The sequence below is a fragment of the Lethenteron reissneri genome, unplaced genomic scaffold (assembly GCF_015708825.2).
Source record: "Lethenteron reissneri isolate LAM-NWPU_2019-01 unplaced genomic scaffold, ASM1570882v1 scaffold_591, whole genome shotgun sequence".
NCBI classification, from domain to species: domain Eukaryota; kingdom Metazoa; phylum Chordata; class Hyperoartia; order Petromyzontiformes; family Petromyzontidae; genus Lethenteron; species Lethenteron reissneri.
Window position 1 is genome coordinate 1 of NW_026892113.1, and position 55,037 is coordinate 55,037.

Here is a 55,037-nt window from a genome sequence, read left to right on the forward strand (position 1 = left end):
CGTGGAAGGCTACGGGAGCGAAGGCAGATGTGGGGCTGCCAGGGAGAGAGTCTCAGGAGGAGTGCCGTGTGGGAAGGAGAACGCGAACCCCAAATAAAGGACACGGAGTCAGCAACAAGTGTCTGAGTCCTTTTATTACACACCCAAGGTACACTTGATTTCGCTATGTAACACAAACTAGATTGGAAGCTTTCGTGACTGCAGGAATTACTCTTTGGTTCTTTCGGTAAAGTCACGTAGAGAATCAAATCAATAATAATATAATACTACGTTTCGGTTGCAACACAAGCAACCATCATCTGTAAGAATGAATGATAAAACAGACACGGAAACAACATAGGCAGACACACGTGCAGAGAGAGACACACACAAAGACACTGAGCGAGACACACAAAAGAACACAATTTTTGTTCCTGGGTACTAAGTGTTATTATTGAATTGATTATGCCTCAAAAGTACAGAAAATGGCTATTTTTCGATTTAAAGCTTTCGTGACTGCAGGGATTCATCTTCTTGGTTCTTTCGGTAAAGTCACGTAGAAGGGAAATAATAAAATAATAACAAAATAGAGGACGGCTGCTTGCGTTGTGGCCGAAACGTCGTGAGAATTGTATTTATTATGTTTATTTTTATGATTTTATTATTTCCCTTCTACGTGACTTTACCGAAAAGAACCAGAAGAAAAATGGCTATTATTCCCCACAAACTTTGCTTTTGTGAACATGACTGTATGTGAACGAAAGACACAAATGCACACGTTTCTCATGGAAAATAAATACATTTCAAAATATCACTGTCCTGGTCACAAAAGCAAAGTTTGTGGGGAATAATAGCCATTTTCTGTACCTTTGAGGCATAATCAATTAGGAAATAACACTACTACCCAGGGACAAACACAAATCTTTTGTTACACAGTGAATTTTCTATCGCACGCAACAGCGAATCCCCACGGAGGAAGTGGCTGAGCATCTTAGTGCAAACCAAGCCTCTTTGTGTCATTTGATTTGACACGCGCATGCAGGCAAATCGTTTATTTAGGAAAGCAGTTTGCGCACACATATAACACAGAACCCAAAGTTCATCCAACAGAGACAATGCTCCTCCGCTTGACCTTACAGATTGAGCGAGCAAAAGGGGCACATGTTAGCGAGCACCTATTGAAGGCCGGTACGGCACGCGGTCGCCTTTGTCCCCCCAATGCCGATGTGTACACACCGCGCCAGGAATACTCATTTGAGGCCGAGTCTACCTAGATGAGGCCCAGGACCGCGCACGGATATTCGTCAAGGATATTATTGGGGCTCGTATCGCAGTGATATATACCCGCGACACTTTCTCTCCCCCAATGAATGTACACACACTAAAGACAAAGATCCCCCGTATAGCCTGCACAGACTGTTGGGGCAAGTGCTGTTCGCGAGCACCTATGAAAGCCGGCACGGCACACGAGGAGGTGGGTGGCCAGCACCCCGCCCGACCGCCTTTGTCTCCCTGGCGGCGATGCTTACACACCGCACTAGGTACGCATTTGAGGCCGAGTCGACCTAGGGGCGTCAGGACGGTTTCAGATCATTCCCCTGGTTGTTGGTTGCCGTGAGCGGTAATGGAACTCTCGCCTCGTCGGTTCGTAGCGCAGCGTGGCGCTAACGCTACGTAACCGCTCCCCCTCCACACGCAAAACACACGAGAGAGAGAGAGACACACACACAAAGACACCCCCCACAACGCACACAGGGCGAGGTAGGAGTGACGTGGGGTGCCGGTTGTGTGTCAAACCACTCACGCGGAACAGGCGAGTGTGTTGCGAGGGTTTTAGCGTAAACGGATTGTTTACACAAAGCCTCGCTGGTGTCCACAGCCCCCACCCCCGAACATTCATGCTATCGCGTTCATTCGATTATATGACCCGCGCGCCGCCGTCTACGCCTTCCCCCGTTAAATTGGCTTTCAATGAATCAATTTCTTCGTTGTCGATTAGCATGGGACATCGTCAAGCGTGCTGTGTGTATATGTGTGTGTGTATATATACACATATGTGTATGTAAAACGTAGGGAGTGGTAGCGTAGTGGTTAGCGCTACGCTGCGCTACGAACCCGGAGCCCCGAATTCTCGATGACCGCTCACGGCTAACACCCAGTGACGATTATCTGAACCGGTTCTGGGCCTCCCCTAGGTCGACTCAACCTCAAATGAGTACCTGGCATAGCGGTGTGTAAACATCGCCACTGGGGAGACAAAGGACGGTCCGGGCGTGGTGCTGGCCACCCACCCACCCCCCTCGTGCGCCGTGCCGGCCTTCCTGAGTGCTCTCCGACAGCACTTCTTACCCCAACGATCTAAGGCTATACCGGGTTTTTTTTTGGTCTTTGTTGATATTTTTTCTACACACCTGCCATCACGTGCGGTGAAAGCAGCCGGATGTTTTATGAGTGGTCGTGTCTACTAAGAGTTTCGCATGTGCGAATTTTGATGTGCGTTAATATGCACACGTGATGAGCATCGTACGGCTTGCTCGGGATGGTGGTTGGGAGGGGACGAAACAGTCCACATTAAACTTTTTTTTTTAGATCGCGTAAATATAAATGGTCGCGAAAGACTACGTGTTGAACGAACGCAACCGTACTCTATATTACGCGTACTCTACATTCATTTAGAAGCATGCGTTCATAGTATTGGGCTGCTATACATTTCCACGTGATAAACCATTTCATTGAGCTATCATTTGTGGCCAGGTCGCTAGCTCGGTGGGCCTTACCTGGTAAAAATAAAATAGTTTAGCTTTACAATTGAACGCGTGGTATTGAAAAGATATCAATAAATAAGAGACGGAGATAGCTCAGCAATGTAATCCCCTGAGCACCACGAGCCCACAACTTTAAATCAATTGACACACACTCGTAGGAGGCCTATCCAAGTACAAACTAGGCAGGTTTCTGATACACTTCCAAGATCCAACGAGATAGGCCGCGTTTCTATATATATAAAATCGTGCATGTCTGTCTGTCCCGTCTGTGTGTGTGTGTGTGGATTTCGGACCATACGCACTTTCATTGGACGGCGGTTGCCCCTGGCAACGGATAGCGACGCCTTCGCCGCTTTCATTGGACCTGGCAACGGCTAGCCACGCCTTCGCCAAGGGCTGCAGTTTCATTGGACGGCGGTTTGCCCCTGCCAACGGCTAGCCACGCCTTCGCCACTTTCATAGGCTCCGTAAATAATTAAATAATAGCCATTACACAGTGTTGTTGGAGCGCTGAGGGGGGGGGGGAAGGCACGCCACCCGTACCCTGCCTCTGCCGGGTGGACAATTTAGGCGAGGCCGCAGGCTCTGCACGCTACTAGGCCTCGACACCCACCACGCCACTCTGAGGTAAATTCATCAAAGTTTATCCTACTCTTCACTCCACCCCCACCACAATGTGTGCAATTAATATTACTTTTAAACCCAACGCGCCAACAATCGATTACTTAAATGTTCACTGTACAAATAGTCATTAAGCTGGGTCAGCGTACTGCCAGTCTATCATGTAGACTGTAGCCTGATTATTAAGCTCGGTGAGCGTACTGCCACTCTATCATGTACACTCTAGCCTGCTTATGAAGCTGACTGCGTGTACTGGCAGTCTATAATGTGGACTGTAGCCTGGTTATTATAATCGATTCTTTATATGTTCTTTGTACAAATAGTCATTAAGCTGGTTGAGCGACCCCAGTTCGATTCCAACTCACGCCCACCACCGCTGACGATTATTTGAAACGGACCTGGCCCTCCCCTAGGTCCACTCAGCCTCAAACGCGTAACTGCTGTCGTGTGTGAACATCGTCACTGGGGAGACAAAGGCGGCCGGGCATCGTGGATCCAAGTCCCGGGCGAAGCCGGGTCTTTTGTGTATGTGTGTATATGTTTATGTGTATCTCTGTGTGTCTGTATGTATGTGTGTATGTATGTGTATGTGTTTGTGTGTGTATGTATGTGGGTTTTTTTCTATGTCTTTATGTGTATGTCTGCGTGTCTATATGTATGTGTGTATGTACGTGTATGCATGTGCTTGGGTGTATGTATGTGTGTGTCTATGTATGTGTGTGTATGTATTTCTGTGTATGTATGTGTGTGTATGTATGTATGTGTGTTATGTGTCTGTCTGTGTGTCTGCATGTATGTGTGTGTGTATTGTGTATGTGTTTGTATGAGTTTGTGTCTTTACGCTCGCATTACACAAATGTGTTGCAGGTCTAAGGCGTTCCTTGCTCAGCTTTGCCGCTTTATTATTTCAGTCGTTTACTGCCGTACGCACCATGAAAGTCGTGTGTGTCTGCGGCAAGCGCGTGTATGTGTACCTATGGACGCGCGCGCGTGTGTTGTGTAGGGGGAACGGTAGTGTAGTGCTTAGCGTGCTGCCTGTGTCTGTGTGTGTGTGTCTGTGTGTGTGTGTCTGTGTGTGTGTCTGTGTGTGTGCGTGTGTGGTGTGTGGGGAGCGGTAGTGTAGTGGTTAGCGTGCTGTCTGTGTGTGTGTGTCTCTGTCTGTGTGTGTCTGCGTGTGTCTGTGTGTCTGTGTGTGTGTCTGTGCGTGTGTGGTGTGTGAGGAGCGGTGGGTGTAGTGCTTAACGCTACGCTGCGCTACCAACCCGGCGAACCCAGTTCCATTCCCGCTCACGGCCACCACCGGTGACGATTATTTGAACCTCCCCTAGGTCGACTCTGCCTCAAACGAGTAACTGCTGTAGCGTATTAACATCGCCACTGGGGAGACAAAGGCGGCCGGCCGTGGTGGATACAAGTCCCGGGCGAAGCCGGGTAGTACAGCTAGTAGCTTATATAATCATTGACACAATGCTGATGCAGAACTTGAAATACTGCCATCGCTGACTTACTTCGTGCAGCCGGGCAATTGACACTTTATTTGGCTCCTGTTCCCACTTTCGTCATTCTCAGTCCTTTGGAACCTCGGCCGACACGGTGCGTAGCTTTGGCTCTTATTTCAGGAGGCTTTTGCTTCCAGGTTTTCGCAGTTCACTCCATAACAGAGGGTTTTTTTGGGGGGGGGTTAGATCGCGTAAATATATAAATGTGTCGTTAAACCCGCCGCCAATCAACACAGCCAATCAGTAAGATTTGTCACGTTAACAAGACGTCTCAATTCGTTACGAGTGCAGCAAACACCGGTGTGTTATTTACATACAAGTTGCTTGGGGAAAATAGATAGCACGGATAACAAATACATATGCCCTGTATACTTTGTCGAAAAAATGCATTTGGTAAGCAGTTAATGATGTTTAATTGAAATTACCCAAACATTGATTTGTCCTGGAGAAACCCGATGAGCTACAACGCAGTTTTTTTCACAGATGCCCAGTAGGAGCTGGACATGAAGCTAGCTAGATGTGACAGACTCTACTGAAACCACTGGCTACTGTAAAAACCACGCACGGGGAGAAACCGGAGGCAGCTATGAAAGAGAGAGAAAAAAATCCGTTTTGTGACAACGCTAAGGCCGCTCTCAACTCATTTGACTGCAACGTTGCTTTGAATACGCCACACTATCTCTTCGACAGGGTTACTCTTCTTATGCTAACCCAATGCCGATGTAAACCCCTTTAACATTGACCAGGATGGACCATGCAGCTGGTGGAGAGTACATGCTAAATGAACACACCTCGAGAGCCGTGGGCAATGCATGTGGGTGGGAAGTGGCGTCAACAACATTGCATTGTGATTCGTGTAGTTACTCAGTCATGGAGAGGGGGGGGGTCACTGGGTTTCATCGTTAAACCTCTGCTGGTTTTATGCCCGCAGATAGTAACGGCGTTTTCCTTCTTTTAAAATGTAGTTATGTGTGGGGTTATATTGAGACGCCGACCTAAGTTCGATTCACTGGAGGCGTCACCGTTACTGCGTATCGCATTTGCCAAGCAAAATCTCAAATAGCTCACGATGACCTGCCATTTGGAATGTCGTCATGTAGATCTTTTACCGTTCAACAATTTCCGGCTCAAACGTAATCAGCCGAGTAGCTGAGCCCCTGTCATCTGCCGTGATCATGCAAGCCGCTCACAGAGGCCAGCGCGAATCTCGGCACCGTCCGTGCCCGAGGCTGATTGTCAACTCCATTAAGTGCGCCCCTCTGCTCAGCATTGCTGCCAAGGCAATTTAATGTCAGGAGCAGAAGACCATCCATTTGTAGGACAAAGAGAATGTTATATATATGTGTAGGCGATATACTTTTTTGGATAGAAACATAGATAATTTGCTATTCATATATACTACCACTTGATTACTATCATACCAGGAAGAATGAAGACCATGAGTAATGCATTTCCTGTGATGTCCAGCTCTCCATTAATAGTGCCACCTCACTGGTCTTTCATAGATTAACATGATGAAAATGTATCCGATGTATGCTGTACATATACTATATAAACGAGATGCTACCAATGATATTTCTAATTACAGACTTCCCACCATATACTCAACTTGCCCCATACGTGCTCATCATTAGCTCCTAGCAATCCAACATGTTGTCATTATATTATTGGTTCTTTCGGTAAAGTCACGTAGAAGGGAAATAATACATTAATAAAAATAAAACTGAATAAAAATTCTCACGACGTTTCGGCCACAACGCAAGCAGCCGTCCTCTGCTTGCGTTGTGGCCGAAACGACGTGAGAATTTTTTAATGTTTTACTTTTATAATTTTATTATTGCCCTTCTACGTGACTTTACCGAAAAAACAAAAATATGAATCCCTGCAGTCACGAAAGCTTTACATCGAAATGTTGTCATTAACTTTAATTCTTCATTCTCTCCAGCAAGACGTATGATTATTGTTTTTTTTTTACAAAACAAATTAGGCTAGAATGCCATCACAACGCTTCCAAGACTGAATAGGTTAATCATTTTGGAGTGTTGATGTTCACCTACTTGAATGACAGAAGCGAGATGTTACAACTGTAGTGTAATAGCGCCGGCTGGTGGAGAGCAGCAGCAACTGCGGTGGACAGACAGCGCACACGCCGGTGAGGGTGTGCACGGTGTGTGGGCAGAGAGGAGGAACGAGGGCAAGGGTCACGGAGAACCCCATCTGTGGGCCTCTGGAACCTGCTAGCGGGTTCGAGAAGGGAGGCACGGTCAGGGCATGAGCCAGGCCGCGCCGGGAGCATAAAAGGAGCCGAGAGGGGGAGCTCGAGGCTGCCGGTTCTGGGGGTGGACTCGTCTCGTCGTCGCTGTCGTCTCGTCGCCGTCGTCGCTAAACGTCTCCGCTAGATATTGCGCTGCGAAGGAGAGTAGTTGGTTAACTCAGTCAGCGCCGTCAGTGTTAGACGGCCGGTGTTGTGTACAGGCCCTAGGCTGAGCGACTGTGGAGAGCGTGTGGACGAGACCGCGGAAGGTGTTAATAAAGAAGGTGCCTCCTATAAACTCTGTCTCTGAATCGTTGACGCTATGCAACTATGCCAATGATCAGGCAATTGTTATGGAGAGGAGCCAATGTCAGGAGCCTCAGGACAACACCACTGAGCAGGTTGTGTTGTGGTTGTGCTGTGCAGCTATATGATGTGTCTTCGGACTACGACCCGAAAAGCATTGGGCCACCCTGAGAGTGGTTGTGACACGATGTTTCAAATTCACATTCAGTAAATGTCACGCCACCTCAGTGGAACTCAGAGGTTTGTTAAAAAATGTGTCGTTGCAGGATTTGTCTTGGGGAATATTTCAGAGGCCTTTGGCTGCACTGTTTTTCCGTGAACATTATTGTCTATTTAAAGGACGTGTATTTACGAGACAGTGAATGAACGAGAAGGAAGTTCCACGTAATAAATGAAATCCAATCACAGACAAATGTAATCAGGATGCTGATGGATGCAATAACAGATAAAAAATTAAATAAATGAATCCTTCTTGAATGAAACCCCGATCATTGTCGGTGCCAAATTAACACCGAAATTCCACATTCCTATGGCAGGAACGCGTCTCTCCACAGGACAACGGCTGTTGGCTTGAATACAATGTGGTACTCGTTCTATGGACCCGAGAAAGATGTTGGATTGAGTCAACCAACAATCACGATTTGAACTCACAACCTTTACAATTGCGAGCCGCTCACTCCTCCGCGTCCGCGGAGCGTGCGACGCGTGAGAGGGTCAAAAACACCAGAGGTGTGGATGTAATCTCATATGCATGACTCATATAAGGTGGCCCAAACACGTTCCTTCGGAGTGGGCAGGTAGGAACTTGGTTGGACAGCGCATTCGTGCACGACAGACAGACAAATAATCCCTGGTGGGCAGTGTGGAACCTGTTGTTCCTACCTGTATGTATAAAAGATAACTTGACTTTAGGTAGCCAGGCAGACAGCCCCCTTAACTATCGCCCCCCCCCCCCCCTTAGGCCCCCCCCCCCTTAGGCCCCTCCCCTGACCCCCTTTCCCTTAGGCCCCTCCCCTGACCACCCCCCCCCCCATATCCTCAGGCCCCTCCCCTGACCCCCCTTCCCTTAGGCCCCTCCCCTGACCCCCCTTCTGTTAGGCCCCTCCACTGAGCACCCCCCCCCCATATCCTTAGGCCCCTTCCCTGACCCCCCCTCCCTCAGGCCCCTCCGCTGACCCCCCCCCCCCCTCAGGCCCCTCCCCTGAACCCCCCCCCTCAGGCCCCTCTGACTCCCCCCTTCCTTAGGCCCCTCCCCTGACCCTCCTCCCTTAGGCACCTCCCCTCTCTGTACCCGGCAGTAGGTCTCCACCAATCAATAAGCTGTTTGTAAGGTCTCCACCAATCAAAGAGCTGTGTGTATTATATATTTATTTATGCACGACAGACAGACAGACAGTCAGACAGACAGCTAAATAATCCCTGGTGGGCAGTGTGGAACATTGTTCCTCCCTGTAAAATCAAGATCCATTGTTATATTTTAACAAAGCCATTGTTAAAATGTAATTTATTTTAACAATGGCATCTTTCTTTTATTGTTCATTCTTCAAGTTAATATTCCATCCGTTATCATTATGAATATCTACTCTCTTATTCTTCCTGTGGGGTCACCTCAAATCTGTTGTTGACAAAACTCGACCAAGTAACCTGAATGAATTGAGACAACAAAATGCAATTGGTGAGAATTCGTGCATGAAATAACCTTATGTGATTTGTAAAAAAAAAACAATAATGGCCCTATGTGTCCTGAGTTTTGATCCACCCTGTATAATCTTGATTTAAGGTCATTTATTTCACCAATTGTGAGCCTGCTAGCATATTTTTTTTTACTGGAACTTATACAACTTATGTTTACGCAATTGTGCTTACATTTTCCAGTAGATCTCTATTGAAAAGAGCCTGGTCTCATACCCAAATTGGTTGACGTGTTAAACCATTCGGATGACTATAGTGAACCTTGCCCTGGCCATAATCAAATTTTGCTGCAATTTTAGTGCCGTCATTTCCTCAAATAATCTTTTACTGTTGCTGTTGTTATTACATTTCTAGCGGTCCAGTTACACGTGCCTTTGTCTGGAAGCTTCAGTGTGTACATCTGTGTCATTTGTGTTTTTTTTTCCTCATAACCCCATAATCTCTGAGCCTTTCCATCAGTAAACATGCACTGGCCTTCCAGAACGATCACAACTGATAACACTGTAGACCGCATGGCATGAATTCCAGGCAGGCATACGTATACAGTACAACTAGCCGTTTGTAAATGTCAGTGGTGATATATGTTGCTACACAGCACTTGAATGATGCTGGTGCTGATGGTAATGATGTCCCATGGAGGAATATCAAGATATTGCAGTGTGACATGAAGTTTTGATATCCAGTCCCGGAGCTTCAGCAGATGCGGAGTGACATTTAAGGGTGGTTTTCAGGGAATGAGTAACAGTGGACAGTTGTTTACTTGAGGTTCCATTTCGATTTAAAGCTTTTGTGACTGCAGGGATTCATCTTCTTGGTTCTTTCGGTTGTAGCCGAAACGTCGTGAGAATTATTTTATTATGTTTTATTTTTATTATTTTATTACTTCCCTTCTACGTGACTTTACCGAAAGAACAAAGAAGATGACGTTCCATTGTTTGCACATAATCGGAGCAGGCATAAGTTGGCTGCTTGGCTCACGGGATAGGGATCGATCGTCAATATTGGTAATAATGTAATATAGACTCCAAGCTACAGTTAGTAAATGGTTATAATCAATATCATAGAATTACGCACTTTTCTCTATCCACTGCTAAAGGGAAGCACATCATCACAGCAGGAATCGCTCGATGCTGATGGTATCCGTCAGCGGGAATTGAACTTAGGCGTGGGGGGGGCGGTGGCCCAGTGTGTTGACCACTAATTAAATCCAGGATGCTGATGGCAGCGCATTTTTAAGGCGGAGAAAAATAAAAACGTTTGGTTTAGAAACAGGGATGTTACTCAACCTAAAGCAATCTGAATAAATTATTCCCTTCTTCTTGAATTCTTCTTTAGTGATTGTTATTTCCAATTGTAAGTATGTTAACCACTGCGCCCCAGATCACGGCAATGTATAAACACCTACGCGCACGCAAAGACCCTGACGCACTCAAATCACTCGCTCACTCTCACGCATGTGCAATTATCCTAAACAAATCATGTGTGATCATTTGTAAATTCACTCCGGCGCACATTAAAACACACAATCTCTTTAACAGACACCCGCGCATTCACGATCACACTTGAATTCACTCTTGCGCGGATATTCTCTCAAATGCCACAGCGTTGCCCCCACGTGCCCATTCACACTTTCACACTCATGCATGTTCACTGACTCACAACGCTCATACATTAATTAATTATCACACACGCACACTACACATTAATTCCCACAATTGTATTCACAAATACGTTTTAATAGACTGCGGGGGTAACGGCTGTCTGCATTCATATAATTCTAGATTTGAAGCATTCGTGACTGCAAGGATTCATATTCTTAGGTTTTTCCGGTAAAGTCACGTAGATAAAAAATAAAATTAATAAAAGTAAAATATAAAATAAAAATCACGACGTTTCGGAGGCAACATAAGCTTCCACCTGAAGACGGAGGCTTGTGTTGCCTCCGAAACGTCGTGATTTTTATTTTATTTTACTTTTATTAATTTTATTGTATTTTTTTTATCTACGTGACTTTACCGAAAAAAACCTAAGAATATGCATTCATATACACACAAGTTCACACAAAGACAAAGCTCGCCTGTATGGCCTTAACAGATGCTTGGGGCAAGTGTTGTTAGCGAGCACCTATGAAGGGGGGGTGTGGCTAGCACCACGCCCGGCTGCCTTTGTCTCCCCAGTGCTGATGTTTGCACACCGCACCAGGTACTCATTCGAGCACCGAGGGGAGAGCCAGCACGAGTTAAAATAATCGTCATTGGTGCTGGCCGTGAGCCGGAATCGAACTCGGGTGGCCGGGTTCGTATCTCAGCGCACTAACCACCACACACACTAGCGCTCCCCACAATCTCACACGCACAATCTCTCACACACACACACACGCACAATCTCTCACACACACACGCACAATCTCTCTCACACACACACACCCGCCACCAATAGGTGGCCCACGTCACCATGGCGCTTGGCGTCAGGATGGGTGCACTTTGAGTCCACGTGGAGTGACGAAATCTCGCTGGCAGGACACGCACACGCACCCGACACATCGAGTCCCCTCTGACACACATTCATGTGTTCATTTGATGACTTTCACTTGCATACCAAACCCCACTCTGAGAGGGTGCAACGATGCGTGTCAAATGCCGTAGTGAATTCACGTAAATGAAGGCACGGATGTGATTGTGTTACGTGACCTGCCAGCGAGACTCACAAATACTGAACACACTGCAGACGCAATTGCTGTTAGCGAGCGCCTATTAAGGTCGGCACGAGCGAGTGGTGAGGCCAGGCAAACTATAAAGTATAAACTAAACTATTTTTTATATTACCAGGTAAGGTCCACTGAGCTACACTGTAAAGCTCTTTTTCAGAAGCGACCTGCCCACAAATGACAGCTCAACGAAGTGGCTTACCATGTGGAAATGTACAGCAACCAAATACTCTAAAACGCATGTTTCTAAATGTAGAGGGAAAAACCCGGAGCACTCGGAGAAAAATTCACGCGACCACGCGGAAAAAATGCAGGCGTCAGGGTCCGGATCGAACCCACGACCTCCTGCACACCAAGCGAAGTTAGTTCACATCGCTCGGCTGCCCCCCGTCTCCCCAGGACTGATGTTAACGCACCGTGTCAAGTGTTCATTTCAGGCTGAGTCGACGTGGGGCCTGCTCAGCCGTGAGCGGGAATCGAACTCGGGTCGCCAGGTTCGTCGCGCTCTCACAGAAACGCGAGTTGCACTAACCACTACGATACCCCCCCTCCCCGCTCGCACTTTCACACACTCAGAGGCTGTGCGCGTGTGGAGCGGTGGTGGCGAGCCGTAGTTATCGCGTTACAAACCCAGCCAGCTGAGTTCGATTCCCGCTCACGGGGCCAATATCGGTGAGGAATATTGAAAACGGTCCTGAGCCCCCCCCTCGGGTCGACCCAGTCTTGTATGAGCACTGCATCCGCTGTTGCTTGTGACCATACATCGCTGGGGACACGAAGGCAGCAGAGCCTGGCGTTGGCCGACCTTAATATGCGATTATAGGTTTTTCCCCTTTTTTCTGGCAACAAAACAGGTGTTGAGATGTTAAAACACCAAACTGAAACATTTTTACAAGGAAGCATGTCTGCATTAACCACAATGCTTGTGGTCAGAATGCAAACAAAAAGCGTACTCTGATAATATATGCATTGTCCTTGAAACTGATTGGTCCACACCAGAGACAGCTTTCTTTTGAGCCTCGTCTCAAACGATGTTAGACCAGAGGACGCCAAATATGCTGACGACCTTAATATGCGTTCGCTAACAGAACCTGCTCCAACAGTCTGACAACGCGTTTCTTGAGAACTGCTCTTTGTGTTTAGTTTGTTGTCCTTCCCCCACACCTCCGATTAGCGCGGTTGGTTTCGCGCTGTGGTGTGAAAGAAGTTCAGCATTCGTACAATCCCGTCTGTTCACGGAGAGCTGCGTCGTACATCATTCAACGCAAGCGAGCCTTACCACCCCGGGCCACGCGAGTTACATTTCCACTCACGGCCAAAGCGCAACAACGTCCGTGACAGCCTCACAATCTCGCAGCGCAAAATAAAAAAAAAACCCCACAACTCAACTCACCCGCGAGCCTCTCGTGGTAACCCCTGGTGAAGAACTGCATGGCTTTGGCTGCCCTGCCGGGCGTCTTGAGCAGCCCCTCTCTGCCCGGGTCCTCCCCGATGCCCCGCAGGATGCCCGTGTAGGCGGCCTCCAGCTGCCCCAACGCCGCCGCTGGGACCGCTGGGGCTGCGTGCGCGACGCGCGCCGGAGCGGGCACCACCTGCAGCCCGTTCGTGCGCTCCGAGTGACTCGCAGGGAGCACGAGTGGAGGAGGAGCAGGAGGAGTAGGCAGAGTGCCCTCGACGCTTCTCACGCCGTCTTCCTCATCCCCTTCCTCCTGCGCCGCTGCTGAGAAGCCGTTAGCGAGGGCGTACTTGGAGCAGCTCCTGCTGCCGCTGTCCATGGTTGTGTTGGCGTGAGCGTTCATGCGCGCGGTTGAGTGCGGCTGCCGTGTGCGCGTGTGCGTGTGCGACTAGGCAGCTATCGCCCCTGGGTTGTTTGATGCGGCTCCCCCGTGTGAGTGTTTACGTAGGTGGTCGTGTGCGTTAGATTATGCCGGTTAGCTGCGTGCGTTGTGTGTAAGTCCACGTAGGGGGCGTGCCAAGTGTGTGTGTGTGTGTGTGATTATGCAGGCACCTTGTGTGTGTGTGGGATATTATGTAGATACCTGTGTGTGATTATGAATATACCTGTCTGTGATTTGTTTTTTTTATACAGGTGTGCTGGGAGTGTGTGTGTGAGTCGGTATATATGTGTGTGTATGTGAAGAAATATTATGTTGATCTTCTTTAAAATGTTGATCTTCTTTCGCGCCGTATGTGCGTGAAGACTTATGCAATTACGCGCGCGCGTGTGTGTGCGCGTGCGTGTGTGCGCGTGCGCGTGTGCGCGCGCGCGATTGTGGAACTGTAGCCGGCAAGTGCGCAACAAGTGAGGAGAGAGGCCGGCTCCAGCTGGTATTTATAGCGAGAGCCGAGGGAGACCCCCACCTCGCAACCTCCAGCCGCTCAGCGAGCAACGTCACGTCACTCACTCTCCACCAGACAGCCCACGCAATCGGAACAGACGTCGATGATTCATGGGGTGTACCTGGTATCTGTGACGGCGTACGTTCAACGCTTCGTTTCAGTCGGAATTAATTTGGCAATGCCACATCCGTCTCGCCTTATTTGTCTTAGACTCGTTCTTCTCAGTATTATTATACGAATTTCAGAGCATTAATAATAACAATAACAGGTTATATTCTTGGTTATTTCGGTAAAGTCACGTAGAAGGGAAATAATAAAACAATAGAAATATTATTTCCCTTCTACGTGACTTTACCGAAAGAACCAAGAATATGAATCCCTGCAGTCACGAAAGCTTTAAATTAAAAAAATAACAGGTTACTTTATTGTGGATACTAGTGATAGTGCCTTATGCCGATCCAGTCCAGCAAAACTCTGAAAAAATATCCAGTGAGAAATGAAGCCCTGCATACTGTGGTATAAGAGGAGAAGATGGATCAGAGAAAATACTCACGTTAGAGGCATCATATTGACTCTCATTGGGTCTTAGGCAGGATACATGATGATCGTCGTCGCCATCACCGCAACCATCACTGTCGTCATCATTGTCATCGTCGTCATCGTCGTCATAATCGTCATCGTCGTCACCATCATCACCATTCATCATCACAATCATATCTTTAACGTCATCATCATGATCGTGAGCCGTGGACCATCCACTGCTGGATGAAAGCCTCGCTTGTTCATCATCTGGTCTCGCCGCAACCTCCAAATAGCATGGTTGTCTAAAACGTACGATGCGCAAAAAAGTTAAACATACACACATAGCTTGGTTTAGATATGTGAATGACACATTGGTGGTCTGGCCACAGGGCAAATATACACTTAACGAATTTTTTTATAATCTCAACTCGCAAAACCCGTCCATCCAGTTCACCATGGAAGTGGAAGTTGACAACTCTTCCATTTCTGGATATTCTGCTCGGGCGCGGCCGAAACGGTAACAAGTATAACCCGTAAAAACAAAGTTTTTCACTATAAATCCTTTATTTGCGTGGCGGCTAGAGTCCTCTCGTCCTCTGGCTTGAGATGGCTGCCACCTATGGGTCAGATGATTGCATGCCAGCATTAAGCAATTGGTAATTAAATATAATATTTAGTCCTAAAAAGTGTAAAATTTTGGAATTTTTTTTCACGAACATTAATTGTCACGCACAACGAGTCTGTGTGGAAAATGTCAGCTCGATTGGATCACGGGAAGTGGGTTAAAAAACGACCGAAAGATTTGCACGGTCGTAAGCAAGCAAGCGCGCAAGTGAACTTAATATAAAAGATCTGAAAAAATATCGTATATTGCAGGAGTAACTGATAAACTAGCCAGATTTTTTGGAAAAAAAACTAAACATCCGAGTCAGATTTGGCACAGTACATGAAATACAGAAACGAATATCTGGTACTAAAGATGTATTACCGAAGCTATCAACAGTAAAATGGTTAAAAAATTACCTCTTTTCTCGCACCCAAACTGTATTCACATAGGGTTGGAGGTCAAACAGTGTTAAGATAACAAAAGGGGTTCCACAGGGTTCCATTCTCGGCCCCCTCTTGTTCTCTCTTTATGTAAATGACTTGGGCACTGAACTGGATTATTCCAGGGTAAATCTTTTTGCAGATGACACGGTACTAATTACTGCTGGCCGCTCTCCGGATGACGTGATTGCTAAGCTCCAGATTGATTTCAACAAACTACAACATCAGCTAGTTGCTCTTAAACTAGTCCTAAATCCTGCCAAAACCAAGGTGCTATGCTTCTCACCAGGACTAAAGCGGGAAGTTATTTTTCCCCAATTACATACCTTAAATAATGATCAAATAGAGCAAGTCAAGATCTATAAGTATCTTGGGGTCATCCTGGATTCAAAACTGAATTTTGAAGATCACATTGATTATATTGGGAAAAAGACAAAAATTAAAATTGGTTTTCTATATCGACACAAGCACTGCTTCCCCCCTATGTCCCGTTTGGAATTGATTAAAGCTACCATACTGCCTCTACTTGATTACTGTGACATTGTGTATAAATCAGCCCCAAGTACTGTACTGAAGAAGCTTGACTCAATGTATCACTCGGCCTTAAGATTTGCATTGAACTGCCCATATAGGACTCACAACTGTGATCTCTACATTGGGTCAAACTTAACATCTCTGAATGTTCGACGGCTTGTGCACCAGATCTTATTTATTCATGATGTACTTGCAAAAAAATCTGCAGATTACCTGCTGGATCTCGTCTCTGTTTCAAAGAACAAATTTGACCTAAGGTCTACACTCATTTACCAGCTTAATATTCCCTATTGCCGTACATATACTGGAGGAAGGGCCTTTGCTATTGATGCCCCCAGAGTCTGGAATGCTGTTGCAAATAAATTGAAACTTGAGTCACTACCTATGAGATCTTCACTCAAAACTGCTTTAGAGGAGTTGTACACCCCTAGCTGCCAGTGCTATTCAGTGACCTAAAATAAAATGTTTCGCTCTGGATGATCGCTACAAAGTATGACCTGTGTTTTGATTTAGTGTGCTGATCTTAAAGGTGCATTGAAAATTTACAATACTCCGATTGATGCTCCTGCTGTTGTGGAGTGACTCATGCAGCCAGCTATGGCTGCAGGGTTTTGGTAGTACATGTTGTTTATGCCATTTATTGTGAAAATTCCGTCACAGTTCCTATGATTGCTTTATCATTGCTTTCATGGCTTTATTTTGGTGATTTCGAAAAGTGTATTGTTTGTGTTGTTGTAGTACAGAGTTAGACTGATGGCCTTAATCTAAGTTGTCTTGTGGTTGTTGTTGTTGTTTGACTTGCATCCCACTGGGATTTTTGCACACAGCGTTGGTGTACGGTGTTTTTTCTGCAATATTTTTGCTGTCTTTTCTTGGATTTTCTGTTTGCACTTAGTCACATATTCACTTTAAGATGTTTTTTGTTCATGTTTTTTGTTTTTTGTTTGTTGCGGTTGCACCCGATTCAAGAGCTGAATGGCTCACAGGGCTATACCTAATAAATGAACTTGAACTTGAACAGAAGGTGTGTACCGAAATAATTGCTTTTGTGGCAAATGGTATGTTGGTCAGACAGGACGAATGATCACCACGAGACTAAAAGAACATCAGATAAATATTAAATACTCCCAAATACAACTGTCAGCAGTAGCAGAACACGCCTGCTAACAAGGACACTCAATTGATTTTGATAATGTTGAAGTTTTGTGCAAAACTAGTTAATAATGGCCAAGATTAATTCGATAATATATCGAAATTGAGAGAAATAAAAATAATATTAACCGTCGGGATAGCTACAGGCTTAATGCTGCTTGGAAGCGAATCATCAAGTAATGCACTGTTTAACTTAATGCATATACAGGTCACCGTAACGTTGATGGTGATTACCTGTGAGCTCTACAAAAACAATGTGCATGCATAACGCGCGTGCATAATGTACGTTGATCACCATATGAAGAACCCGACCGGTAATGGATACCCATTGTGATGTGTTGGCATTAAACCCCCCCCCCCCTGCTCTCTGGCTTTCGCACGTGAGTGGTTCACAAGTGACGTCATCACATCTATCCCTCTATTTAAGAATGAAACAGGAGGATTTCTTCACAAATCTGTCTGTCACCTGATGATGCTGGCTGTAATTTCTGGCGAAACATCGTACTCAGATTGTAAATGTTCTGGGTTTACTCTCCAACACACCGGTGTGCTGTGCTGGTAACGAATTGGCATGTTCTGTTTACGTGACAAACCTTACTAATTGGCTGTGTCGGGTGGTGGCGGGTTTAACGACACGTTTATATATTTACGCAATCTAACCCAAAAAAAAACCCTCTATTATAGATTATATTGGTCACGAAAGCCTGCGTGTTAAACATATATACAAAATGTTTGTGAAGGTATAATCCCTTATTGAATGACTATAATTGGACATGATTCAGTTCTAGGTGAATACCATTGTGCACAGACACACACTTGGAAGTATGAAGATCATATCACACAGGTGTCATTGCTTTAAACCTCCAACTATTCCACTACGGTGCGAGGGATACATTTTTCGGAGATGACAAAAAAAGCTGTACTATTGATAGCTTTCTAAGGTAATTGCCCCGAAAGTCGAGAACAACATGCCTGAGACACGTGGAGCAATGAGATGAGCTCGTGTTGCAGGCGCGAGATGGATTGCTGCATCACGAACTGTGAAATATGTGGAGGTCGTCATCCAGCAGTGTATAGACCATGGCTGATGATTGATGACGATAAAATCTAAGAGCAGCCATGCTTTCCCGTGGGTAGAATTAGTTTTTGTTGTTGTAACTTATGGGTGTTTTTTGGTCACTTTTTTTGGCAGAAATATTTTTTTAACTGTGTAGAGAAAATGATTCATACTCTTAGTTCTTTCGGTAAAGTCACGTAGGTAAAAAATGAAATAAAAATTAATAAAAATAAAACAATAAAATCACGACGTTTCGGAGGCAACACAAGTCTCCGTCATCAGGTGGGACCGTCACAGCCAGATTTGCTGCATCAAGCTTCAAATCTAGAATTAGAGAAAAGAAGTTAAATATATGAATGAATGAACTAAATTCATGAATGACCACCTCTATTGAAGGAATATGCAGAACATTACATGTGTAGTAAGTAGCAGAGGAGACGATGTCGAAGTTGAGACACACTGTTTATTAACTCCGGGACAGATACAATAGTTGAAGGGGTATCGGCCCCTTCACCCGTACTATGGGAAACCCACCCTAGTACTAAGCCCTCTGTCCTGTCCCCCAGTCCTCCTCTACTGGGCTACGGGAGGCTGACTGATCTGGCCCTGGCAAGCACAGATCTCGGCACCAGCTAACCAGCCTTGCCCTGACAAGGGCAGCGGTCTGGAAGCTCCTGGGCCGCGCCACTGGCTTACCCGGCTCGGCCCTTATAAGGACGGCGAGACCGGGGAGTCCCAGGGCCTAATCTCCGAGTCTTGGATCTTCACTGGTCAGCTTCGTGTCGAACTCCCCTCGAGCTCTTTGGGTTCCACCTTTTATAGGGATCGCCTCCGAGGGCTGGGGCGTGGGCAATAACTGATGCGGACGTCGGTGTGACCACCCGTGTATGTGAGTGCCGACAGCCCTGTGTTTGTTGTCCGCTGTTCCTCCCGTAATAACCCCTACATCACCCCCCCCTGTACAGCTCGCAGCCGTCCCGGCTGCAACAATCCCTCAACCCCCAAGAATAAAGATTAACACCGTCAATACACGTGTGCCTCGTAACAGTAACAATAACAAGAACAAGCGTAACATCAACCGATGGTTCCCTATATAACAAAAAAAAACCCTCACGCAGAACCGCAATACATATACAGAACGGTATACCAGCACATGCAATCAGCATATCGCGATCACACGCGTACATCGAAACACAATAGCAAGCAAATCTGCAGGCGACCAACACACCATCAATCCCGACGCAACTGTGCAACCGCAACACAATTATTCTCTGTCATGCAACGACAGCATCGCACACCGCACCTCGCGGCACAATACAGCCCAAAAAAAAACATTTTTTTTTTCTCTTTTTTTCCAATTAAGCCCATCGCGCACGGTAACCCACGAGATGGTGCAGTACAGGGTACCCGACGCTCCCACGTTAATAATTAACTATACCATCAAGATGACAACACCACGCAGCAGCGCACACACTCCCTTTGAAACTCAGCAACCACAGCAGACTCTCCGTCCATTCCCAACACACGCACACACTTACATGGACGGCAAGCAACAAGCAGATAGCGTGGTCATCGTTATTTCACACACATACAACCAAAAAAACATATATACAATGAGCGGGTTCCGCAGCAACGGAACACGCGCGGTAAGCTAATCATAACAACCGGCGCGTTTTGGCGCGAGTCCGTGCAGCGGGCCCGTCACAAGGGGCCGGCTTGGTAGAGTCGGTGGCAGGTGTCGCATCAGCAGGTGCCTGGTCGTCCGATTTCCCGGACGTGCCAGCGCCGCCCCCCACGGGGGAGGCTGGCAGCCCAGAGGGCTTCAGTCCTGGGGCTCCTGAAGACGGGACAGTCATTAGTGGATCAGAGGCTGGCATCGATCCCGCCCCCCCGGAGTCAGAGGACTCCCCACATGTTCGGCCATTTTCGTGGGAGGAAGCGTGCGGAGCAAAAAATGGCTTTAACCGTGAAGGGTGTACAAACCACCGACGCTTCCCCCACTTAATTCGCACACATTGAGGCCGCACAACCTGCACAATTTCAACGGGGCCCCTCCATGGTCGCAACAACTTAGCCGAGGTGGCCAATGGCACCTGGGGGCAGTGCAACCATGCTCGGTCGCCCGGGTGCCATTCGTGCGTGTGAGTCCGGCGCGACCGCAACCTCTCGTTTTGTTTTTGGCGGGAGTCAGAGTTTTGCATGGCCGCCTGCCGTGCCTCCGCCAAGCGAAGGATGTTGAATTTAACATGGTCGGCGATTTTCGACTTAGCATGAGGCGCGGCAATCGCCAGCTGAGTCGCGACAGGCGGGTCAACCTCGCGACCATACATCAAAAAAAATGGCGAGAAACCGGTCGCCGCGTGAGGAGCCATCCTGTATGCCGCCAGGACTCCCCCGATCCGTAGATCCCAATCGTTCTGGGACTCAGATACCTGGTGGGATAGCATGGACGTAAGAGTCCTATGCAAGCGTTCCACCATCCCATCCGTCTGTGGGTGGTAAGGCGAGGTACGAACTTTCTTCGTACCCAGAAGGCCACATACCTCGTGTAAGAGGGTACTAGTGAAATTTTTTCCCTGATCGGTCAACAACCGTTCCGGAGCGCCCTTGTCGAGGACGTAGCCCTGAACAAAAGCCTCCGCAACGGCCGCTGCGGACTGGTTGGCGAGGGGCCAAGCCATAGGCCATCGCGTGAAATATTCCACGCCAACCAGCAGGTACTTATTACCCCTCGGCGTGGAAGGAAACGGTCCCAAAATATCAAGGGCGACCAGCTCGTTAACCCGGGTGACCGAAATGGACTGGAGCGGTGGACTGGCTCCCTTCGCCGGCGGCTTCCGTTGTGCACACTGGGTACAGGACCGCAGCAGATCGTCCACGTCTCTTGCCATGCCCGGCCAAAAGTAATTAAGCTGGAGCGTGGCAAGTGTTTTGAGGGTACCCAGGTGCAGGAGCCGTTCATGAGCAGCCCATACAGCCCTACCCCTCAACGTGGAAGGCACCACCAGCCTGTGACGGCGGATTGTCGCGTCCCAATGCATGAGTACGCCCTGGCACCACCCCCATGAGTCAACGCCCGACTTCCCTGGACCCGATCCTTCCGCGCGACGTCGTAGTGCCAGGAGGGTCGCATCCTCCATTTGGAGGCGGCCCCACTCAGCACTCGACAAGCCAAGTAGGGAATCACTCCCACCCTCCGAAATAGGACCAGCGTCCGAAGGAGAATCAACTGCGGCCGCAAGAACCCGATCCTGACCGTCACTTGCCGATTTGCAACGGCCCGAACCCAAGAAACAAGTGCAATCCGGGGCGATCGGCAGGCGTGATAGGGCATCGGCATTGGTGTGGCGAATCCCCTTCCGGTAAGTTGTTTCAAAATCGAAATCCTGCATGATCTCGAGCCATCGGGACAACTGCCCCGATGGCTGGTTAATTCGTAGGGCATACTGCAATGCCGCATGATCTGTACGGACGGTGAAATGCCGGCCGTACAGATATGGCCGGTACTGTTGGATAAAGAACACGATAGCCAACAGTTCGCGGCGGGTGACGCAGTACCGCTGCTCGGCCGGGGACAGTACTCTACTACCATAAGCCACAACGCGCTCCACGCCACCCACAATTTGTGACAGCACGCCTCCAATCCCGGTATTGCTTGCGTCCGTGTCGAGCACGAACGGCATGGAAAAATCGGGGTAGCTTAACGGCGGGGCCCCCACCAGGGCATCCCGAAGAGAGACAAAAGCGGCGTTCTCCACCGGCCCCCAATGAAATTTGACCCCTTTTGACGTCAAGGCATGTAGTGGCTTAGCGATGGAAGCAAAGTCCGCAACAAACCGACGGTAATATGAAGCAAAGCCGATGAAGCTTCTAACCTCCCCCACCGAGGTTGGGGTAGGCCAGGAGCTGACACAACGCGTTTTGGCGGGATCGGTTGAGATACCTGACCGGCCGACGATGTGACCCAAATATTTAACAGATTCGCGCAGCAAATGGCACTTTTGTGGCTTGAATTTCAAATTCGCAGCGCGCATCTTGAGAAAAACGGCCCGAAGCCTATCAAGGTGTTCCTCGAACGTCTTACTGAATACGATAACGTCATCCAGGTAAATCAAACACACCTCCCATTGCAAGCCAGCGAGGACCAATTCCATCAGGCGCTGGAACGTCGCGGGAGCAGAGTGTAATCCCATGGGTAAGCGATTGAATTGGAAGAGGCCGTGCGGCGTTCGGAAAGCAGTTTTGGGTCTAGATTCGTCGTCCAAGGGAAGTTGCCAAAATCCTGAGAGCAAATCCAAAGTGGAAAAGAATCGCGATCCCGCGAGGGCATCCAGCGATTCGTCCATTCGAGGAAGCGGATAAGCATCGGCCACCGAGATCTTATTTAATCGCCGGAAATCAACGCAGAACCTTAGGGACCCGTCGTGCTTTTTAACCAACACTATGGGTGCACCCCAAGGGCTGGTTGAGGGAGAAATTATGTCCGATTTCAACATGTCATCTACAGCCGATTTGACATGATCCTTTTCGGCGGGACTTAACCGAAAAGGATTCTGGCGGATAGGAGCGTTGTCACCGGTGTCAATATGGTGGCGTAGCAATTTGGTACATCCGATATCGTATTTGTGTTTACTGAAGACGTCGGAAAATTCTCGCAATAAGGCGCGTAATTTAGCACGTTGTGCGTCGGACAGGTCAGGTGACTCAGCACACAACGCATCCAGCCAACCCTCGTCAGCGTCTGAGGCTAATCGCGTATGAGAATCGGTCGCCACCTGGCCAACGATCGGCGTTTCCGCAGGTACCGGAACCGCATGTGCGAACACGGTACCTTGCGAAACCACTGCCGTCCGTGTCCCGACATTGAGGACCGCGATAAACGGGTCCCCATCCCCTTTAACAATAGTCTGGGCCGTTACCAGATCTGGCCCACTCACCCCGGCTCTAGATGGTCCCAAAATAACGCCTCGGTCAGAGACCCCTTTATCGAACGGACGGCGCAAGCGCAGGGGTACCAACATCTGTGCCCCCGGGGGTACACGCACCGTCCGAGCAACAAGTGCCTGTACCGTAGCACAGGCAACACGCACGGGAGGGGTGGCAGGTAGGAACGTCATGCGTCGGCCTGATGGAAGCTCGATGCATTGCTGGTCAATCAGAATTTTGATGGGCAATTTGGCCAAAAAGTCTGTCCCCAACAGGCACGGAATAGCCAGCGAGGAAGAGACGAACACCGGCCCAGATAGTTTAATGTCCCCTATGGAAATTTGCGCTCGAATTTGACCGATAATACCCAACGAGCCCCCATTTGCAGCGTAAAACGGTATATCGACAGGGAGCAACGGGCGACTCTGAACGGGCAGAATATTATAAATCAAATCCGAAATGATAGTTGCCGAAGCTCCCGTATCGACCAATAACCGTACCTCCACCCCGTCAATATGTCCCGCGACAACGGACGACCCCGCCGATGCAGCCACAACTCGGTGAGCCAACTCGGACCATTGGCCCGGTTGGAGCGCCCTCCCCGACATGCCGCGACCCGACGCACCAGCACCCAACCCCCGAGAATTGTGTGCCAGACCATGTGATAGGAAAGTAGGTGTGTGTGCAGGCCGAACATGTGGGGTGCCATGACTTGCCCGAGGATGTTGCGAAGGCTTGTGAAGAGGGCCGTCCGCAGCTCCAGGTCTCGCACCGCGCTGTCGAGGAGCCCGGCATCCGGACGCCACGTGACCCCGGAGGCCACAATTATAGCAGACGACGAGCGTTCCAGAGGACTTGGGCTGGTCTCGGTGGCTTGGGACGTCACGAGCTGGACGCTCGGCAGATCGCCATCCTGCAGAACGATCCGCAGCGAAGGCTCCCTCCATTTCGGAAGAGGTCGCCGCCACGGTGTGTCGTGCAGCAGCTTTGTTCGCCTTCCTCCGCTGGGAGATGAGATTGGCGTGAATGTGCCTTGCAGCCCGCAGTGATGACATATCCGCATCGTCCTGCGCTAGGATGGTGAAGTCCAGATCGTCAGCCAGCAGCAAAATTTTCTCGGCCACCATCGCATCGATCCCCTCTTCATCCATGCGCGGGAAAGCGTCTTTCGCCAATGACAGCAGGGCCGTGCGATAAGCGAGTGGCGATTCCTTGTCACCCTTCTGCCGCTCATAGAAGAGCTGGCGACAATCAGAAGGCGGCCCATAAACGGTGGCCAGCAGCTGCAGCGCCGACTGAATGGTGGAGCGTGCCGACTTGGGTGCAGCAGTGAGGGTGCCCAGGGCGTCGCCGTCCAATAACGCCGGGAGAGCACACAGCGCCTCGTTGTCCGACCAGCCTGCCATCTCTTGGTGGGCCAAGAACCGGCGCTGGAACCCCCCCCAATCGCCGTCGCTTGCAACAAATACCTGCAGGGCCGGCAGGCGTTGCTGGAATGTCGGCTCCGTCTCCGATCCTCTTGCAGCGTCTCTTGCAGCATCCGTAGCGCGTCCCCGTACTGTATGGTCGGTGCTGGCGTCAGCTGGTGGTGACGTTTCAACCCCTGATAGGCTGCCACCGCGACCCGCCTCCGCCGATGACGTGGCGGCTGCTGGCTGGGCACCGTCTCCCGCGTGACGAGCTGGGACTCCTCCCTCCGCCTCTACTGTCTTCGTGGCGGGATTTTCGAGTCGCCCCGCTGTTGTAAAGGCGGGAGTTTCTGGCGGGCGTTGTCCATCTTCCCGCCGCGTCGCTCCTCCCGGCCCCAGGCGAGTTATTTGTTCCAGCATAGCGGCCGCTGCATACAAGAGCTCCGCCAGCCGCGAGTGAGCCAACGCCAACTCGTCAGTCGACGTCCCGGCCCTCTCCGACGGCCCCGCCGATGCCGGAGCCGGCAGCAGTTGTGCAGGTACGTCGGCGGCGATGTCTTGCACTGCCCCTCCCTCGTCGTCATCCTCTCCTGGGTCTTGGGCACGAGTCTTCCGTCTCGTATCCATGCTTGGACCACTTCTAACACCAGATGTAGTAAGTAGCAGAGGAGACGATGTCGAAGTTGAGACACACTGTTTATTAACTCCGGGACAGATACAATAGTTGAAGGGGTATCGGCCCCTTCACCCGTACTATGGGAAACCCACCCTAGTACTAAGCCCTCTGTCCTGTCCCCCAGTCCTCCTCTACTGGGCTACGGGAGGCTGACTGATCTGGCCCTGGCAAGCACAGATCTCGGCACCAGCTAACCAGCCTTGCCCTGACAAGGGCAGCGGTCTGGAAGCTCCTGGGCCGCGCCACTGGCTTACCCGGCTCGGCCCTTATAAGGACGGCGAGACCGGGGAGTCCCAGGGCCTAATCTCCGAGTCTTGGATCTTCACTGGTCAGCTTCGTGTCGAACTCCCCTCGAGCTCTTTGGGTTCCACCTTTTATAGGGATCGCCTCCGAGGGCTGGGGCGTGGGCAATAACTGATGCGGACGTCGGTGTGACCACCCGTGTATGTGAGTGCCGACAGCCCTGTGTTTGTTGTCCGCTGTTCCTCCCGTAATAACCCCTACACATGCTATATACAGTTTACACAGCTTAGTGGGTGTCAGTGTGTGCAATTCACTGTTCATCTACATTAACAACCATCAACACGTTTTGGAAATTCCACATTCCTGTTGCAGTAGAAGTCCATCCATAGAACAACGAAAAATTCCATAAATGTTGATAGTAACCTGCGTTAACTGCACGGCTAACATCGGTAGCAAGTGATATTTGAAGCAGTCGTTTGTATGTTTTCCTCCGGCATCTCCAGTTTCCTCCGATGCAATGTAATTGGTATTGGCCATTGTCACTGATATTGGGCAAACATCCCAATGCTGAAACATTTCCTGGCAATTATGAAATTGGAAGTAAAAGTATCAACATCGCCCCCTACTGTAAAAATTTGCCATGACCTGCCTCAAAAAGAGTTGAGAAGCCTGGGTAAAAGTATTATCCCTGCAGTACGCAGGGGAAATACTAAATGGCTGATTCAACAAGTGCACTGACAGATGGAACTTCATACCTGCTCATATATATTAAGGTCACAGTGTTGGTGGTATTCACATGTGAGCAGCCGTAGTGAGCATGGGTCACTGAGCATGGGTACTGACAGACGTATCCTATTTGGCAGATGCACGTAAGGCACACCGACGTTTTAATCCTGCTAGCCCTATCAGTGAACCACTAATGTATCATCATTGAACAAAAAGGCAAAAGTTGCATTCTTCATAAAAAAATAATAACAATCAATAGAATAAAATGATAGAATTCACATCCTGTAATAAGAACTATTAAATCAGCTGCCATTTGACTTTCAAATTGTGAAGCAAATGCACACAGCTGTGAAGGCTGCCCTTTTGGTTGTTAATTGTATTTGTTGGCCCTTTTATGAACAGCTCAAACAGCAATTTAGATCCAGGCGTAATTGCAGTGGCTGAGCGGCGACCCTTGGTAAAATGGTACCTGACAACAACAAAAAAGCAGAGCGCAGCATGCAAGATGTATAATGTTCCGAGGAAATAATAATAATGATGATGGCAATCACAGTTTCCGAGCGTCACGGGAAAGCTGGGATATTAAAAAGAGGAGGGCCCCCAACATAAACAACGAGATGATATCTGCCTCTGTGTGATGACACAGACAGCGTGGGCAGCGGAGATAGCCAGCAGCAAATGTCAGCGTCTCGTGGAGGCTTGGGACGGCCGGCCGGCCGGGTGAGGGGGGGGAGTTGTGGCTCTGGCCAGAGAACGCGCTCGTGAGATATGGTGGAGGTGGGACACGCTTTGAGGGCCACGTTTCTGTTCAAAGATGCATTCTATTTATAAACAATCCATCCACGAGCTGAATGTCAGTGCCTCGCCGTTCTGGTGAGTGTGGGGGCAGCGCTGGTCACTGTTTCCGGTCGTGGGCAGACTGGTGTCGGTTGAACAGTCCTCCCATCGGTCAACCGCTGTTAGTTGACTACCCACCAAGTGGTACTAATACTGGTAGGAACCTCCTGGTTCCACCAGCCCACAGGGGACTATTCTGTCCGTCCGTCCGTCGTGCATCCAAAAATGGGAGGGGTGGGGCTGGGTGGAAAGGGGAGGGTGGGGAGGGTGGGGAGGGAGGGTGGGGCTGGGTGGGGCTGGGTGGGGAGGGGATGGTGGGGAGGGGCTGGGTGGGGAGGGTGGAGAGGGTGGGGCTGGGTGGGGCTGGGTGGGGAGGGGCTGGTCACCCCGTGGTGCCCTTATAAAACTCAACGTTTAACCTACTCACGCCCTCACAGTCGGCCATATATGCGGAATACACCACCCCGCCGTTGACCCTGGCCATTGACCGAGCAACCCAACGTTCCTACCAGCTCCCTCCGCAGGAATGTGTTTTTATTGACCCCCCACAGGGATGATCGATAGGTCGAGTTGACCTCAGACCGGGATTTGAACTCGCAACCTTCAAATTGTTAGTCAGGTGCCACCTTGTCAGGCGCAATTACGAACCCTGTCACCGTATCGTGTGCAGTTGGTGGGTTCTTTTGTGTTCCCTTAATACATTGTTGAATAACCTTCCCTTGAAACGGAGAAAAGCTGATGATATCGCTGGTCTTCCAAAAGGAAGTTAATAATATACTTTTTTTCGTGAAGGATTATGGCCTATCTGTTATAACACAAGTATTCTTGACTCGGTGTGAAATTCGTATAGAATTGTTGCTGTTTGGGGTTTTCTCATTTATTAGCTATGTACCCCCCCCCCACACCTCACCATTCGCAAATCTTGATATGACGATCTTTATGTATTGTGTGTACGTATTTATATTTAAACAGTCATCGTCTGAAGAGAATTACTTCAGTTTAACACGTAGGCTTTCACGACCAATATAATCCATAATAGAGGTTTTTTTTGGGTTGGATCGTGTAAGTAAAATGTGTCGTTAAATCCGCCACCACCCGACGCAGCTAATTAGTAAGGTTTGTCACGTAAACAAAATATGCCAATTCGTTACTATATCATACCGGTGTGTTGGAAAGTAAATGTTGTGGGTTTACTCTCCAACACACCGGTGTGATCTAGTAACGAATTAGCATAGTCTGTTCACGTGACAAACCTTACTAATTGGTTGTGTTGGGTGGTGGTGGATTTACCGACACATTAATAGTTACGCTTTCTAACCCCCAAAAAAAGACTCCATTATGGATAATTACTTCTGCCGTGGGAATGTTGAATTTCCACCATGGCCGTGGCCTTTGAACCCTAATTTTACAGTACATGAGGTCAAGCAATAATAAAACAGCTGCTGCAGGGTGGCTGGGTGCCTCTGAGGTCAGAACGCTCAGCCGGCAACACTGACATCCCGATTTTAAATGTAGGCATAGCAAGCTGTGATTAAATTGGGTTCTCAGGTTGCAGTGAATTGATGGTCTTCGCCCAATCACCAATGAATACACATACAAGAACAAAAACATGAGATTTGGTTCTACACTTAATGTGGCTCACTTCTAGCTATTTGTGTAGAACAGAGGAGACTGAAAGGGATCTCAGATGTAACTCTGTGATATCCACTTATGTGGGCAATTTTCTAATACAAAGGGTGGCACTGCTGTATGAGAGATCAAATCATGATTCGTCTCGCGACATCACACTGGTAGCCCAATTTGGATAAAATTGTGGGGACATATTTTTAAATAATTTCAAAGACAAAACAATACAACGGGTGCTGCCACAGTTGCTGTTGGCAATGTACACAATAGAATACAAATGTAAAGTTCTATAATGGTGCAGATCTCATCGACATTGATGGACCTGAGCCACAAGTATACATTCCATACTCCTATGGTAGGGCCCAGTCTATCCATGGGACATCCACTGTTTACTTACCACAACATTGCACAATAAAGTATCATATTGAATTCGTGTGTATAAATACAAATGCACTAATTGTAATTACTGAATATGTAAAAGGGTCTATATGATTTCCCCCATATAGACCAGCTACCTATGACTGCGTCATTATCATTTTATCTTGCCACCCATGGCTAGGCCTTTCCAGATTGAGCATTATTGTCCAAAATGATCTTAATAGTGACAAAAATTTGCCGCCCGGTGACGCACGCTGGATAATAAATCCTGCTTCAGCCCTGGGGTCGATGACAATTATTGAAACGGATGCTCGGGTGAGTCAACACAGCTTCTCCTCCTTCCTTGGCGTACCTCTGGCCTGACTCACAATGGGTCACCAGCACACAATTATACTCCCAAGCCTGGATTGTTGCAGACCTTTTAGAATTGCAATGCCCTTTTGAGGTCCACATATCGTGCACCCTGGTAAGCGAAAAGAATGGTTACACAAACGCGCACACCCTGTTGTTTTCTCCGTACCCTGAGGTTAAATTACCTGGGCATTCAGCAGTGTAGGTGAGATCACAGTACAACTAAAACGATATATTGTTGAATGTTTAAAATTAACTCTTTCCATTGCACCCAAAATGTACTTCAATCCTCTTTGTACATTATCTTAAAACTTCTAAGTGTTATTCTTTGGGTCTTTCGGTACGACGTTTCGAACCTGATGACGACCGCTTGTGTTGCGATCGAAACGTCGTAGTTTTTTGTATTTTTTTTTTTGTTATTTTCTTTGAACCTATCTACGTGACTTTACCGAAAGACCCAAAGAATATGAATTCCTGCAGTCACAAAAGCTTTAAGTCAATATTTCTAAATGTCAGTCAAACGGTGAAACATATTAACTCGGGTTATAATGATCTATCCCTCGCGATTCGATCAATTGTTGCTATCTGGAGCTGAATTTTGACGTAAGAATCGATTATTTTTTTGCCTCTTTCTTATTTTGTTTGTACAGTTGTGTTCACTCCATCAGCCTCAATGTAGCATTACCATTTATTTTTGGTGTCATTTAAGTGAATAAAAAACTCAGATTTTCTTTCTAACGAGCATTATGTTCTGTCTGTATTATGCAGCTTATGAATCGACGTTAATCGATGAAGAAATGTATTGTTCCACCCCTTCAATTAACAGACTCATGCAAAAAGGACTAGGGAGCGTTTGATATAAAACAATTGGCAAGAATTGCGCTATCCATCAGACTGCCCACTTGCATCTAATGCAGGAAAAACATTGCCCTGTAATAAGGTGACGATAATAATATGATGTAAGTAGTTAACAAGAAATCAAAGTACCTAATTAAGTGTTTATCTGAGTCCACCATCCAATGAAGGCAGCCGAGTGGCATGATTACAGAACTAAACATTAACTTAAAAAAAAATCACAGTTGTTAAACACAGGCCCAATGTCCCAAATGCCTCGCGGCCAGAAACAGACTGCACCGTTAAATAAGAATGAACGTGATACTGGAATTTAGCGAGGTTGTAAGACCTTGGGAAAGTCAATGTTGAGCGGTGTGATGAAAGAAGCAGCGAGGGAACGGTGAGCACAGCGTGGAACGAGACGGAACGTTCAGTCTGGTCGACTGAGTTGTCGACATAAGCGGGGAGGAATCGGCGAAGTTCAAGGCAACGTTGACCAGGGTAGCGGTGAGAATAAATAGAAGAGTGAAATGTTGGTTACACACGAGGAAAACGATGATGCTGTCATATCAATTTAGCAGATCATTGTGAAATCTCCAACTTCGAAAGCGTTTGACTGTGCAAGCGGTGCACTTTGTACCAAACTACATTTTCAGCAGATTATTGTCAGATGCACATGTAGGCATTTCACACCACAGTTTCACAGAACTAATTCTGGTGACCATGAACCATTGGTGGAAACTTTCTATTCCCATGAAAGGGGATGGTCTATTCATAGGATGACCACTCCTGACTTTTCACAAAATCGTATTTTGTTTTTACCTCAGAGGTAGTATAAGCTGAAACCAGCAGTCCCCCTGGTCTTTAACTCACAATCTTCTGATGACAAGTTAATTGATAAAGCAAAAAACGAGTAACAGAGGTATTGATATCCTTCTCCCATGTACATTTTGGTGGCAAGAGCTTTTGTTTTGAAGCTGTGCTATTAATGTAATTTCCACAGCAACAGTAGCCGAAATGGAAGCATTTTACTTGTCATTCATTCGCGATAGTAAGGAGTGAAATTACATTTCTTGAAAAGGGCGGAGCAGTGGTTAGCGCACTGTGCCTGAGATCGACTCCTGGTCTTGGCATTCGTTAGCGGTGAGCGATATTTGAACCAGTGCTAGACAACTCTCTTCACCTAATCTACCCTGACCAGCTTGGCGAAGTATGGTCAAACAAGCCACCATCACTGACACAATATGGGAAGACTTTAACCTTGCTGCGGATTGACAAAGGGAAAGTGTATAATTGTATCGACGCAATATTAAATTTTTTGATTTGCATTTACAATGTGAGTTTTCCATTCGGAGCTTAGGCGAGGTTTTATCTCCCACGCCTCATATGCAGCAGGTCGTGGATTCGATCCCAATCCTAACAATACCTGTTGTATATTTGGACTTTACATGTTATCCCCGTGGCCATGCACTCCATATTTAGAAACGTGCGTTTAGATTATATCACTGCGACTATGAATTCCAACATATGATATACGCCAATTTTGAGAGCTTTCATATGTGGCCAGGTCATCTCCGAAAAATAGCTCATAGCTCAGTGGGCTTTACATGGGAAATAAAATAAATAATTACTTCCATTTCATTACCCCTTATGATGTTTCGAAGCTAATTTGGGCCATTCTCAGCATTTGCCATGAAATCCAGCTGTCAGAAGGGGGTTGGCACGGTCCCTTCAGCAAAGTGTTCCACCCACCACTGGAATGAGATGATGCAATTCGGCCACTGGCATTCATCAGCATGCCCTCCCATTGCAACTTGAGGCAATTGAGACTTCACTCACGAGAGAATTCTCACATATTACAGAGCATCACAACTTTTTGATCAAACCTTGTATTAGCCACAGCCATAAAAAAACGTAATTTCCAGCAGAGGCTGAAGGCTATGAATGGAGATGAATACTGACACAGTAGTTTCAATGGGAAAATAATTTAAATGTAGATGTTTTTTGTTGGTATGAATATGTTTTTTGTTCCAGGCACCAAACTCCGTGCTTGTCAGCTCTCCAAGCATCCGAAAGGGACAGAGGATGTATGACATTAACTAAAATAATCTAACTCATCTCAACATTTACATAAACCATAATTTCGACGGCCTATGACTGCCTTATTCTAGGTCCTGCGGAGGGCATCTGACCACCTCGCCCGTCGCCCCCACTGACGGCCTCTTACTCCCCTCCCTCCAATGTGAGAAGATACTACTTACTCTATTGTATGTAGGGTGTGAGGGTATGCATGCCTACAATTTTTTTTAAGTTGGCTGAAAACGCCTAAGGCTGGAATTAGAGTTAATTAATGCTCACTTATACAGAGTTTTCCCAAGGGTTTTTGGGGTGAGGGAGTGGATACCAAGAGGAAGGCAAAACAATCAGAGGAAGTTCGTGGAAGAGATGGCAAGGCACAAAGAGAGAATTTGAAGGCCACAAATGGACAAGAACAGCTGGGAAAAGGAAGGAATGGAAGAAAATGGAGAAGAGGCTTGTCCAAAATTGGGAAGTTGCTCACAGAAAAAAATATAAAATAAAAGCATAGAATCTTCGTACACGTGTGAAATCACTGAGAAAACCGCTCCATCACCACTATCCCAAAACAACATTATGACACTGTAATGTATTGCCTTACAGATGGGGCTTTGGCAAAGGAAGTTATGGTAAGAGTGAAATTGGCTTTGATTCGGATTAATTTGTTGAAACGGAGCCAAAATGAACAGATGCATCGTAGCCGTGCCTCCGACTCACTCCTGCGGCATTTAACGGCCGTCCACAAAAAACCAAATGGATGCCGTGCACAAGTGGCTGCGGTGGCCGCCCCTTCATTACGCCCAGGCAGAGCCCAGGCACTCTGTTATATTGCCCGTAAATGAGCGGCACGCACATCTTCACCGCGAATCCCATCACCAAGCTCATCAGCCGCCTGTTTGCTCTATCGCAGTCTCCCTGTTTTGCTATTGATTGCGTGGATGTATGGGTGCTCGGGGTCACCATATTGCGCTCCTATTCACTCATTTACAATGACTCAATACTCTTTGCGATGTCTTTGTTTTGTGTTTCTCTGAGCAACGTGGCTGCCAGGTATCATCATTAGTACTACTGTTCGTATACTCTCTGGTTCTTTCGGTAAAGTGACGTAGATAGGAAAATAAATCAATAATAGATCACGAGACGTTTCGATCGCAACAACAATCGATCGTCCTCAGGTGAAAGAAAGAAACATGCCTCTGTGACAAGGCGTTACATAGAGGGGGAGGGGGGGGGATAAATTCAAAGAGGGCTTGAGTGATAGAGAGAAATTAAATGTGACAAAGAAGCTTAGATATCAAACTTCACAAAATGTAGAAATGTAATGCAACTCAGAGAGTCGGCAAACACAACAGTTGCAATACATTTCAAAAATTTTGTTAAGTTTGATATCTAAACTTCCTTGTCTCATTTATTATCTCTCTTTCATCCAAGCCCTCTGAATTTTATCCGCACCCTCTCGCCCCTTACGTCACTTTACCGAAATAACCTAAGAGTATGAAATCCTGCAGTCACGAAAGCTTTATTCAAGATTGTGTTTGCTATGTTCCTTTGTCAGAAGTGTGTGTATGTGTGTATAATTGTGGCAATTGGCAATGACGTTAGATAATAGATTAATTTAGAGTTTCCTTATTTATCTAGGAAAGCCACGTTGAGTCATAGGGCACTTTATCATGAGGATTTTTTTATCCCCAAAAATGTTTTAAACCATCCATTGAGTGTTCATACCAGTAGAAGAAAACCCCACAACCCTCTTCTAGAGCGACGACATTCTGAAGCACGATTTGGGTGCCTCGGGCAACGGTAAATAGTCAGCAAAATCAAACAGACACACACAGACACCGCACCTATCTGAAAAATGTTTCTTTCGCCCCCGTGGGTTAACGTGTACATTGCGTGGAGATCAGACAATGAAATATTAACGGCAGTCTCGTAACTAAAATGACTGAATGATTTAGCATGCTCTAAGTTTTAACGAAGGCAGACGTTTTCAAAGTGCCTATTGGGAATCATAACAAAGCGGGCACGTTTGACTTATTTCACTCATCCTCCAAATTATATCTCATTATCCGCGTCGCAGCGGCAGGACTGTGGGCAGAGATGAATGATTGTGGTCAGCGGTGATAATAAAGACGGCGCCTTGGTATGTGGCAAGCATTGCACGATATTGCAAGCATCCCGCGTCTGATTGGCAGACCAGTGTCTGATGTGCATGTACGTCTGAAGATGTTGTACCCGTCTTTATTTTATGTCAGTACAGTTATTCTGTCCATGCATAGTGAACATAAACTTTTATAGACTGGGCAAAATGTCCTCTGATGGATCTCGATCACTTCCAAGCGTTTTACTAAATGCTCTCACGCTTTTCTGCGATATAAACGTTTAAGTTTCAAGGCTTTGGTCGCCCCCCCCCCTTCCCTGTGAAGACATTTACACTGTCAGAGCCTGTAAACGAATGAACTTCCGATGTGGCTTGACTTGAACTCTGCCCATAACTATCGTAGTAACTATCGCTGATGTTCATTATTCTTGTACAGGTCCCGGTTTCTCTCAAAAAGTAAAGACGGCTGGAAGATTTTGTGTTTAAAGGCATTTCTAAGTGAACTTCGTTTGACAATATTACGGTGTGTCGATGACCATCGGCTATGTTGGATGAAGGCCACCCCAAGCTGTCAATATCCATCGTGCGATGCACACTCCATCTCGCTCCTGTTTTCCTTCATCTCCATTATGGGGTTCCTCTCAGGGGTGTTCTCTCCTTTGGCTGCCACTCCGTCCTTAGTCTCGAATACCGGCCATTGTCATTTTTGGTGATGTGTTTTTGCTCAAGCCCCATCTTCATTAACAGTCAATAACTTACTTGTGTTCTCTAAGCAATGTTACTCTTCCTGCTTCTCAGTTTAATTCAAAGCGTGCACCTCCCCATGCTTCTTTGTGGACGTTTTGCTCATTTTTCTCTGTGAATTACGATGTTAGTGATCCATTGTTGGTTTTCATAATACTCTTAGGTTTTTTCGGTAAAGTCACGTAGGTAAAAAATAATAATAAAATATACATAATAATAAATTAAAATAACTAAATTAAATCACGACGTTTCGGAGGCAACACAATTATCCATCTTCAGGTGGGATTATTATTATTTTTTACCTACGTGACTTTACCGAAAAACGTAAGAGTATGAATCCTTGCAGTCACGAAAGCTTCAAATCTAGAATGTATTCATAATGTTGAGTTCTCAAAATTGACACAAAAGTGCTCTCGCCCATCTTCTTGGTCCCTCATGCAGATATTTTAGTTATTTCGTGAACTTGCTGTTCGTGACTTATGTTTTGCGTGTAATTATGTTAAGACCTGCATTTTACGGTTTGGCCTTACTGGTTGTACACACCTCTGAAAACAATGATTTACTTGTCACATATCAATTTGAACAAATGTAATGTTTAAAAAAAATTGCATTTTAGACCATGACACCAGTATACAATTGCTATCTTTAATCAACAGTGGCCCATGCAGTAGTGTCCAATTTAAAATTCTTTAACCTCTAGTAATTTTGTGCAGAAATTAATGGTTGGGCTACAGGAATGAAACTCTTTTGGCCCAAATACATTTCAACTGTGCATCATATAATGAGACAAATAATTTGATAATTGTGCATGACAGTGCCCTCCTTGTCAGATAATGGCTGCAGAAGAGAATTTTTTAACAGGACTTTCCCAAAAAATATTTAATGTGGCCTTTAAAGAAGCTAAAACATTTTTAGACTTTGTTATGAGTTTATCGCCTGACAGTCAAATTAATATATTTATTCACATAGCTGGAATTTAGTCAAAATAAGTGGAAAATAAAATGTAATGTAACTTTTATTTGGTGCAAACATTGGTGACTGAGACGAAACTATCAACTCGTTACAGTTGAGAATCCAGTTTAATCACTCATGGCTGAAATCTGCATTTAACCTCAGAATCTCAGCAATCCCGGCTCAAGGCTTTGACTTCTAAGTGACCTGACCACCTCAGAAATCAACCTTTCCTGAGTCTGCATGTATGTTTACCTTCTTTCACGCCGTTTGTAGCCAACCGTGCTAATCGGCGGTGTGAAGAGTGGTCCAGTGATAAGCACAGTATAGCGTGAGACTTCTATGGTGTGGCACTAAGAGTATTCATGGTAAATGCATAGCAGACGCTTGGCATGTGTCTGGAGCGCCCTCTGGTGGATGGTTTCAGAGTTCCGTAAGTTGTTTGAGTTGTCGCCGATATTTTTCACGGCACAAGATGATAATCGAGATGTTTGCGATATAATTTTCCCAGAAACTTTGTCGAAAGGGTTTCATATTTGCTATCGCACTGTTTTTCATTTGTTGTACTTGTACGAATATTCCTTAAAACTTCTTCAACTGCAGTTTCGTCAACATGAGCCTTCCGTGAAGTGTTCCAGGCATTGCGACTTTACAATGTATCACGCTTATAACGGGCTTGCTGAGTCACGCAACACATAATTGTCTTGAAGAACACATTTGATAAATAACCATTTTAATTTGGACAACTATTAATGACTGCATATATACAGCAGACACCCAAAAATCCGCGGTGATGTGGATGGACCTCTCCCTGAGAATTCACGGTGTGCCCACTGCATTAGTCGCGTGAATTCATGAATCCGATTTTTTTCGCGGATTATCGGAGGAGCTTGACACAATTTGTGACTCAAACAATACGCTAAAAACGCAGATTACAGGAGTTTCGCCCCCCCCCCCCCCCCCCCCATGTAGGTAAATTGTTAATGATATTTAAGAATGAATACCCCGGTCAAAAAACATGTAAATATCCCTAAATACTTAACATATTACATGTCAGCAGAGCTACGTCTGTGCGCTATAAGCAAACACACCTAATTTTTATGTCTCTCCGTATTGTCTCTGCATCTCCGTTTGTCTCCCCGGTGTCTCTTTATCTGGGAGACGTAGCTCTTATAAACAACTCTCCGTTGCGATGTCTCTGAAGCTTGCCGCTTATTTATAACCATTTCCTAATTATCAAACTCGATACAATCGTAGATTTTTACGGTGGAGTAGCGCACCGAGTGTGAAATTTGTGTAACAAAAAAATTGCGTAGTTTTACCACCGTACCAATTGAATAACACCTCACTTATTAAAGTCTTATCGAAACCTCGTGCTTAACTGCATTGCGATGATTTACCCCGAATCCTGAGATTATGTCACGTTCATTGGTGGAAGCCCACCACCAGCACCATCATTACCCGCTACTACCATCACCTCTAGCAGCAACCTCCACCGTCAACAGTGCGATTGTGTAAAGCGAGGTGCAATGATTACCTGGCAGCCCTTTAATTGGTGGAAACCCACCACCAGCGCCGCCGTTTCCCACCACGACCATCACTTACAATTCTAGATTTGAAGCTTTCGTGACTGCAAGGATTCATACTCTTAGTTCTTTCAGCAAAGTCACGTAGGTAAAAAATGAAATTAAAATTAATAAAAATAAAACAATAAAAATCACGACGTTTCGGAGGCAACACAAGTCTCCGTCATCAGGTGGGACCGTCACAGCCAGATTTGCTGCATCAAGTGTATCACTTACAATCTTACATCAACATTAGCTGCCCCGCCCATGCTGCTGACACTTGGGCTACGCCCATTTTAAACCTCTATAAACAGTTTGCCTTCACTTTATTATTTATAATTTTTCTTCTTCTAACTACGTGACTTTACCGAAAGAATCAAAGAATATGTCACGTTATGGGAGCAGTCACACCAAGCTGCCATTGACGATAGCGCACGTAACGCTGGCATTTAAAACCGTTTAATGTCATTCGAATGACCACCAGGGGTCACTGCTGCGTTGAGAAAACGCAAAGTGAAAGGCGGCATCGGTGGCAGTAGCATTGACTGGCGCTCAGTTCCAATGATCAGTGGCCAGCCCCTCTAATCACCAATCGGTGCACACAACACTGACCTCGAAGCAGGATGGTGGGCAAAGCCGAACTGTGACAGGATTCAAACTCACAACCTTTACAGGAGGATGTCTGATTTTCTGTTTGGTCTGTTGTCGGAGATGGTCCTGGGCCAATGCGCACATATTGCAGAGGTAAAATACATGTGGACATTGTCCAGCGAATGTATATGGGGGCTTTTGCAAATGGAAATTTAAGTGCTTCTGGATACTAAAGCACACCAAATTCAACGTAATTTCCTAATAGACGTGTGCATGCCATACCATCTGTGTTGTAAAGTTGTCATAAAACATTCATGATTTTATACATATCCCTGCCAATGGTTAATCCGACCTGATTTTAATCATCGTCATTATTAAACAGCATCGAAAAACCCTGGTCATTCGTGACAGCTGCAGCATAGGCGCGAGTTTTAAGTGTTATGATGTTTACCTGAATGCAATCGCACACACTGGATACGTTGTACTTAAGATACTGTTGCACTTTGTAGGCCCTATGACCACTGACGGTATATTGTGCTGCACTGTATGGGGAGCAGAGTTCAGTCAATGGTAATGTCCCTCCCATAACTGGACTGCTGCTGTCGTGGTTTTCCCATGAAGATACTGGCCCATTCCATATGAATGTGGACTTCACCGTTGGCCCCAAAGAAAATTACCAAAAAAATTAACCCGTAAAAACAAAGTTTTTCACTATAAATCCTTTATATGCGTGGCAGCTAGAGTCCTCTCGTCCTCTGGCTTGAGATGGCTGCCACCTATGGGTCAGATGATTGCCTGCCACCATTAATAAATTGGTAATTAAATATAATTTTTTTTCTTCCTAAAAAGTGTAAAGTTAAGGAAACTTTTTTTCAAGAAAATAAATTGTCACGCACAACAAGTCTGTGTGCAAAATGTCAGCTCAATTGGATCACGGGAAGTGGGTTAAAAAACGACCGAAAGATTTGCACGGTCGTAAGCGCGCAAGCAAGTGAACTTAATATAAAGGATTTAAAAAGAGATTACTGTTTTCCCAGTGAATATCTAAGTGTGGAGACTCACATTTGCAAGTTGACATTGTAGAGATGTAGCATCGGAAACTATGCATAAAGTAGGCAAAACATTTGCGGAAATTGATTTACCCAACAGATAATAAGTAACTTGGAAGAAACACTGTGTAGGGAGTACATGGAAAACACATCAGGTGACTTTTTGATTTAAAGCTTTCGTGACTGCAGGGATTCGTATTCTTGGTTATTTCAGTAAAGTCACGTAAAAGGGAAACAATAAAATAATAAAAAATATAAAACAATCCACAGTGGATTTCACACATGATGATGATTGCTTGTGTTGCAGTCGAAACGTCGTGAGAATTTTATTGTTTTATATTTTTATTATTTTATTGTTTCCCTTCTATGTGACTTTACCAAAATAACCTAGAATACATCAGGTGATGTTTACGAAATTAAGATTACATTATCTTCGAGAATTGTACATGTTCACTGTTTAACGTTTGTAGCTAAAGATAGAGCGTGACTCACATTTGAACTCCTGGTTACGTGTCATCTCAGTACATCATCCCTCTCGGGGTTAACAAAAATGAGTGCCACTGTGGCTGGTCAGCGATGGGAGGGCGGCCCCCATGGAAATGTGGAATTATTCTGTGGCCCGAGGCCACCATGGGAGATGAATACTTCCACAATGTTGAAAAGAAATGCACTGCCTTTTTTTACGTAGCGTCAGTAAAAATAAATATTCAGAACCTTAAAATATATCTACTCTTTTAATCATCTGGCAAACATGAGAAATGGTTAAATGTGGTGAAGCTCAATGCCATTCTTAATTCTTGGAGGTCAGATAATAACCTATGGTTTCAATTACATTCACACAGTGAATACATCTTTGTGTCGTTTTGTCTCAGAATTCACCTTTCCCTTGGTTACTGTTCTGGTGTTTACCTGTGATGTCAAAGCCCTAGAGAAACATGTGGCCAAGGTCAGTGAATTCAACTACCTGGCTGTATTTTTGAGGACGCACAAAAGTTGGGTTTATGACTGCCTTGCTGACCTAAAAATAGTTTGTTTATTGTAATGTAACCCGGACACTTGTGTGACTGCGGACTTTCATTGATCATGATTTAGTACAACTTTGCGAATAAAAAAGAGCACACTTCTAAATTATTTATATTTAGCAGTGGAAAATGTGTATGGAAGAAAGGCTACATATACGTTTAATTTTACAATTAAGCTCAAATTCTCAACACTATCCGAGATTAGTACTTCATATAATATTATATATTACTGCACTTGTTTTTACTGTGTGTTGTAGGAAATAAGAATGTCCTACATTTATTTTAAAATAGTGACATGCAAGGCATGCATGAGGTTCATGCATTTGAATGTTTTTGGGCAACGCCTAAATGGGTATTTAGCCGATGAGAGCAAACTGAATTGCTCACAGGGATAAAATACAAATGTATGAGAATATAATGCACGTACTGTCCTCAAAGATCTACTACACAGAAGTCACCATCACACCTTTTGTACTGCCATCTACTGACCACGACGTAACTCAGCAGGTAACGAAACTACTTAAACACGTGAACCATTATAATGAATCACTATTATAGACACGTGCCACCACTCCATACCAAACAAAATACAATATTAATCTTGATTTGAAGCTTTCGTGACTGCAGGAATCCATACTCTTTGGTTCTTTCGGTAAAGTCACGTAGGTAGAAAACTAAAATAAAACTAAAAATAATATATCACGACGTTTCGATCGCACCATGGTTCAGCAGTGGAACTACTGAACCATGGTTCAGTGGAACTAATCCAGCAGTGGAACTACTGAACCATCGTTCAGTGGAACTAATCCAGCAGTGGAACTACTGAACCATGGTTCAGTGGAACTAATCCAGCAGTGGAACTACTGAACCATGGTTCAGTGGAACTAATTCAGCAGTGGAACTACTGAACCATGGTTCAGTGGAACTAATCCAGCAGTGGAACTACTGAACCATGGTTCAGTGGAACTAATCCAGCAGTGGAACTACTGAACCATGGTTCAGTGGAACTAATCCAGCAGTGGAACTACTGAACCATGGTTCAGTGGAACTAATCCAGCAGTGTAACTACTGAACCATGGTTCAGTGGAACTAATCCAGCAGTGGAACTACTGAACCATGGTTCAGTGGAACTAATCCAGCAGTGGAACTACTGAACCATGGTTCAGTGGAACTAATCCAGCAGTGGAACTACTGAACCATGGTTCAGTGGAACTAATCCAGCAGTGGAACTACTGAACCATGGTTCAGTGGAACTAATCCAGCAGTGGAACTACTGAACCATGGTTCAGTAGAACTAATCCAGCAGTGGAACTACTGAACCATGGTTCAGTGGAACTAATTCAGCAGTGGAACTACTGAACCATGGTTCTGATCCATGGTTCAGTAGTGGAACTGGATAATTTTTTCCACCTGCGGACGACCGCTTGTGTGGCGATCGAAACGTCGTGATGTATTATTTTTTGTTTTATTTTATTTTTATACCTACGTGACTCTACCGAAAGAACCAAAGAGTACGTAAAAATACAATATTGCTTTCAGGTTGGCCGGGATGGGCCACTGAAGAAGGCCCATTGCCTGAAACATCAGTCTGTTGTATAATTTTATGTTAGAATGTACATTTCAATGACACATACGGTGAGATATTGCAGCGCACCTTTCATTCTGTAATCGCACCGCTACTTGGAATGTGATTCTTAGAAATTAAGCTCCAATGCTAATTTTTGGTACTGTGTCTCTGTGGTTTTGTTGGTAGCCCTATATCTCCAGTCATGCTTCAATCAACAGATGCAAGTGATGGACCATCTATCAAATGGTAAGTCACTCCTTCATGTTCACTCTTTTTGGTGGCTCTGAGTGAGTGGTGGAATGTCCATATGCAGGGGCAAATGTATCCAAATGATGTCAACCAGTTTGTTCCGAGAAAGTGGTACTAATTGTATTTACCCTGGAGGGATTATGGGCTGAGCCAACACCCAACAAGGATTTCAACTAGTTAACCTTCCAATTGTTTGATGATGGGTTTAACCACGGTGGCACCAGGCGAGATACCAAGAAATTAATGGTAATTTGTTATTAAATCCTTTATATTAAGTTCACTTGCGTGCTTGCTTGCTTGCTTACGACCGTGCAAATCTTTCGGTCGTTTTTTAACCCACTTCCCGTGATCCAATCGAGCTGACATTTTCCACACAGACTCGTTGTGCGTGACAATTAATGTTCGTGAAAATTTTTGTTCCAAAATTTTGCACTTTTTAGGACAAAAATATTATATTTAATTACCAATTGCTTAATGCTGCCATGCAATCATCTGACCCATAGGTGGCAGCCATCTCAAGTCAGAGGACGAGAGGACTCTAGCCGCCACGCATATAAAGGATTTATAGTGAAAAACCTTGTTTTTACGGGTTATACTTGTTTATATCTTCATCTTCTACTGAGACCACTGTGGTAAAGTATGGTCAAGCAACACTCATGACGAACATGACATGCAGAGGCTTTCATCCAGCATGGCATTGACAAAAGGTTGTAAATTACAAACGTTTAAATTATTCTATAATTATTACTGAGAAAAATGGCGCTACGTTTTATGAGGCTTTATTCGGGAGGATGCTGCTTGCCATATTTTTCTAATTCTAATTTGAATATTTTTGCAAATGGACGGGGAAATAAGCGTGATTGGGAAAACCCATACACATGGTTTTAAATATTATTGTTATCAAGATCTAAATTGTCAAATCAGGATTAAGTGCACTATGCATTATTCTGGGATCTTCGCCGATTAGTTTAACCCGAGCCACCATTTATGGTGAACGCTGACATAAGTGCTCATGATGCATTCGCTGACACGCCAGGTTCGTAAAATGTGTGCCCGAATGTTGGAGGAGATTGGGTACAATCAAAGGGGTGGGGAAGGGTAAAACAAGGTGATGGGTGGCTGATGGTGGGGGAAGCAGAGAATGCAACCCTCTGTGCATCACTTAAGTCATGAGTCACATCTGTTAATTTGGCTCTGTTCCAGTGGGCGGTGGTACTCTCTGAGACTGGGGATTGTAATGGTGCTGTTAAGTGGCGATACAAACCACCACCGTTGTGATTTTCGTTATGTGCCAAACGTCGTGATTTCGCACTTGTAAAACACGTGATAATTTCTCGTGGAGCTGCTCATGTTGTTAAACACTTCACTTATTCTCTAATCTATCACCAACCACGCTTTATCCCTTCAGTGCATTAATACTCTGAATGTATTCATCATTAGCCCTTGTCTATCCGCTGCTGCAGGAAGGCCTCCCCATGACATCTCCTCGTTGAGTCACCTTCTCAGACACATTCCCTCATTTGACTGCCATTCCATCACCGGTCTCTTAAATCAGTCATTATCTATTCTCGCACTGTGTCTTGTCTAAAATCAATTGTTTTTTTTTTCCATAAAAATTAGTTTCCATATTTTCTTCTTTTTGTCTGTCAGTGTAATTCAATTATTTGAATTCTCCCCATAAATGTTTGTGCACTTTTCAGCTTTTGTTCCAGTTTATTTGTGAATGTCGATGTTTCTGATATTGCTGGTCATATGTACTGATTTAAAACTTTCTTATTCAGATACATCTGTATGCAGCCTTTCATGATCAATTCAGTTTTCAACAGCACTCCCACCTGTTCTCTAAATCTGCGTAGACTAATTGTTGTAGGTTCACATATTCGGTTACCTTTTCCAGTTGTATCACTCCAACAATTATTAAAAATGTTCAACTCATCAAACTTGTTGTGCTTGACTTCTGGTTTGCCCGTGGGTAGGAGCTACTGTATATGGAATGTTGCATCACAAGACTGAGGGATGGCTCATGAAGGTTTCTTTAACCAGGAAAGCCTCACCGAGTCTCATGACTCTGCCAAATTTTCACAGTAGCGGGTGGGGGTGATGTTCTCTACGTTTATAGTATTTCCGTTGAGAAAAACACCCAGAGCAGAAAATCCATGGCTTTGGTCTTCCACGAAGCTCATAGTCCACCCTAAACCGTATCCGCACAAACCATGCAGATATCTGATACACAAATGGAAAATTACAAATTCTCCAGCGTGCGCCTGTGGTCATCCAGAACAGACCATCCAACATACAGCGACGCAATGCCTGATCTACAATTACGAAGGAGACATCACAGCGATACACTCCGCTGCTCCCGACGCAGTCTTCTGGCTTGATCACCTGAATGTGAACTTTTAGTTGTCAGATTACACTATCCACTGTACAATAACTTGAAACCAGTACATCCACACATAGGTGAGGTTGATATAGTGAATCCCCTGAGGTTGTCTGCACTGAGGTGTCACGTAACTTGTATAAATACGCAAAAAACACTGTCCATTCCAAACATATAAACACAGATCCTTAGCCTAAATAAACTTCCTGGACCAGTGGGTTTTATGTTACTGTTACTACAGCATCTGGAAGAAACAAAATAACAAATACATAGGCTGAACTTCAAAGTGTCACTCCAAAAGTTAATAAAAAACAAGTAATTTACTGTATTCTATGAAACAAGGTCAGGGTGGTGCAGGTGGGGTGGCTGGGGAACCAATTAGCCATATAATGGAGCAATGCACCATCGCCGTGAAGCTCTTGCTGAGTTTGAACTGTGCACTTCAACATGATACAAAGCAAGCTTCCCATGCAGCTAGTTACGACTTTTGTGGTTTAGTCACCCAATGACATGAAGCAGTTATTGAATTTGGCTCGGTCTTTTAATTTGGTCAATCCCAGCGTTGTGGCATAACATTTGCAACATAAACAATGGAATGCAAGTAGTGTGTTACTCTACTCAAACGACCAAAAGGCATGTACCACAGTTAAAAGGTTACGTGTTCAAATCATGGCGAGGGTCATTTCAGCCCATTGTCAGCCTGGGGCTAATAAAACGGTTGCATCTGTTGGAAGGTCAACATCGATCATCCTCATGGCGAGACTGGCCCCTGACATCCACAGAGCCACCAATGAGAATTAGTGTCATCCCAATGCTTGCCTGAGAATAGAGACGCTTTGCCTTTAATTTCAAGATAATTTAAACAATTTAATGAGGGACAGTTATTGTGGTCAGATTATGTAAGGAAGTCCAGCACCATTAAATGACTCCTGAAACATGGCCAACATCACTTGTTTACATCTCTGGCATTTACATCAAAAATGTAACATGTACATATAACAGCCCCTTTGTGTCAATCAACTGGTGTGTACAAAGAAAACCCCGACACCGTGGCTTCATTGGGGATTACATGACCATACTTCTCCACGCTGGTCTGTATGATTGTGTTCGTGAAGACTATTTAGGGAGCACAGTATATGGCTTGTCCCCTTTTGTCCACAGTAGGAGGGGGAATTCCACCCCCCCTTCCCATACATCCCCATGGCAATGAAGAAGAACTACCAACATAACTTGGGCAAGTTTAAAAAAAACAAAGATCCCCCGTATAGCCTTAACATACTGTTGGGGCAAGTGCCGTTAGCAAGGGCGTGGGTGGCCAACACCACGCCTGGCCGCCTTTTTTCCCGAGTGGCCTATGTTTACACACCGCACGAGTTACTCATTTGAGGCTGAGTCGACCTAGGGGAGGCCCAGGAGCGGTTCAGATCATCGCTGTCACCGGTGTTGGCCGTGAGCGAGAATCGGACTCGGGTCGCCGGGTTTGTATCGCAGCGCGCTAACCGCTACACTACCGCTCCCCTCAACATCCCACACGCACACACAGACACACGGTGGAACAGAGTACACGGGTAATTGGTGGGTTTGCTCCAGCTACTCCGGTTTTTTTTCCCGGGTACGTACTCCCTCCAACTTCCAAACGTTCATTCATTGAGACTCCTGGAACAACAAGTGGGCGGATTAAGGGGACTACAATACTGTATTGATATTACTACACCATACCGTGTCAACCCATCCGGTTTACCCTGTATTCTTGTACAGGGAAATTGAGTTTTCAGGTCCATACGGGCAAAAAAACATGTTTAGTCTATTTTGTGTTGTGTTTCTCCCTTGTGATGGGACTTTGATGGATGCACGTTGAGACGTGGCCAACAAGGTGTGAATTGGTCTGCAATTCAGATGAGAGTTTCACAGGTATGCTCCACACACTACTGCCAACTACATTGCACCTGGACCACACCCCGTATCACAAGCTAATCGGTTCTGGCACCGCTGCCGCTGTAGGCTGAGTTGAGAGCCCTGTCCCCCCCCCCTTGCCTCGTGGAGCAAAGTCAGCTGCCGATGTGGTGGTGGTGGGCTGGAACACGACACAGAGAGGGGTAGCTCCAATGGGGCGCGTTGGTGGGTGTGGTGGTGGTGGTGGGGGAGTCTTACCAACCCACCACCCCACCCCACGATTGTATAGAGAGGAGGAAGCAAAGGGCTCCGGGTCTGTAGCGAGAGAGAGAGAGCGAGCAATAGAGGAAGGGAAGGAGGCGGAGGGGAGGGGAACGTGAATCACCGGAGACGTCAGCCAAGCCCCGTTGCTTTACGAGGAGGCGCGCCGCAGTTTGTTGCAACTTTTGTGTTGCGGGCAGGACGTGTTTCGTACGCGCTACCCGACTTGGATAATAATAATTATTAACAAACAAATATATAGATATACTTCTTAAAGGAAGGCTGCTGCTCTCACCGCCGTTGCTTGGTGGCGTTATAATAAAGGGGGTTTGTTTAGGAGGACATAGGGCGAGGCACAAGGGAAGAAGAGGCACCAGGGATTTGCGGATGATTTCGACTTGTTGAAGATGATGTCGGAGCGAGGCTCGTTGTTCCGCAGATGAAGAGGAGTTGTCGGCGGGACTGGAGCACACGAGGCGGGGTGGGGGTACGTGATACCGATACGTGTACATGTGACATACATACACACACACACACGTGTGCATGTACACGACACAGCCAAGTCTTGTCACGTACTTTAGTCATTGTGTGCCACGCGTGTAAGCGCACGCTCTGTGCACGTGCTTTGTCAAATACACGCGCTCCATTTAAAGGGATCTTTGTCTCTATGCCGTGACTTTGTTACGCATGCATGTGGCCTGTGCATGAGCACGTGTGCTGCTTATGTACACAATCCCACATGTATGCGTACAGTAATATGCGTGTTTGAAAATTCTGTTTGAACTCTCTATCCATTGCGCGCGTGTTCGTGTGTAATGATGTTTGTACAAGGCAGTGCTACCTGCCCAGGTCGGCTATGATTATATTCAGTTCGCTCGTGTTATAATATCACAAGTCATGGCACTTTATGAATTATACCGGGGGGGAGGGGGGGCTATGAGCGGTGGCGCAGTGGTTAGCGCACTACGTTTTTGATACCCGGCCGGCTAAGTTCGATTCCGGTCGACGGCTGCTGCCAACGTCAAGTGACGATTGACGTCTGAACGTGTCCCAGGCGTGGGCTTCGAAGTCCGGTCAAACACACAAACAAGCAAACGCAAGCGGTGGATGTTTGACACCAGGTCATTGTAGATCGCGATTAGTTCTAGATTTGAAGCTTTCATGACCGCAAGGATTCATACTCTTAAGTTTTTTCGGTAAAGTCACGTAGGTAAAAAAAGCATTTTTTTATTTAAAAGCATTTTTATTAATTTTATTATTTATTTTTATTTTTACCTACGTGACTTTACCGAATAAACCTACGAGTGTCGCGATTAGTGCCGTGACAGCAGTGGGGCCCTGCATGGATGTGCGTGCAACCAGGGCGGAGAGAGAGAGAGAATGTCGGCCAGGGTCTTTGTGTGTCTTGGTGAATTGGCATCACCTGGGCGCTGTGTTTGTGTGATGTCTTCATCACCACCAACACCACCACCAACACAGCATGAGGGGGTGGGATACACTCTCAGGATACGGATACACACCGCACACGCTGTAGCATGTCAGATACAGGTGGAGCACATAAGAAGCACGGACATTGTGGAAGAGAAAGCCCTCGTTGACGACACCGGTATCTTGATGTGTGCTTGCGTTGGGGCGCATCGCCTTGTCAAGTCGTGAATGGTACGAGCAACAAAATAACGTCATAGATACCTTGATAAGAGTTACAAAGTCATCCTCGTGCATAATGGGGCTGTCATTTGGATTTGTGTCTAAATGATAATCCCACACGGTCAGTCCCATGAGTTCGCGAATGACTTGCCCGTACCTTGAGGGTGTCTCTGGCAGTGTGAAACGTCTACACCCGTGCGAAAAGTACAGCAAATGTAACTTCGCGTGGAAATCGTCTACCGATATGTAGCAGAGGATGTTAAAATATTTTTTTCTTCTCCTGGCCGAATGGGACTGTCAATAAATAACTATTGGCAAGCACAACGAGCGGATTGGGGTGGCCGGCACCACGCCCGCCTATGGTACAACAATTTGAGGCCGAGACAACCTAGGAGGAGGCCGGTACAGATAATCGTCACCGGTGTTGGCCGTGAACGGGAATCGAACTCGGGTGGCCGGGGTCGATGGCGCAGCGCGCTAACCGCTGCACCACCGCTCCCACCACCCACAGTCACTTGCAAGAGGTCTTTGCAAGTGAATGAAGTCCTTGCAAGTGACAGGCGCGACTTAGTGAACTCAAGTTACACACCGTATAGTTCAATGTACAGAGTGTAAATATATGTAAACGTACAATGGCCATATCCTCTTGCATTAACTCAAACACACCGCAATCAATTGCAAGTGACAGGAGTGTGACTTAGTGAACTCAAGATATACACAGTATAGTTCAATGTACAGAGTGTAAATATATATAAACGTACAATGACCCCTGTTATGTACATGCCACGAATCTAAACAACACTGCATGCTTGCTACACTGCTGCCGTGCATTATTGTATCTGCAATCACACGCGCAATAAGCACTGAACCATCAGTGTTGAGATGAAGGGCTGGTAGATGTTCACAAACAACACTAAGTAGTATCTGATAGTGCGCTGTCTTTGAGTTGTACGCCTTTTGGCGTCATCTGGTCCAACACCATGTGAGACTAGGCTCTAAGAAAAGCTGTCTCGGGTGTGGACCAATCAACTTCAAGGACAGTGCATATTTTTATCATTATCAGAGTTTCTACACTATGGGAACCTCATTTGCCAGTAAAATAAGATAATTGTTTTTTACCCTTCTATCTGGCAACAAAACTGACACCTTTTTACAAGGAGTCATGTTTGCATAGACCGCAATACCTGCAGTCATAATACAAACAAAAGAACATAACTCTGATAATGTGCACTGTCCTTGAAGTTGATTGGTCCACACCCGAGACAGCTTTCCTTAGAGCCTAGTCTCACATGGTGTGGACCAGATGACGCCAAAAGGCGTGTCAGTTTTGTTGCCAGATAGAAGGGTAAAAAACCAATTATCATTATCAGAGTTGTTTATTTTTGTTTGCATTTTGACTGCTTGTGTTGTGGTTATTGCAAAACATGATACCTTGTATAAAGGTGTCAGTTTTGTACCAGTTTAAAGGGTAAAAACCTACTACAAGTAGTATAGTGTTTAGTGTTGTATGTATACTCTTATAGACGAAGGACCCCCCCCCTTCTCCCGTATCGCCTGCCAACAACAACAGACTTGGCAAGTTCCGTTAGTGAGCAGGCAACCCTGAAGGCCACCAGCAACCACACCCGGCCGCCTTTGTCTCCCCCCGGTGGCGATGTTCACTGCACACCGCACCAGGTTACTCATTTTGAGGCCGAAGTCGACCTAGGGGAGGCCAAGGAACCGCGGTGCGCCCAGAGGGTTTCGTAGAGGTAGAGCAGCTCGCTCACCGCTAACGCAGCCTGTGTGTGGATGAGGACACACACTGGTGCAACTGTTTGTGGTGTGTGATCAAAAAGGGTCATGGACCGAAACGTCACATGTACTCAATGTTTTATCCATCCACACCCCCCCCCTCGTAAGGGACTCTGCGTGTGTGTCTCTCTGTGTGTCTCTGCGTGTGTCTCTCTGTGTGTGTTTGTGGTGTGTCTCTCTGTGTGTGTCTCTCTGTGTGTGTCTCTCTGTGTGTCTCTCTGTGTGTCTCTGTGTGTGTCTCTCTCTGTGTCTCTCTGTTGGTGTGTCTCTGCGTTGTCTCTCTCTCTCTGTGTCTCTCTGTGTGTGTCTCTCTGTGTGTGTGTCTTTCTCTCTGCGTGTCTCTCTCTGTGTCTCTCTCTGTCTCTCGTTGGGCAGCGAGGGCAATGGCAGTAGCATTTTTTTTCCCGCGCTCCCAGCATCGTTTGAATTTGCCTCTTTCTTATTTATTTAATTTCCCTTCCCCCCACTTCCCTTCCCTCCTCTCTCTCTCTGGAGTTTCCTTTAAAAACGACGGTCGCGCATTTTATCCGCTGGCTCCGAGCCATTGAACATATAGGCTCACACACACACAGGCTCTCACATACACACAGGCTCACACACAGGCTCACACACACAGGCTCACACACACACAGGCTCTCACATACACACAGGCTCACACACAGACACAGGCGCACAGGCTCTCACACACACAGGCTCACAGGCTCTCACACACAACAGGCTCACACACACAGGCTCTCACACACACACAGGCTCTCACACACACACAGGTTCACACACACAGGCTCACATACACACAGGCTCTCACATACACACAGGCTCACACACAGGCTCACACACAGGCTCACACACAGACACAGGCTCACAGGCTCTCACACACACAGGCTCACACACACAGGCTCTCACACACACACAGGCTCTCGCACACACACAGGCTCACACACACAGGCTCACACAACACAGGCTCTCACATACACACAGGCTCACACACAGACACAGGCTCACAGGCTCTCACACACACAGGCTCACAGGCTCTCACACACACACAGGCTCTCACACACACACAGGCTCACACACAGGCTCACACACACAGGCTCACACACACAGGCTCACACACAGACACAGGCTCACAGGCTCTCACACACAGGCTCACACACACAGGCTCTCACACACACACAGGCTCTCGCACACACACAGGCTCACGCACACAGGCTCACACACACACAGGCTCTCACATACACACAGGCTCACACACAGACACAGGCTCACAGGCTCTCACACACACAGGCTCACACACACAGGCTCACACACACACACAGGCTCACTCACACACAGGCTCACTCACACACACAGGCTCACTCACACACACAGGCTCACTCACACACACAGGCTCACTCACACACAGGCTCGCTCACACACACAGGCTCACACACAGACTCACACACACAGACTCACACACACAGACTCACACAAACACACACAGGCTCTCACACACACACAGGCTCACACACAGGCTCACACACACACACAGGCTCTCTCACACACACAGGCTCACTCACACAGGCTCACCCACACACAGACTCACACACACACAGGCTCACCCACACACACAGACTCACACACACACACAGACTCACACACACACACAGGCTCACACACCACACAGGCTCACACACACAGGCTCACACACACAGGCTCACTCACACACACAGGCTCACCCACACACAGGCTCACCCACACACATAGGCTCACAAACACAGGCTCACACACACAGGCTCACCCACACACAGGCTCACACACACAGGCTCACACACAGACTCACACACACAGGCTCACACACAGGCTCACATCCACACATACAGGCTCACACACACAGGCTCACACACACAGGCTCACACACACACAAGCTCACACACACACAGGCTCACACACACACAGGCTCACACACAGGCTCACACACACACAGGCTCACACACACACAGGCTCACTCACACACACAGGCTCACTCACACACACAGGCTCACTCACCACACAGGCTCACTCACACACAGGCTCACTCACACACACAGGCTCACCCACACACACAGGCTCACACACACACAGGCTCACCCACACACATAGGCTCACACACACAGGCTCACACACAGACACAGGCTCACACCACAGGCTCACCCACACACAGGCTCACACACACAGGCTCACACACAGGCTCACACACACAGGCTCACACACACAGGCTCACACACAGGCTCACACACACACAGGCTCACACACACACAGGCTACACACACACAGGCTCACACACACAGACTCACACACACAACAGGCTCACAACACACAGGCTCACACACACACAGGCTCACACACGCACACTACACTCACGTCTCACACACTACACCACGCGCACACTACAAAGACAAAGATCACCCTGTGTAGCCTTAACAGACTGTAGGGGCCAAGTGTGTTAGCGAGCACCTATGAAGGCCCAGAACGGTACACGAGGGGGTGGGTGGCCAACACCACGCCGACCGCCTTTGTCTCCCAGTGGCGATGTTTACACACCGCACCGGGTACTCATTTGAGGCTGAAGTCGACCTAGGGGAGGCCCAGGACCGGTTCAGATAATCGGCAGCACTGATACTGGCCCTAGAGTGTTTACGTGCACTTTCACACACACACTTGCTCTGACAGCAGTGCCAGTGGAAGTTGCACCCAAGTCCTAGAATTGAATCTTCCTTGGTCACATCACGATGGTGACGGAGAGGAATGTGAATTTTTAAAGAGGGATTTTGTGCCTCTAAGAAAGTGCCACCTATATTCTTGGTTCTTTCGGTGAAGTCACGTAGAAGGGAAAAATAAAATAATAAAATATAAAACAATACAAATTCTCACGACGTTTCGACTGCAACACAAGCAATCATCATCAGACCTGACTGCAACAACGCAATCATCAGGTCTGATGATGATTGCTTGTGTTGCAGTCGAAACGTCGTGAGAATTTGTATTGTTTTATATTTTTATAATTTTATTATTTCCCTTCTACGTGACTTTACCGGAAGAACCAAGAATATTAATCCCTGCAGTCACGAAAGCTTTAAATCAAAGTGCCACCTATTTGCGAAATGCTTAAGTTAAAGATGGCAATTGTGTTCGGGGGGGGTGGGATTGGGGGAAATCCTCTGACGCATTATTCTTCTTGTACGCAGTGTTGCTGAGCGAAGACTGCGTGCGATTGAAACTGACCATTTCTTTGACAAGATGTACTCCACAGTGCTGCACTGTCATTGATTTGATGTTTGCATTGTATGCGGTACAAATTACTGCACGTGCTGAAAATGTCAAATGCGATTGAGCGGTTGGAAGAATAACGTTCAGCAGACAAAACACTGGGAATTAAACGATGAAGTTTTGCTGTTGTTTAGAAATCTGGTTTTGTTACCACTGTAAAATATGTACTACAGTATAGATACATCTACATGGATAATCCCTATTTACACTTCCTGTATGCTCTGCATAATGTATCGTCCAGTATTATGTGCATCTATTTTCTAATACTGTGGTACGTATTCCACATCCTGACACAATTGTCCGAGATAAACTCACCCCATCATTCCTCCGTGTTTTATTAAAAAAAAAAACTAATTATGACTCTGCTATACTTTGTCGGGAAGTCGACAGTGATTGTGTGTTACTGTACAGATCGACTGGACTCCGTCATGGGAAAGTGGAAATGTATACAAGTGGCTCAGAGCAGTCAATTGAGATGAGCATCAACCTCCCCTCTGCTTGTTCGAACAGCAAGACACTCTGACTTGTTTATATTAGCTCTACATTTTTATTCAAGTCAAATCTTGCCCCTTTATGATTGACTATGGCGAGAGCAAAATCTGTGTCTAGTACAGAGTGAAATCTGAGCTTTTCAAGACACACTATATGTGAAATGCGCTGCTGATGCATGTTAATGAGTCATAATTCGTGAATAGTCCCCTCCCCCTAATTGACATTAATTAACAAAAAAAAGATTATCAAAGTAATCCAGTATTGAGACATGTTTAGTGTTATGAAACTATGTTTAAATTTCTAGCAGATAAATTATATTTACTACATGTGTCATTTGCCTTGGGGGTGCTAGAGGATCATGCTCACTTGTTCGAATGTAGGACCCTGAGTATAAAACAAAGTGGTGGAGGTTGCGAAGATGAAATATTTCAAATGTCATGAGAAATTTAAAAGCAAATACTCTTTTAAGAATAGTGGTACAGTTTGCTGGTACATAGTTAATGTTAAGCTGAGCAGTCAAGCCTACATGATGCTCAGTGATGCAGTTGTTTGCACAGTATTGATTGCCATTATAATTTCTATTTTAGAACCTGTGTAATGCGGGCGTAAACGGCCCTCCGGAGGTGACGTCAGGAGGGGAGGAGTTAGGTCACGGGGGGGTGAGGGGTTAAGCTATAGAAGGAGGGGAACCGGAAGAGGATGGGGAGTGACGGGGAACCAGGAACAGAGAAAGGCCACGAAGGGCGAAGCGGAGGGTGGCGAGATCGCCACGAACACGGGGGAGCGAGGATCGGCACCGTTGGCCAGCGGTGACCGACCCGAAGCAGCGAGGAGGCTGCAGTCAGCAGCGGGGCTGCACAGAGAGTCAGCAGCGGGGCTGCATACAGAGTCA

General features: G+C 46.4%; 2 protein-coding genes and 1 long non-coding RNA gene across 3 annotated transcripts; 1 reads left to right on the forward strand and 2 right to left on the reverse strand.

Annotated features, from left to right (window-relative positions):
• Positions 1-12,818: 12,818 nt before the first annotated feature.
• On the reverse strand, positions 12,819-14,113 carry LOC133339948 (GTP cyclohydrolase 1-like). The gene has a single exon (XM_061548054.1). It carries the CDS (start codon positions 13,620-13,622, stop codon positions 13,167-13,169), a length of 456 nt encoding a protein of 151 aa, XP_061404038.1. The 5' UTR covers positions 13,623-14,113; the 3' UTR covers positions 12,819-13,166.
• Positions 14,114-18,890: 4,777 nt separating this feature from the next.
• Positions 18,891-25,981, reverse strand: LOC133339946 (uncharacterized). The gene is made up of 2 exons (XM_061548052.1): positions 24,118-25,981; positions 18,891-20,312 (listed from the first exon to the last, which is right to left on the reverse strand). Exons 1-2 carry the CDS (start codon positions 25,435-25,437, stop codon positions 20,298-20,300), a joined length of 1,335 nt encoding a protein of 444 aa, XP_061404036.1. The 5' UTR covers positions 25,438-25,981; the 3' UTR covers positions 18,891-20,297.
• LOC133339947 (uncharacterized) lies at positions 25,261-43,407 on the forward strand. The gene is made up of 4 exons (XR_009754802.1): positions 25,261-25,349; positions 40,428-40,501; positions 42,331-42,390; positions 42,897-43,407. It is a non-coding gene; the product is annotated as an uncharacterized LOC133339947 (long non-coding RNA).
• The last annotated feature ends 11,630 nt before the right edge of the window (positions 43,408-55,037 follow it).

What these genes read in the sequence shown, in the direction of transcription:
- LOC133339946 (XM_061548052.1), bottom strand. Translation starts at nt 25,437, where the DNA reads ATGGATACGAGACGGAAGACTCGTGCCCAAGACCCAGGAGAGGATGAC.
- LOC133339948 (XM_061548054.1), bottom strand. Translation starts at nt 13,622, where the DNA reads ATGAACGCTCACGCCAACACAACCATGGACAGCGGCAGCAGGAGCTGC.